General features: G+C 40.8%; 2 protein-coding genes across 5 annotated transcripts; one reads left to right on the forward strand and one right to left on the reverse strand.

Moving 5' to 3' along the window:
• Positions 1–12,065: 12,065 nt before the first annotated feature.
• Npy5r (neuropeptide Y receptor Y5) lies at positions 12,066–18,376 on the reverse strand. Of its 4 annotated transcripts, none has more exons than XM_028789083.1 (2): positions 18,253–18,376; positions 12,066–14,260 (listed from the first exon to the last, which is right to left on the reverse strand). In XM_028789083.1, exon 2 carries the CDS (start codon positions 14,249–14,251, stop codon positions 12,851–12,853), a length of 1,401 nt encoding a protein of 466 aa, XP_028644916.1. In that variant the 5' UTR covers positions 14,252–14,260; positions 18,253–18,376; the 3' UTR covers positions 12,066–12,850. The 4 variants fall into 4 exon arrangements, with proteins under 4 accessions (XP_028644916.1, XP_028644915.1, XP_028644914.1 ...); XM_028789082.1 differs by having other exon boundaries at positions 12,066–14,263; XM_028789081.1 differs by having other exon boundaries at positions 18,169–18,376.
• An 8,075-nt stretch (positions 18,377–26,451) lies between these two features.
• Positions 26,452–35,588, forward strand: Npy1r (neuropeptide Y receptor Y1). The gene is made up of 3 exons (XM_028789069.1): positions 26,452–26,476; positions 32,869–33,714; positions 33,826–35,588. Exons 2-3 carry the CDS (start codon positions 33,019–33,021, stop codon positions 34,276–34,278), a joined length of 1,149 nt encoding a protein of 382 aa, XP_028644902.1. The 5' UTR covers positions 26,452–26,476; positions 32,869–33,018; the 3' UTR covers positions 34,279–35,588.
• The last annotated feature ends 36,501 nt before the right edge of the window (positions 35,589–72,089 follow it).

Here is a 72,089-nt window from a genome sequence, read left to right on the forward strand (position 1 = left end):
CACTCTCTGTCTCTGATTCTCTCTGTCTCTTTCTATTTTTTCTCCCTCTCTTTCTGTGTGTCTCTTGCTCTCTGTTTCTCTCCATGCCTCTCTTCTCTGTGTGTTTCTGTCTCTCTTTCTCGTGTGTGCAGTGTATGAATACTTTTATGTACATATTTATATGAAGTCCAGATATCATTCATCTTTATTCCTCATTTTATTTTGTGTTTAGTTCTTTATATACGTATCAATTTGTATAGACTACATTCTGGTTACTCAGTCTCCCTTTATATCCCTCTTGCCTTCTCTTATTTTACTTCAATTCTTTTTATATAATTTCTAATATCTCTCTTCCCACACCCAACACAAAGTCTCTTCTTTTTTATATTACTAAGTAACCATTTTTAATTTTTAATATTTCAAAATATTTACATGAGGGCTAGAGATATATATATAGTCCAGCACTTGAGAGCACTGACTGCTCTTCCAAAGGTCCTGAGTTCAATTTCCAAGCAACTACATGGTGGCTCCAACCATCTGTAATGGGATCTGATGTTCTTTTCTAATGTGTCTGAAGAGGGCAACAGTGTACTCACATACATAAAATTAATAAATACATCTCTTTTTAAAAAAAAGAAAGGGAAGGAAATATTTACAAGAAATATATATGAGCATATAAATGCATACTTGTACATATGCATATTCAGAAACATGTACGCGTGTAAGTGTGTGCGTGTGTGTGTGCATGCGTGCGCGTGCGTGTGCGTGCGTGTGTGTGTGTGTGTGCGTGCGTGTGCGTGCGTGTGCGTGTGTGTGTGTGTGTGTATACTGTAGCCAAAGTTTCTTTTACATTCATGACTTAATTTTGTTGTGATTGGAACTAGACATTGGAGCCTAGTGGTGTTACGAGTAGGTACACAACTGCAGGCAACAATTCCCTGTCTTCTTGACTCTCTGAGTTTAGCATTGAAGGGGAGGGGTCCCCTGAGCCCTTCCTCCATTCATGCCTGGTTGTTAATGGGCCCATTCGCATGCAGAATTTATGATTTTATGAGTTTCTGTGAGTTTATGATTTCAAGGGATGGGACTTGGCTGTCTTCCTATATCCTTGCTCTTGTGTTCTTTTTGTCCCTTCTTCCGCAATAATGACAGAGTCTTAGAGAGGAGTGATGCAAAGGCCTTGTTTGGGGCCGATCACTCAGTCAGCACTCATTCTCAGTACCTTATGTGGATAGGATATGCCCACCTTACATTTTTAGACAGGGTCTCTTCCTGAACCTGGAGTTCACCAATTCAGCATAGCTAGCTGACCAGCAAGCTCCAGACATCCACCAGTCTCTGCCTCCCGGTACTAGGATTACACAGATGTGCCACCATGCTTTTTATGTGAATGCTTGGGATCCAGACTCAGATCTTCACTCTGGGGTCGAAAAACATCTTTTTTTCCTACTGAATCATCTCTCCAAACACCATGAATATAAGGAATCCTTGTACCCCAATGTTAGGAGGAAGTAAAGCACAGCTAAAAACCTGGCAGACAAATTGAATAGCGGTGAAGATGGTACGCTGGCATTCAATGATCATGTGCAAAATGCGCAACACCATCGCCAATCAGCGCGTGCAAATCCACACTGAACAGGAAACCACATCATTAGGCTAGCAGCCTACCATGCATCACCAGGTGATGAGAGAAGCAGTGGAATACTAACTGAAAATAAAACTGACAATGAGAAAACAGAGTCGATGTTGCCACACTGATGAGCCTTGAACATGCTACACCATCCAACAAAGCCAATTACAAAAGACTCCATTTATATGAAAGAAGAAAGGAAGACCATGAATGAATTCTGTGTTGGTGAAATATTCTAACATGGAAGAGATGTTAGTTGCACAATTTGGCAATGACACTAAAACCCTCCAAATTATATATACTCAAAAGGATGAACTTAGTGATACATCACTTATGCCTTCAAAGAGCTATTATCAAAATGACTCTGAACCAGGCTTGTAGAGTGAGGGTGAGGGGAGTTCGCTGAAAATGATAGAAGCCTTCTTCTGAGGCACCCCAGAGCTGTCTGCAGCAACCCAAAAACTATAAAGTGAAAAATGTCAGCTTCTTACGCTGGCCTCCCCAAATTCTTCATTCCGTGAGTTGGGGGAAAGATGTCTTTCTGTTACCCACAGTCTGGTGCGGCCAATAAACATACCTGCATAATTAATAACCTATGTGGATATATCGAAAACAGAATACTGACTTCTCTACCTGAAAGAAGCATCTTAAGGTCACCTAGCCACATCTTGTGTGTTTCTCTCTCTCTCTCTCTCTCTCTCTCCCTCCTTCCCTCTCCCTCTCTCTCTCTCTCTCTCTCTGGCACTCCACACTTTCTTTCAATTAAGTAATAAATTGCTACAGCTTTTAAAATATTTGGAAATATAATTGAAAATTGACTACATATTAGTATCTGAAATGATCCTTACTGAATACAAAAAGCAAAAAAGTTTGTGCATGGCGGGGGGTGGGGTGAGTGTGGGTGTGTGGTGACCATGTAATAAAGACAGAGAAAGGATACAATATGGAACTTGAGAATTAAAACAAGAGTCTGAATTCAGAATTTTCCTACTTCTACCCTAACAGAACAATGCCATAATCTGAACAAGTCAGTTCTTCTACCAGAGACTAGGTTCAAATGAGAACTATCTTTCCATTATGGTGTCCTAGAAAGAAAAAAAAATCAAATCTCTTTTTATCAGAATCCCATTCTTCTAAAAAAATAATATCAAAATGAAAGAAGGAGTCATCTGTCCCAGTTTTATTCTGGATGTAAAATAAAATAAAAATGTAGTAAAAGTGATATATGAAAAAATGCAGTATAAGAAACCGGACAAAGGCTAATTGGGAAAGAGGACTCCAAACGGTGAGTATCAGTGTGGAAAGCAGAAGCCAGCAGTGCTGAGAACAAGTGGGCGGCGAAGCCTTTTTGCCGGCTTTGCTTCCATCCATAAATTGCCACATAAAATCTTAATTGAGAGCTACGTAAGTATGCATAATAAAGGTGTCTGTTGAGACTATTCAAAGTTAGGTTTAATATGCTAATTTATGAATTTTTATTTGAAATGACTGTGAACAACATTCTCTACAACTCTGGAGGAACATTGCCGTGATTTGAATGAGAATTGCCCCCATAGATCCATGGTTTTGAACACTTAACACAAGGTGCTTCTCACCAAGCCCGGTGATCCCCAGCTGATGACACTGGTTGGGGCGGGGCTATAAGAATGTGCAGTGCTGCTGGAGAAAAGTTGTTAGTGGACCGTGGCTTTAAGAAAAGGTAGACGCTGACGTGGATGCCAGGAAGTGCAGGCTGATAGGAGCCTGATATAGCTGTCTCCTTAGAGGTCTGCCAGAGTCTAACAGATTCAGAGGCAGATGCTCACAGCTAACCATTGAACTGATCAAGGGGTTCCAAATGAAGGAGTTAGAGAGAAAACTGAAGGAGCTGAATGTGTTTGCAGCCCATGGGGAGAGCAACAATACCAACCAACCAGAGCTCCCAGGGTCTAAACCACCAGCCTGGGAGCACATAGGGAGGGACCCATGGCTCCAGCTGTACATGTAGGGGAGGAGAGGAAGTCCTTGGTCCTGTGAAGGCTGGATGCTGCAGTGTGGGGGAATTCGAGGGTGGGGAGGTGGGAGTGGCCGGGTGGGTGGGGACACATCCTCATAGAAGCAGGAGGAGGGGGGATGGGATAGGGGTTTCCTGGGGGGGGATGGGGAAAGGGGATCACATCTGAAATGTAAATAAAATATCCAATTTAAAAAAAAAGGATCTATAGCCCCTCTTCAATCTCCATCTCTCTGCATCACAACTACAACTGTAGATGTGATCTCTCAGCTTCCTGCTGTAGCCACCTGCTGCCACCCCCTGACCTCCATTATGGACTCATCTTTTAGAATCATAAACCTACATAACCTCTCCTTATAAGTCTCTTTGGTCATGTGTTTCGCCACAACAACAGAAAGGTAATGCTGTTATATTAAAGTGACTTGTAATAACACTCACTGACAATTTGAATGGATGTTTATGGTTTTTACATTTATACATATTGAATTTTCTTCATATAAATTTGAATAATATCACATGTTTATACATGAAAATATCTTTTGATGGTAGGTGTGTTTTAATCTAGAGATTTAGAGTCTAGCAAATATTTATGAAGTCAAATATTTCTACAAGCCTGCCCCCACAAGCTAATTCTTAAGATATTATAGTTTTTTACTTCATAAATTTAAATCTTAAAAAAAAATTCTTGCATTTTAATTCTAACAGCTAAATACATTGGAAGTTTAGGGTTTTTTTTTAAAAAAAAAAATAGAACATTAATATGAAAGTTGTGTTGTGAACTTAAACAGGCAATTACCAAACAGCAAAATGGTCCAGTTATTTACTCAGTTTAACAAGATTTTATTAGGAACTGGCAGGATGGTTCATCAGGTAAAGACGCTTGCTGCTACGCCTGGTGATCTGTACTCAATCCCAGGGACCCACATGGTGGAAGGAGAGAACTGACTTCCATAAACTGTTCTCTGACCTCCACATGTGTGCTTTTGTACATTAGTGCACACACACTTATAAATACCTAAATGTGCAAACAAACTTAAAAACAGTATTCTTATTAGATAGATTTCTTAGCATGATATATATAAAATGTTAATTAAATAATTCATTAAATTAATGTTGAATAGGACAGCTTTGTATTTAACATCTATCATATGTATTCTCTTCATCGATTTGTGATTTAGCCAATGTTCTTTTACTTTTATTATTTTTTAGTGACATGTATGTGTGTGTGTGTGTGTGTGTGTGTGTGAATATGTGTTTGTGTGCCTTCAGAGTCTACAGGAGAGTAAGGTATTGCCTGGGGCTGGAGTTACAGGTACCTGATGTGGGTGCTAGAGATGAAACTTGGGTCTTCTGGAAGAGCAACATGATTCCTTGACTTAATGAGCCATCTCTGAAGTCTTAGAACATAAAGTGACCCACATTACTGTACAATTATAGTGGTCAGAAGTATCACTGTGGGTTCCGGTGTTCCTCTAATGGTTCTACTAATGGCATTGTTTATTTGCTAACACATTCTTTGAACTGTATTAACTATATGACCTTTGCCAAAATGTGCCTGTATGAACTCACAAAACTGTTCTATTGAAAGAAGAGAGGAAAAAAAGAACAAATAGCATTTAATAAACACATAAACAGAGCCTATTTTTCTTTTTAAAAACTATTTTAATGGCCCTAAAACATTCCATAACTACCTAAAAAGAAAAAAAAAACCCACTGGCTGTGGTGGTTTGAATATGATTGGCCCATAGGGAGTGGTACTGTTAGGGGGTGTGGCCTTGTTGGATGAAGTCTGTCGCTTTGTGGGTGGGCCTGGAGACCTTCTGCCTAGCTTCCAGAAAGTTAGTCTTTTCCTGTCTGCCTTTGGATGAAGATGTAGAACACTCAGCTCCTCCCACTCTACATCTGCCTTGACACTGTCATGTTCCCACCATGATAATGGACCAAACCTCTGATCCTGAAAGCCAGCCCCAGTTAAATGTTGTTATTTATAAGAGTTGCCTGGTGTCTGTTCACACCAGAAAAACCCTAAATAAGACACTACCCCCAAACTAATATGCAATTTCATAGCAATCAGCACTGTTCTTAAATACATGTATAGAAATAAGACAATTTTCTTCTCAAATACATTCAGTGAGTAAGCTAAATGATGGACTAAGCAAATTATATTTATATATTTAGAAATGTATGTGTGTGTGTGTGTGTGTGTGCATGTGTGTGTAAGTATGTGCAAGTGTGCACGTGTGTGTATGTACACTGGGTAAAATAGTTAAAAAGAAGCCATGAATTTGAGAAAGAGCAAGAGAGAAATACATGGACAGCTGGAGAGAGGAAAGGGAAGGGAAGATAATGCAATTATAAAATGTTATTTAAAAATTTTTAGCAGAATGACTTAGTATATTTTTCTTAATGCACACAGCCTCAAGGTTTAGGAATGTAATCTGTATACCTGTTACTTACTTGGCCTGGCCAATCATACGTAAGTGTATAGTTTTTTTGTGACTGAAAACGTTTGACTTGAGCCTCTGTGATGACTCAGCAGGTGCCTGCCTGCCTTCAAGCCTGTCAATCTGACTTCAAAATATAATTAAAAAGAAATAGAATCCATGGTCAGTAGTGACAACCAAGATGGGGATAAAAGCCCTTTGGATTTTGTTGTATGAGTCACTAGCTCAATGCTTTCTCTATGAGGTTTTACTTCTGGGGCTTTTTGATAAAGGAAACTAGAGGTTGTGTCTGTCACAGTCTCACTGAAGAGAATGGCCTGAGATCTGTTTGCATGTGCTCCTCTGTTTGCACTTCTGCCTCTGTGTGGGTGAGGGTGATGACCCTTCATAGAGGCAGCACCCCCTTCAGAGACTACAGAAGCGTTTACAACCCTTTCCACATGATGTCCAGCTACCTAAGCCCCATCGAAGTTCTGATGCCTAAGACAAAATACTATTGGTAATCTGTCTAAGGGTCTTCTCTCAGGGATTGGGGGTTTGAGTGTAAGAAGTGTACCTAGATTAGCATCTAATAAGAAGCACGAGGAAACTAGGAGATTTGAAGTTGCGTGACAGATCTCATGCGATTCGTTTTGAATACAGATGTGCATGCATACAGACATAAGGGTCAGAGAGAACATGTGGGTTAGGGCTGCTCCATATGTCACAGAACATGCATAGAGGTCCTCGGACAACTTGCAAGAGTCGGCCCTCTCCTTCTACCATGGGTTCCAAGGACTAAACTCAAGACTGCCAAGCTTAGAGGCAGGCAACTGCTGAGTCATCTAACAGCCTCAGGCCAAACATTTTCAGTACACAAAGAAACTACACACTAAAGTGTGATTGGTAAAGATAAGTAAGTAGTAGGTATACAGATATTCATAAGCCTTGGAGCTATGTCTATTAAGAAAAGTATACTAACTTTTTCTGTTAAAAAAGTTGTATGGATACATTTTATTACTATAGTGTTGTCTAAAATTGTATTCTATAACAAAATTATTATTTCTGCAGGAAAATGTATAAAATACCTGTTAAGTTAGATACGACCTTAAGTTAGATCAGGCCAGTAATGACAGATAAGACTGAGGCTTGTATTTACGGTGGAATACTAGAAACAACAAGAATTTTCATGTATAAAACACAAGGGCACTTGGAATATCTTGACAACCTTTTCTTACTGCTCTCAGAAACACTTCTGCTGTGGATCTGAGAGTGTCAGAGTATGGTCACTCTGGTTTCTGAAAAATTTTATTTCCTAAAACACTCCTTTCAGGAGCTAAAGAGCACTGGCTTTTCAGCTCTCTTGAGAAAACGTCTAGTTTGCACCGGACCCTGCCATAGCCTTAGCCTGACTTATGCACCAAGAGCCTGGAGAACAAGAGCAGCAAAGTGTTCCAGATGACCTGGTCTGCCTCACCCTTGACAACAGAACTAAGGCTCCTGAGAGGGGATCTTTCTCATTCCTTGAAATTCCTTCTATCAGTTTGGATTCACTGCACATAAAGGAACCCTGAAATCTGCTACTGTTGTGAATAATATTGTCCTCTGGCCATAGTTTACAAATAGGAGAGGAGAAAAAAAAAGCAACCAAAAACTACCAAAACAAAGGAGCTGAGGACAACAACAGGAAGGGGGCTCTTGCAGGAAATGTTTGAGCTCCTTCAATAAAGGCAAGTAAGGTAGCATCCAGAGTCACCCTGTCTTTAGATCCAGGAGTTGATCACTGCCTGACAAGCAACAAAGTGATGCTATCATCCTTTTGCCTGTCTTTCCTTAAAGAATTGTGGCATTGGGCAACCACATAATAGATTAAAGTAAAGTAACTTTTATCTATGTACCTGACCTAATTAATGTATGAGAAGTAGTGGAACTGGCATATCAGGTGTTTAGAATGCTCAGACTATTCTCACGTTAGAGTGATTCATTTAGTGCAGATTGGATGTAAGTCCTATCTCGGGTCATAACCGTGATTGCTGGGTACACATCTCTATTTGTGGTTTTAAGTACCTGAAAGATTGTCACTGAATGAGCTCCTTACCTCATTTTCTTTTGCAATGATCTCTTCCTGGTTTGGTTTGGTTCAGTTCCGTTCAGTTTGGTTCTGTTTGGTTTGCAGAATTTCTACTTCTCATTTCCCTGCTAGAGCCCTCTCACCTTTCTCCCGTTTTTGTTTGTTTGTTTGTTTTGTTTTTGTTTTTGTCTTTTCTGCATTTCCCAGGAGTGTTACTGCTGCTGCTGCTGATGATGATGACGATGATGATGATGTTGATTCTGTTGTTGTCTCCTTGTTTGTTTTATCGTGAGCACTCTGGAACCATCATCCCACATGAATTTTCATCTACGTCTCCTCAACCTTTCAGCACAGGTTTTCCTGTTCAGATCGTAGGGTATGGCTCTACGGCTCACATCATTACTAACAATGACTAAAAATACTGTTGAGGGTTGCATTGTGTCTCAGAATATAACCTTATTTGGAAATGTAGGCATTTTACACAAAAATAGCTAATAGACTTAGCTAGTTAAGATTCTACTGGCGTGGCAACCCCATAGGGATACTGTCCTTAGAAGGATGACATTTGAATCCGTGTGATAAAAAGAACAGAGACTGGAGCTATTTGGATGTGAGTGGCACCAGAGATGGCCAGCTCTCCACAGTAGCTAGGAAGGACACTAAGCTGCAAGTACAACCCTATAAGCACACTGGGTTATACTTCTAATTTGTTGACCTGTGAGTCAATACATGTCTGTTCTTTTATGTCACCTCACCTGTGGTATTTAGTCATAGCAGTCTTGTAAAATGATGCATTTTTCTATGTACTATATTATTCCTATGTGATTTTGTTTTGCATATTATTCCTTATGACTTTTACACTCCCCATCAGTGGCTTTCTCCTTCTCAGAAGGAAAATACCAAATGAGCACGAGTTCTCTGGGTCTCTGCCTATTCTTCTTAGGTAGAAGTCATTAAGATCAGTATTCATGATTTTAGAAAACTATTATGAATAATAAGTCTTCCGTGGAGCCCTGCTTTGTGGCTTAGTTCTTGTTTAGTCATATCTCCATTGTTCATGGGCTGATTACATAATGCCTATTTGATTATGCAGTTATATCCCAAGCACTCAGGAGAGGCCTGGCAACACTCTACATTTTAGTCTGGGTTCTGTTGCTATCACAGATAATTCCAAACTGGGATATAATTATAAAGAAATGTACTGCTTACAGTTGTAAGCACAAAACCAAAGTGCTGGAATTTGGTGAAGGCCTTCATGCTCTACGTGGTGGAAGGTGTCATGTGGCAAACGATCACATGAAACTAAGAGAGGTGACTGAAGGCAGCCAAACTCCCTTGTGTCACAACTCCCTTGGAGGAACAAAGTGGTGGTGATTTTGTCCACCATGTATTCTAGTGCTGATTTCTGTATCCCAGAGATCTGGTTGCAGTACAGATTTTGGAATTGTCATTATTATGAAGCATTTCCTGATCCGATATTTTGTAAAACTTTGTTATCCATTATCTTCTGATTGGTCAGTAAAGAGCTGATCAGCCTACAGCTGGGCAGGAGAGGATAAGGTGGAGCTTCTGTGCCCCAAGAAAGGCAGAGGGTCTCAGATAAGAACTGGAAAGTCACCATGAAGACACAAAGGAAGGAGGCTAGAGCAAGACCAAGATGGCAGTTATTGAGACGTAGACCAGGCCAGTGTAGTTGAGTTAGAATAGCTGAGTATCTGCCCACATATAGTGTCTGAGCTTATTAATAAATAAAAAAGGTCTCTGTGTCATTTAATCAAAAGCAAGTTAGGACATATAAACACCCCATACTTTTACAACTAACCCAGAAATAAGGAACAGTCTCCAACATGTAACACTTCTTAATGTGCCTTCCCTTGATACAGTGGCCATTAAATTTCCTCATGAGTTGGAAAGAACGCGTTGAAACCACAGCAGCGGGTGTTTGCCAGGCATGTACTTACTAGAATAACTTGAACATGGAGTTCTTCATGACTTTGTCATTTTACTTGCTCTTTGCACTGTCCTCAGCTTTTATTTTCTTCCATGAAGCATGTTTATGGCCCACTGTACTGTGTAAGAGACAGCAGGGAAAATCTAAATAACCACAAAGATTCAACTGAACCCACTTCCTAGATTAGATATTTTAAAATAATTGTGTAAAATGTAATGAGGTTGACTGCTTATAATTTCATCTCCATCTATTTCCCCCAGCCTTGGTTTTCAGTGGATGCTGTTGAACAAGTAATGATGCCAGATCCCAGGAGAGAATCGAAACACAATAATGTAATCACCCATTGAGCAATGGAGAAACGACTGAAGGAAGACTGTTGAACTCACTAACAGGGCTTCATGGAAGAAATTATTATGATAACTTTCTAAAACCATGAGTCCCAGCTTCAGTGGCGTCTAGCCAACAACTCACTGGTACTTCTTAACTTCCAATTACTTTATGAACATTTTGTCCCAGTGATGAAGAAATAGTTTACTAGCCTCCTATTAGATTATTTACTTTAACCATATTCATCAATCAATAGCTATAAATTCTGAGGTGCTTAGCCATCACTGTGCAGTTTTTGCTATTGGATTATCGAAAGGAGTGGGTATGTGTCTGTGTATTTATTTTTGTCCTTTACTGGTGTTGCTTTCTATTTCATCTAACAGCAAACCTTGAACTTGGCTGCCCTGGAGAAATCGAGAATGCTTACTGCTTTAAATGAGCTCATTCTCTTGCCAAGACTCTTCTTTGTCCACAGTGAGACCTTAGTTTGATCCAAATACAGCAAGGTGGTTTTCCCAATGAAAGCCTGGCTTCCAAAAATAAAGCTGGTTGTCCTAATCAAAGCTGTACTGTAAGCTACACACAGGGCAGAGAAGTAGGAAGGTGCAGTGAGAGATATTTTACTAAGGAAAACAATTAAGCAGAAGCCCTTAGTATTAAAAATCAGGAGGGGAAGGAAAGCCAAACCAAAGCTAGATTTCTCCTTTTTTCAGTAGTGATATAAGCACATGGAGGGGGGGTGTTATTCGTGTAACCCCAGCTAGAGGGGCATTCATGTAAATCCAGATGAATTGCAGGGAAACTAAAAACACATGGGCATATGGCCATGATCATATTTGAAAGTGTACAAAAGGAGAAGAGAGAACGCTCATGTGCAGACACGAGTCAGATCCTGAAGAGTGGTGTAGCAGACATGCTGGTAGTATGTGCCCTTAAAGACCCACATGAAAATTTCATTAGTTCTCATGAATCTCAGGGGTGATTGTAAAGTACCCAACAGTTCCCAGACTTGACCAAAGGTGATGTCCCTGTCTCTTGGAACAATATGGTTAAGTGTGGATGAAACTTAATACTAAAGTTCTACTCTGGTTGTCTCTAAGGCTCTGACTTCACTAAGGGACTATACATTATATAGTAGAAAAGAGGCTGGTAAGACCTCGGCTAAAGCCCATCAGAGAACACCTTGGGATCAAGTACCATTTTCCATGCCAGAGGAAAGCACAGCAATTTCCTTTGTGTATCCACCTCTTCCAGGAATGAATAATTGTAGAAAGAAACCCCTTGTAAAGATTTGGGACTTTTAATTGAGTAAACAAGAATTGCCTGTTGCTTGCAAACCTAAAGAGTCTTTCAGGTAGGTGGGTCATTTGTTTTATTGTTTTTCCTTGTGGTTAGCAGGAATCAATTCAGGGGAATGCTTGAATCAGCTACAGTACTGAGGACTTCGATACTATTTTGTGCATCTGGCTTATATATGCTGATCATCAATTATTTTTATAGAACTTAGCTCTGGATAAGAGCTGGAGACAGGGATAGAGCATGAGCTAGTAGGCACAAGGCCTTCAGTTCCAGCTCCAGTTCTGCAAATAAAACCAAACAAACAAATGAAAAAAAATACTCAAATGTAGAAAACACTTTAGCGAGACAACACGATACCTAATATGCATACAACATAGATACAACATGAAGTAAGTTATCTACATTTATTTTGTATTAACAAATGACTGACTATTCATACCATCTATGGACTCTTAAAAATAGTTTTATAAGTTATTTAATAATTGGAAATACAGACATCATCTAGACTTCACATTTTAGAACATCAAAGATGCATATGAAAACAGCCTTTTTTGACAGTGTTTAATGTGATATAAATCTAAACAAAATCTAAAAGCTTTTTGTATTTGATAAGTTAAATATTAGTAGTAGGACAGCTGGATTAGTCTGACAATTTTACCAGTCTTCAATAATAGGAGTGAATCTTTCTCCTATAAATTTATAATCATGTTTTATGCATACATCTGTAATAGAGTTCTGACTTTTGAATATCTTTTACTTTTACAAAAAAAAATGTTAAGAAGCCTGTGAAATGGAAATGAAGATACCTAGACAATAGAAATTACTTAAATCTGTAGTTAAATATTCTTTGGGACAACTTTTTCTCTTCTTACATTTTTGTACAAAATAACAATTTGGATAGCTATAATTTTTACACTAAACCAAAGAGTATCACTCAACTTATTACCAATGACATGAAATGGAAGGTGATGTAACTACTTCAAAACATGAAATTTCATTAGATCGACATTGACTCTGTACAACTGACTGAATTAACCACATTACAACATTAAAATGATCTTACATAGATTATGAACTGGCATTCAGATCCAGAACACTTCTATGTAAGTTATGTGTCAATTAGCACAGATGTATTGTGGGCAGTCACATTTCTTCTTTCCTCGGTGCACAGAGAGAATCATGACATGTGTAAGCAGTGTATAAGGGCTCTCAAGTCTGCTTTGATACCATTATTAAGAAATCCGTATAGGATAGGGTTTAGACAACAGGACATCATGCCTAACAAGTGACAGATGCAATAAACCAGCTTGAAATGCCTATTAGAAATCAGGTTATCGTTGAAATCAGTCACCACGTGGAAGACGTGGAGTGGCATCCAGCTAACAGCAAACACTAGTATCAATACAGTCAGTCTATAGAAAACACTTCGAGATCTCTGTTTTATTCTTGTGATGGAACGCTTGACTCTCATCTCGTGAGTGTCTGAGCTTTCTTCAGGTTTCACCTCAAAGCAGATTGGGACCCCCGGAATGACCTTACTGGATGGCGACAGCTGACTACGGACTGAGCCTGGCTTTTCTGGAATGGTTAGGTGCTTCTCCTGGGAAGGTCCTGCTGGAGCAGGTAACACACATGCCGTCTTCTTGCTGTACCTTCTTCTGTGCTTTCTGATGAATGAGTAGCTCCACTTTTGAGTGTTGGGGGGTTTTGCCTGGTTCCTGCTCTTTTTGGATGGATGTAGAGTTAAGTTGATCATTTCGTTTTCTTCAAGTCTGTTTTCCTTGTGGGACAATCCACAACTTATACTCCTGCAGACACTAGTATGACTTACTGTTAAACACACTAAAGGCAGGATATACTGAACTAGCAATAAAGAGATTGTGAAAGCAATTCTGTATGAATCAGAGGGCCATGACTCAACACACAAATACTTGCTGCTCAGCAATGCTGAGCCAAAGGTTTCCTTAAGTTCCACAAGACTGTGAAACACTGGGAGCGGAGAACAGATGGCAAACCCCAGTGTCCAGACAGTAGCGATCAGGAAATAGCCATGGTTTGCTGTTAAATTGTTAGATATAGGGTGCTTTATCATATGATACCTGACAATGGCAATTGATATTAAAATCAGAGTTGAAACCAGAACTGACACACACTGAAGGAATGGCATGATATGGCACATAGCTTTACCAAACATCCACTGATCCAACAAGACAGAAGTCAGGGTGAAAGGTGAGCAAAACAGGACAACTAAGATATCAGAGAAGGCCAGATTGCCTATGAGAAAGTTCACTGTAGTCTTCTGATTCCGCTTTTTCATAACAGCCATTAAGATAAGTAGATTTCCCATAAAGCCAAGAAGACTTACAAATGTATAGAGCCCAATCAGAAAGTATTGTAAATCATCTACGCTGCCTCTGTAGTCCTCCCAGACAGGGAAGGCAGTGTTCCGAGCAGCAGAAGTATTGTTCTCTGTGCCTCTGTAGTCCTCCCAGGCAGGGAAGTCAGTGTTCCGACTGGCAGCAGTATTGTTCTCTGTGACAAATGTCTTGTTAAAATCCTCTTCAAGTTTAACCTCCATACTAGAGTTCTGCTTGAAAGGAGACGGTGTCCATTAGCAGCTTGAAGATCAATTGCATGCTACTATAACTTTAACATACTCAGAACAAAACTAAGGTCTAGAGGTTGCCCCCACAACCTCCCTTACAAACCTCTAAGATCATAAAGGGCCAGTTTGGGGTTCTAAGTTTGGTACAAATTCAGCAATAATAATTACGTAAATCTATCACCAGTTTCAGACACTGTTAGCTCGGCTCAAGTCGCAAACTCTGTTTTTCAATTTTATTTCAGAAATAACATAAGGAATGGAAAAGAAAAATGCACAGAAAAACTTCAGTTATATTATTATATAATTTGTAATAGCCTATTGCTATTATTCTCTAGTCAAAGTGTCTAAAGTATATTAGCCTATTATCTTGCTTTTCAAATTTTTTTATTTCTTATCAAGATCAAACCTAAAAGTCAGCGTCCTGCATCTTTGTTTTTTCCTACAAACTCCCAGCACTGACTTCACACTCCTGGGACAACTTTCTGAAGCTAACACACACCTCCAAAGATACATTAAATCAAAAACTCCAGACCTTGTTCATTTGTCCCTAGACCCTAACCCGTAATTTCCATTGGTTCTAACTCAAGGGAAAGAGAAAGAGGCTAGCTGGTATGAAAGTGACTCCCACGATCCCTGAATCATCCCAGTCACCATATGACAAGACAATACCGTTCAGCATCGGGGTAAGTCAGTGTGCTTCTAATGAAAGCAGTCTCCATTCGTGCCTCAGTCCATTTCCTGAGTTCTGATGAGTGCTGGGCTCTGTGTGCCTTATTTATGATTCTATTTATCCTTGGGGTGTGCACGGCCTGTTTGCAAGCATGCTCCTGCTTGGCTGCGCACTCACTTTTTTTGAATCAACCTTTTTCTCTTAAACTTGTGTGGTAGGTCAGTAGTCACTAACTGGATTTTTTCCCTGTGACCAAAGCAAGGATAAGCAACAAATTGAACAGAGACATCTACAATGGATTTGTGCTTTCTTGCTATATAACATTCAGAATAAAATTGCTGTCAATTTTTTTAGAGAATAAAGAAATGCAGTGAGGGGGTTTTCTGTGATAAAAAAGCATGGTTTTGAAGGGCTAAGGCTATAGTTCATTGGTAGAGTGCTTACTTCTCTAGCAAGTGAGAGGGATTAGGTTCAGGATCCAGCACACACACACACACACGACTATACATGTATATAGTGTAGGGTCAAAAGTCATATCATCCCTAAAAAAAGAAGTCTCATCTCTTGATTAGTTTAGATTAAATGATTAGATTAGAGATAGAGAAAGGTATTCATTATTATGATAGTGAGAAGCGTAATAAAGCATGTCAGACATATTAGACGCTACATACATATCTGCAACTAATCATTTCAGAATGGTAGATTAATGTTCCCAGAATTAAAATAACAGAAATGAATGGCTCTGGGGATTCTTAGGATACAGTATGACTACATGTGTGTATCTATGTACATATGTATATATACACGCACTGAATTTGGGGGTTTATATAGCCTGCAATGAGATCTCTATATAAACAATGATGATAGTTTAGCACTTCACCTACTTACATGCAGTATCTTCATTGATAAAGACTCATGACCAACAGGAAACTAAAGTTGCCAAAAACATTTTTAGTGAGGTGAAGATGTATACCCGACTGCATAGTTTTTACTAGACCATGTCTGTCTTACATGTGTGAGAACTAATGTTGAATTTATTAAAAACGGAAAGCTACTTGTTTCTTGGAAGTTCAAAGAAATAATGTCTGAAGGATTCATTGGGTAGTGACAAAAAATGGATGATAACCCTTCTTTTTTAAAGTACTTCTGTGTTTTAAGAAAGTAAAAGCCATAGGTAATTTAAAATGGAGGCCAGTTGAATGAATATCCGTGTAAGATAGTTATCCCTTGCCATTAAGCAAGCATTTGCTGAGTACCTAATACTCTCAGTATGCTGTTCTGAGTGTGAAGATGGCCACGCCATCTGCCCGTCACTCATGCACAGCCACACACATGACAGCTAAGGTACTCTGAACACGAGGTACCGTCTGCAGATCTTAGCTCCCTTGGAGACTTCTCACCACCAAATTATAGGTACTTCAACGTGTGTGGGAGGACACATTAATTGGTTTCTTTAAAACTGCCTCCTTACAGTTAGAGGACAGTTTAACCACTAAGCAGTTTTGTCCAATAAGATATATGTCACCTGTTTTCCAGTTGAAAATGTGAAGTAGAGGAGCTGCTTGGAATCAAAATAAACAGATAAATAACAAGTCAAAGGATCCCCTGCTTACACTTGCTCCTTTCATTTTCCTCTTTTTGAAACAAACAAATGAGTCACAGAAACCTCATGTATGCAATGATCCTCTGCTTTCCAACAGTGTAACAACCAACTCTTCACAGTGGCTTCACACAGCTTAAATCCTTTATAGACGATGAAAAGAGACTTTCAATTCACCCTAGATTACTTTAGAAGACGTGAAAGGCAGGGTGTTTTAACAATTACATAAAAATATTTACTATTGCAGAAGTAAGAATGTTGCAAGCCACGTGAGTTCTTCATTTCTAGTTCTATAACCTGTTCTCTTTTTTACGTGGCGACATTTCTCACTGTCACACATTCTACCTGGAATGCTTGAGTTCCGTTTCCCAAGAAACACAGTGTGTGTGTGTGTGTGTGTGTGTGTGTGTGTGTGTGTGTATGTGTGTGTGTGTCAGTGGTGGTAGAGTCATTAAACTGGCAACTTTATGAAAGTAATATCATTGTGAGGATTTATTGCAATTTTCTTATAAATTGGTCTGTATGAAACACCAAGACAAGTGACGTCTGAGGAAACTTTAAGGGTTTTGAGAACGAAGATGAGTAAGTTCTTTAAAGTACTAAGGGAGAAACGACAGTGAGTCAAAGGTTAGAGGGAGACTGATCTACGATGCACTTAAATAAGGTTTTACTCTCAGGATGATTCCCTGCTTAACCAAACTGTGTATCATTCTCGCAAAGGATGCCAATCACGCAGAAAAATCGAATATATGTAGTTCTCTAGAGATAAAACATCAACTGCCTGTTTGCTGTGGCTTTGCAGCAATGGCACGATTCCATGACTCCACGTATTGTGTGTTGTTCTGCAAGGCAAAATTCTGCAAAAGATAGCCCTGGACAAATAAACACATTCCTCTTCAGCTAACAAGCATGCAAGTACCCACTGCCTTTCTCTGTATTCTAGACTCTTAACAACACTGTCTCTCTCCTTGAGACATCTGACATTTGAAATGCATTCAGTCTTGGGCTGTTGTCATAGATTATGGCAAACCTTTTTCTTTTTCTTCTTCTTTTGGCTTCCATCTAACAACACCTTCTTTGAATAGCGAGAAACTATAGGTCTGTAAACTTACGGATAAGAATTCCCCCCCCCCTTTTTTTTTTCTCCTGGAACTCAGGTGTGTGGATGGCTATTTCCTGCTCTCAGTTGACTTACAAGCCACCTTGCAAACCCAAGTGCACAGCTGTCTCCCGGTGTGTGGCCAGCTGTGGGACAAGAAGGCAGATGAATCGCTGAATCCTGGGCATCGCCAGAGCTCAGCTAGGGCTGACAACCGGCATGGGCACCGGTTCTCCTACCTCAGACGCCTACCGAGCTGTACCCCGGGTTCCCCTAAGCCAAAGCCGGGACTTCGCTTGGTCCATCCCTCCTTCCCATTCTTGGAACCCTCCTGGGAGAATCCGATAGGGTCTGGCAAGAGCCTGCTCCACCGTGAGTTTGGCACTGGAGGGACCTGCCGGGCAAGGAAGGATTCAGCTGCAACCGTTCCCCCCCCACCTCCCTTCCCGCCGCCTGACAACTGCGGTTTCTCCACCTCCATCCCCTTTCCCAACCAGGCTGCCTCCCGGTCTGCAACCCACCCTTTTGGAAACCACAAGATGCTCCAGAACCCAAGATAGGGACGTGGGCTTCTTGTAGGGGCAGGCGAGGCCTGGAGTGGGTACCTCGGGATGCCCCGGCCGCTGCGGGTGCCTGGACTCCGGGGTACGCGGCTGAGCGCGGTCGCTTCTGCTCGAGATGGAAGCGGTGGCGGCAGGAGCAGGACCTGGAGGCGGCAGTGGGAAGGAGGGGCCCGGAGCCGCCAGGGTTTTAGAAGCGCCTCGGGAACACGTGACAGTCCCTGAGACCCTGGACACCAGGCTCAAGACCGCCCGTTCCGGGCCCCCATAGTCCAATTTAGGTACACCCCAGTGCCTGTGTGTCTGTTTGGAGGCCCCAGGTAGCAGCTCTTGAGCTTCAGGATGTATCCCCGCTACCCTGTGCTCTAGTTTCAGGAGTTAACTTCGGGGTCCCACGGATGTATGTCCGTCCTATTCTCAACCTCATAGTGACTTGTGTGCGAGTAGGCGTTTTTCTGATAGCTTTTGTGAGGAAAAACCTTCAAGGCCCATGTTTTCTTTATGAGAGGGAGAAAATAAAACAAACTCCCAAACAGAACATCTTCTTGCCTTTCTGACATAAAGAAGTCTAGGCAAGAAGTTGACTCAAAGCTGCAGGGAACACGCTGTGATGCAGAGTGCAAAATAGACAATAGAGTCAACTCCTACTCTAAGGGGTAGTAGTGTGGGTGTGAGCAAGGGACATAGAACTGAGGGAGCTGGGAAGTGAGGGTGGAATCAACCTGTCTCGGGAGATTTCGTAACAAAATGCGTGAGTGTGTGTGTGTGTGTGGGGGGTGTCATCTTTTAAAAATATAAAGACAACCTAAAGAAATGAACAAATAAAAACAAATAAAATCCTGTCTTATTGTACCAAAACACTTCATTTTCATTTTTAAGGTTGATAGATCTGTAGCCTTTTGTTCAAGATTGTCGTGGTATTTGGCCAATCCTCAGTTGGCCTGTCATAACAACAGTGTATTTCCTGCACCATGATTACAGCCCACAGCATTGCCTGCCAAAGGCAGGACCGTAAGACTGAAGGCACTGTGTCAACTGAAGATGACTTTTATCCCTTGGGAATAATGTGCCATGTTAATCTAACCCCCGGGGTAGCATTTGCTAGCTGAGTCTCAGAGGCAGAAGATATTTGCTCGTTTCTGCTAATTTAACAGTCAGTACAGGAAACTGTAGTGCTTGTCATCCTCTCAGCCCAAGCAATCCAAGAACTTCAAAAAGGCTTCAAGAAAATATCATCTGATTCTTCTGGGTTTCATTTCAGAAACACTGTATTTGTCCCAATAGCTGAACACAGCAGGTACCTGAGCAGGGCCCTGGAATCCTGCAGTGAGGGAAGAGAGGAGATTGACTTTTAGCAAACAAAGTCTTAGCAGACAAAGGCGTGGTCCTAGGCTTTCTTAAAGCTAGCTATTGTGCAGTTCACACACTACATGTTGCCAGGTGGAGATCTACTCTCCCATCCCTTGCAGTCTGACACACACACTCCAAATGTGCAACGATTTCTCAAATAGCTTCTTAGAGACACCTTTGATGGATGCCTTCTAAAAAAATAGGCTGCGCTACATGATCTTTCTTGTCTATCCCATGTCAAAAATATGACAATTTTTCCTTTCCCACACATTTGCTTTTAGCACATTGAAAAGAAAGGCTTGTGTGGCAATGAGAAGATTCTGAACTTGCCTGTTTTCATTTTCAAGATGTCCACACACCTGACACAAGCATGACAATCTGAGGTTGGGTCCCCAGCAGCCATGTTAAAGCTGAGCATGCCACATGCACCCATAACAACAAAGGATCCTGGGGACTCACTGTCCAGTAGGCAAAGCTGAAAACAGTGGACTCCATGCCCAATGAGCCATGCTGTCTCAAACACCAAGGTGGAGACTGGCAGAGGAAGATACCTGAAGTCAACCTCTGATGTCTACACATATATGTACAAGTAAGCATACATATGCATACACCTTACACAATACACACAGGAGCACACACAATGCACACACTCATAAAGAAAGCAAAAGTCAAGATTTTTTTCTAAAAAAACATCTATTATACAATTTTAAGGATATGTGGAAGAACCAAATTATTAAGGATTGTTTGGAAGAGTATGTAAGAGCTGAAAATGTCAGACATGTGCAGCATAAAAAGGCAAGCATAAATGTGAGCTTTTATCTCCAGGCCCCAAAGGAACTGGAGACTAATCATCATTACTTTTGTAATACATAATAGAGTAAATTTGTTTGTTTTATTGAGTACCTTTCAGGCAGAGGAAGTACAGCCTCTGGGGGGCAGAAACAGCAATGTCCACTTCTGCTGTAGGCATTTTTATAAAATGCGCACCTGGGAAATTAAGTTGGATTTTTATGCACGTTACAAAATGAGGCTGGCTAATTCTCAGTTTCCGAGAATCGTTATCAGCTAGGAAAGAAAGCTTATCTGAAGAGGAGAGAGTTACGCAGCACTTGGGACTAGTAAGGATTATTATCGCACAACCGTGCCAGGGTAACATTTTGCTGAGGAACACGTCTGTGACTTCTGTGAGGTTAGCACTCCAATTTAACAATAGTTTCCATTTGTGAAGGATGGTTACTGAAAGTCTTTGACATACTCTCTCCTGATGCATGGTTCTGATACATTAGGTTCAGTTGTGGGGCATGCAAGCTAGGAAAATATTATTTTATTAGGTGAGTGGTGCTCCCTCTAAAATTTTATCATATTAAGCATTTCTATGGTAAATTGTGGTGCATTTAAGTCTTAAATGCTTAAAAGATGTGGAAAGGGCAAATTCCTATATGTTGTGAAACTTTTTACAATGCTTTTGGCTGCAGTGACATCTGTGGAAGAGTAATCACTGTCCTATAACTTAACATTTAGAGTTTTAAAAGAGGTGCAGGCATACTATTGTGAACAATGAAGTTGTCTTTATGAGAGATGTTTTTTTAAAATATCAGCTGACAGTCATGTATGCAGTCACTTTTGTCAAACAACTTGATGAGGATCCTAACTACCTAAAGAGGCTTACCACAAACATTTTATTGACTCCCAATAAGTACTGTTCTTCTTAAGCAACAGTACTTTTAAAGTAATGGCATTAGATATGTCTGTGACTCATTTCCAGATAGGCTGTACAACTCATCTTTATAAGTTAATTTTCCAATTTAAAATTGCATGTGCATATATGTGATTCATATGTATATATATATATACACATATATATAATATAATCATATACTATATGTATTTATAAATAGACGCTTAGAATACTTCAATTGTAACCACATTTTCCTTAATTTATTTATTAATTCACTTTATACCCCCATCTCAGATCTCAGCCACCTCTCCCTTCTCTCCTTTCAGTCCCCCACCCATTCTCTCTTCCTTTCTCCTCTGAGAAGGGAAGACCCTCCCATAGGTACCAACCTACCCTGGCACATCAAGTCAAAGCAGGCCTAGGTGCATCCTGTTTCACTGAAGCCAAACATAGGCATCCTAGCTAGGGGAAAGGGATCCAAACATATGGTCTTTATTGGGGAACCTTCCAGATATGATTCTATGCTCTAAGCTTGAAGAGGTAGCAGGGAGAGGGAATCACTGTCTCAGAGACATCACAGTATACTTGTAGATCTGTGCAAACAGTTGCTAACCAACAATGTAAGCCTTCCATAAGAAGTAACCCTAGTGTGTGCTAAGAGTGTATTCTATTCTTTTTCCGAAGAAAGTATGGGTGTCTTACATGTCGACAGATCATCCCTTGTACTATATTATTTTAGAAAATTTGTGGCAAATTACCAAATTGATTTTAACATTGTCATGGTCAGGTCTCATTGTCAACTTGATTGGATCAAGAAACACCATTAATAAGACATGTCCTTGAGTGTACCTGCGTGTTTCCTGAGAGAATTCACTGAGTGGGGAAAACTCATCCTGAGAATGGGAGGCACCACTCCACTAGCCAGGACTCCAGACTGAAGAAGAAAGGAATAAGGATGCAGCCATCTGAGAGCTGCCTATCCCCTCTCTGCTCTCTGATGGTCACCGAAGACTGAGCTACTTCCACTGCCCTGTCTTCTCTGATCTGAAGGACTATAATGACCTGAACTGTGGGCACAAGATAAACTTTTCCTCCAGTAAGCTACTTTCATGAGAACATAACTGTGATGATTTGTATATGCTTTGCCCAGGCAGTGGCACTATTAGGAGGTGTGGCCTTGTTGGAGTAGGTGTGTCAATGTGGGTGTGGGCTTTGAGACCCTCATCCTAGCTTCCTGGAAGCCAGTATTCTGCTAGTAGCCTTCAGATGAAGATGTAGAACTCTTAGCTCCTCCTGCACCATGCCTGCTTGGATGTTGCCATGCTCCTGCCTTGATGCTAATGGACTGAACCTCTGAACCTGTAAGGTAGTTCCAATTAATGGTGTCCTTATAAGAGTTGCCTTGGTCATGGTGTCTGTTCACAGCAGTAAAACCCTAACTAAGACAGTAATGAATACAGACACTACCCTAGTTAGCTTGAATTGACACTGCCTAGAGTCACCTGAAAAGGGAGTTTCAGTAGAGAGAAAGATCCTATCAGACTGGCCTGTGGTCAAGTCTGTGAGCATTGTCTCATCAACTGATATAGGAGGGCCCAGCCTTGTGTGGACAACATCATTCCCTGGGCTGCTGGTCCTGGGCTGCTGGTCCTGGACTATATATAAAAGCTAGTCAGGGATAAAGCCTCTGAGAGATCTATAAATCAGCATCCCTCCATGGTTTCTGCTTCAAGTTCCAGCTTGAGTGTCTTTGCTTCCTTCCCTCAATGATATGCTGAAAAGTTTAACTTTTCTCCCATAAGTCACCTTTGGTCACAGTGTTTACCACAGCCACAGAGACGAAACTAGAATAGATACCATCTTCACAGAGGAGAGCTTTAGTTGCTTACCTTAGTACATGTGTATGTATTGTAAATAAATTGTTGCTTCTGCTAGTTACTATTCTCAAAAAGAGAAATAAAATGATATGGGCGATTTGACTGTAAGCGTTTAATCAAGTTGCCTATCTGTTGTATTTAATTACTACTATGTGGACTCAAAAAATTCCTAATACTTCTTTCCCCCCAAGACAAGGTTTCTCTGTGTAGTCTTGACTGTCCTGGAACTCACTCCCTAGACTAGGCTGGCCATGAACTCAGAGCTCTCTCTGCCTCTACCTCCCGAGTGCTGGGATTGAAGGTATGCACCACATTCCCATCTCAAGATTAATACTCTTAACTTCGTTTCATTTGCTGAAGGCTCTTCTCCCTGTGTTTTCCTAGACACAAGACTATTTAGTAATATGGCATGGCACCTTGCATTGTTTGGCATCACGCACAGACTTATGCACTCAGTGGGTACCAGAAGGGAAAACTTGACATACAATTGAGTCATACAATATGAACTGATTCAGTAGTGGATTTCATTGGAAGTTCAACCTCACAGACAGAATCTCCCATCAATATCCTTCATCTGCAATTTAGTTTCACATAGAGTATTAATGCCTTTCAAGATTCATCTGATTGGTCACTATGGAAAAGTAATATGTGTCAGGGCCTAGAAGCATTTCAGGAATATTTAGATGACAGTAATATTCCACTGCATCCCCAGCACTGTGTCATGGAATTTTTAAAGCTTGACTAGACCATTAAAATGTTGTTATTTTCTAAGTAATAAAATTAATATTTACTTAGATTTGATGAGCAAAGTTCACCTTTCTGTTTATGTGGCAGGAAGAAACTGTTGACCAAATACCAGTAGAATATGTCATTAGTGATCTTAATCAAAGGCATTACGTTAGTCTGTTACAAAATTTCAGAAGGAAATAAACAGTTATCTCTTCCAGGAAAAGCTGGGATTTTTATCTATCAAATCCCGAATAATGAAGTTGGCAACTGACTATTCATTGGGGAATAGGAAAGGAAGACTGGAGCCGTAGCTCAGCTGTCAGTGCTTCCTTAATACACATGAAGCCTTGGGTTCATTTCCCAGCACCACACAAACCAAGTGTGATAGCCTAGGGCTGTAATAACACTGCTTGGGATGCAGAGGCAGGGGGATCAGAAATTTAATAATATCCTTTGTCATATATCAAGTGGAAGCCAGCCTGGGGTCCACAGACACTGTGTCAAAATAGAAAGGAAAAAGAAATCCTAAAATGTAGCACACATCTTTACAGGGATACAGACTTTGTTATTGTAAATCTCTCATAAGATGACATTAGAAGGGTTTGTAGTCTCTCTACCTTGCGTGATGAAGACGGCCTTCAATAAATGGTCTTTCTAACGTTATATAAGTATGCAGTTGATGAGCATTTCCAAACTTTATACCCTAAAGTTCGTCATAAAAATCTTTGCCGAGCAATAATCTTTGAAAGACTGATTTGTGAAGTTCACGTCTTAGAAGCCCAGCTTTATAAATTTGCCTTGAGGGAGCACTTTATAGAAACTAAGGTAATAAAACAAACTGCAATTGGTCATATTAATGCAGACTTTTTAGAAAAACTTCACTAGGATTCTTGGAGAACACATAAGTACCCAAGTCCAGATTATATTCTCAAATCCAAAATAGTTCCTGGCGTGAATGATAGCCCGTGAAGACATACTCTTGGTAACGAATTGAACCATTTCGCCCGTGGTTTTCATGACAGACTAAAGCTAGCAAGTGTGGTGAGCTAATGTAGGAAATACTCCTAAGAGCGGTGTGACTCAGGGGAGCTGAGCACACGGGGTGAGTAGGAGTGTCCCAAAGGAGGACAGGAGAGCACTGTAAAGAAACCGTAATCCCTAAATTTTCCATTCCTATTTCCGTTCTCGTGTGTGATCAGTTGTGTGACATTTTGCTTTAAACCATTAGAGGGGTTTAACGGACATGCATATTTATTGTCCTACAAACACTGTGCATTTTTAATCTGATCATAGTCCTCTTCCAATCATAGAACAGTGTGCCCACTTATAAATATTTTAACTTTCCCACAAAATAGTCCCAGAGATTATCTACATCTCTATGTGTGAATCTAACCAAATTTGTATTGATAAATAATTCCTATTCAAGCTAACCCTTAGAAAAGAAAATCTTTTTTTTCTTTCTTAATAGTGTAAGTTTCATGTGATTTCGTGTCATGGAACTTCATTGGCTTTCACTTTAAAGGCAGATAATCTTTGTTATTTTGTAATGAAATGTGTACATCCTAGGCAACCTCTGTAGATTCCCTACTTGATAATAGTTTGATTAAAACAAGTTGAGGTTCCAGGATAAGTAGATTGTGTGTGTATGCATGTGTGTTTGAGTGTGTGTGTGCATTACTCAGCATTGACTTTTCAAAGTGAAATAAAACCATGTGAATTATGAAATCAGTGTGTCAAATAATTAGCCTGAACCATCAAATACCAAGGACAAGGTTTGCAAGGACCATGTCTTTTGAACACACCCACAATGTTCCATACTGGGGATAAATCACCGGGGAAACTGCATCGACTCTTTCTGACCAACAGGAAAATGCTGGGTTCATCGTGCCCCGGGCCCGGTTTCCTGCTCCCCGATAAAGGAACTCGTCACTAAGAACAAATCTGACTCAAATGCACTTTCTTAGTGAAGAGGAAAAGGGCTCAAAGGCTCTCAACGGAGATTCGCTACTTTGGCTTTTTAAAGGACTTCTTTTTGTTCTCTTAGACTGGGCAAAATAACTTCTCGGTACTGGCGTGCGGAATATTTGAGCGTCACAAAAGCAGCGGCAAACCCATTAGCGGAGGCTTTGCGGTGAAGTGCATCCGTCCCCCTTCCCGTAAATAAGCTCTCCCATTCTTAACGCGGGCTTAAAGCTCGGACTCTCGGAGGAAAAGGACTTCGCCACAAGATGGCACTGACCTGCAGACAAAGGAAAGAGCGATGGCATTGACTTTTAAAACAGGCTTGGAAATGCGCCTTCCTTGAGTCAAGGACTAGCGCGGTGAGAGATCTGTGCGTACGGGTCTGACAGCGTGGCTTACATTTAACCGCTTTTCTTTCCAGAATTCCTAGGCAACGCACCTCTGAGGTGTGCATCCGAGGTGTTGGGAGGAGGCTGTGGGGGAAACCTTGGGTGATCCTCGTGGGGTGCCGTCACATGATCCTGGATGAGGTGGAGTTCGGCTTTAAGGGGGCGTCTCTTCCTATCTTCCTCAATCTTTAGGGTTTGAGCAGGAGAAATACCAACAGATCTTTCCTCCCTCCGGTGACACCCATCCCGCTTCAACATAGGCGAACAGAAGGATTCTTCAAAAGGTAAGTTGCAAGTTAGTGTTTTTAAGGGACTTTTGAGAAATCTCTTATTGATGGGATGAGGTATGAGAGGAAAGATGCGGGTGTCTGATCCGGTCATGGGAACGGAGCGAGTGTAGAATCAGCTTTTCGCTTTGACTCCCAGTTGGAGCAGGTGGTAGGATATTCTAGATTGTGGGACAGGTCTGGGACACTATGGATGTGAGATCTCAAAGGGAGAGCGTACCTCTCCCAGAGTTCATGCATCCCGGTGTCCTGCGCTTGGGGGATTACAGAAGGAAATAAGTTTTCCTCTCCTCCTTCTCGCTTAGAAGGCTGGGGAGATGCCCCTGTTGGTCTTTCCTGCACCAAGGTAGTCTTCCTAGTTTTTCTGGAGTAGGCTGGAGCCTCTGCCCAGGTGGAGGTCCAGGAGTTTTTCTGGGTAACCTGATGAGATGCACTGGGCAGGGGTGGGGGCTCCCGCTTTCTCCTAGATCCCGATGCATTTGTCCTGCTTCCCGTCACTTGAGAAAATGTGGGGTTCCCCGGGAAACGGAGCCCAGAATGGGAGAGCCCCTGCCCCACTCCCTGTGCCTGCCCCTTTCCGGCTGTATAGTACACCTTGCAAGACTTGAACCTTGACTTTTTGTTTCGTAGTTTTAACCACCCAACTCCTCAGCTCTTTTTTAAAAGGGCAATTGTGCTGGGTTAGCAGGTTAGGAATGAACTAGAAGCGGGGGAGGGGGGATGGGGCGGTTTTAGTGGTTAGTAGGATATTCTGCTGCTCCCCAGGTAGATTGCAGAGATGCTAATATTGGAAGGACCCTTATTGGGTTTATAAGAGAGATGGACTGATCTCCTATTCGCGCCTTGCTTGTTCATTTGGGCTCCATTTCTGCTCTGTTCGCTTATTCTGGTAGAGGCTCCCTGACAGATTAATAAGTCTTCCCCCTTCCCTCTTCCTTCCTTTCTCCGTGTGTGTGTGTGTGTGTGTGTGTGTGTGTGTGTGTGTGTGTAGCGTGGGGATTAGGAATGGGGGTAATCAAGGAGATTCACATAGTTATACAAGACAAGGGTGGTGAAACAGGAGTTTTGATTGAATCTATCCAATTTCCCTCTGGTAACTCCTAGACTCTAGGACCTAAACATGAAAACTCAGGAGACAGAAGTGGGAGAGGAGGGGAGGGGAGGGAAGGGAAGGGGAGGAGAGGGGAGGAGAGGGGAGGAGAGGGGAGGTAGAGAGGAAGTGGAGATGAGGCGTGTCTCCTATTTCCACTGTTCTTTTAATTGGAGTGCCCTGTGATTTGCACACAAGAGAGGACTGCTTCTGTAGAAAGCCCAGTTCCTTATCCATCCTAGAGACAGGGGGTTCTTCCTCGATACCATTTCCTAGGGTTTCCTTATAACTGTCAATAGGCAGTTATCTGTTGAACAAGCCCTTCCCCCATTCCCCGGAAGGCACAGGGAATTATGTAACTCATTTAGATAAGCTAGCAGTAACTTCGGCTGTGTATATCACTGCTGATCTTTTATCCCCAAACAAATGAGGGAATTTGAAGAAAAACACACACGTGTGCACACACACACACACACACATACACACACACAGAGAGAGAGAGAGAGAGAGAGAGAGAGAGAGAGAGAGCAAATTATGCCCCCAAGTGCTGTATTTTATGATAGAAACAGCACTGTAAACATCGATCATGAAGGGCCAGCATTCCTACAAGAAGGAAGAACAGGAACTGTCCTGGGAGAGTGGGAGCGGGAAGTAATTTGTCAACTGTTAATGTATGTAATGTCTTTGAATGTCCATGGCAGCTGTACTGAAATTTGGTCTTTGATTCTGGCAATGCTTACAGTTGTAAGACATACATATGTAAGGCATACGGAAGAGCAAATGCCAGCTTGTTTTCTTTTACAGTGAGATGCAAACTCTTTCTGCAGGGAAATACTTCTACTTTCCTGACCTTTGCTATTTCTCGGAGTTATACTAAGGTAAACAAAACACCTTGTGTCTAGCACACCACGGTTTCCCCTAACTGGAATGAGTATTGCTCCCATACTTAACAAAATAAGAGAACTTGGCATTGTCTGTATAGATAAGTGATAAGTTATTTCTCCACTGGTAAAATGAGCCATTCAAGCCAGATTAGACAGGTTTAAAGGTTAAAGACTGGCTTATTGGGAAGCTGTTTCCAGTTCACTAGCCTCAGGGAAGACATCAGGAGAAGGGAGAGAGAGAAGAGAGCTAAGAGAAAGAAAAGAGTGAGCACAAAGAAAGAAAGAGAGTGGGGTGTGGAGGCTGGCAGAGACCAAACTGTCTGGATTATACAGGGAAGAGCCTCTGGGGAAAGGGCAGCCCAGCCCCTGGGCTGGAAAGTTCAGGTTTGGGAGCTGGGTATGCCAGGTAGGGACTAAAGGATGCTGGGAAAACCTGGAGCTCAGATCTGCTTTGGTAAGTAAAATATGCTCCTCAGCCCCTTGTCCTAGGGTCTGAAACTAAACAAGTAAACATCTACTTAGTGGGAAACATTTCTCATAGGACTTGTCTATCAAACGTGATTTGACAGATATCAGAATAGACTATGTTTACTTAAACTCATTTGTGAGAGATGAGTCTTTGTAAGCCATGAATTGAAATGACTTGGTTTTGTGAATTCCTATAGCTGTCAAAATAGGCCCTATATAAAATTTCTTTTTTCTTCCTCTCCACAGCAAACACGTTGCCCTGCGTATCATGCCCCTCTCCCTGAACTATTGCAAAGCTTCCTAATGAGTCTCCTTATGTCTCCATCTCTTTTTTAAATTCGGTGCAAGCAGCAGGTAGACTAACAGAATCTTTTACTTATTTATTTAGTGGTAGAGGATGGGTCTGCATGCTATGACATAACATGCCTGTCCTCAGAGGGCCAATTGCAGGAGGCAGTTCCTTCTTTCCACCATGTGAGTGATGGCGAGCAAACTCAAGTCATTAGGCTTGGCAGTAAATGCCTTTACAAACTTTAAGATAAAAACATATGACTTTATGTGTTTTTACCAAAGGCTCCTAGTGTTCAAGGGTAAAAGGTGAAGACTGTCCTATTAGAACCCTGCACTGTCAGCTTCTTGTCCGGCCTTCCCAGTGAGCTCCTTCTAGTCCACCTCCATTTTTCCTCCCTTGCCTTCTTGTTACAGCAGCCTTAGAAATGTTCTATTTGCTTTCTGTTTTCCACCAGGGATGCCAGCCCTGGGAACCTACCTAGCTTCCTAACTCTGCACTCTTGGATGTTGCTGTCATTTAGGATGGTCAGCTTTGCTGAGGCAGGATTACCACCCAGGATTCAATTGCAATTCCCAATAACCCCAGTCCCCTTCCTTGGCTATCAAACGGGGCCTTTTACTGATTTATTTTTTCTTTTCTTTCTCTGCCCATAAGACTAGAAACTCAGAGAAAAGGTCATTGTTCTTTCCACCGAAACCACACCTGACAAGAAACAAGTGTCAAATAAATACGTGTTCCTTCAGAAAACAGTTCACTTTTAATAGGCAAAATGCAGTGTTTTCTCCTAGGTGACCGACATAATGGAATAACTATTCTAATTGGCATTTGTTTTGCATTTAATCATAGGTTGTGCCATTAATGTTACCACAGACTTATACCAAACATGATTCTTATTATGTACCTATTAGAGTGGTCAAGATATTTTCATTCTCAATCTAATATTTTCAAGGTATCATGAAGTTTTCACAGTGCCTAACTTAAGTCATTGTATTGAAATCAATATAGGCTGATAAGGTTGGGGATTAAAAGTGATTTGGATGAAGGGAAAGATTTGAATTGCTGTTGGGATATAACACCCCAAAACTGGGATGATGGGTGAGGATTTGGAAGTATTACAGGCTAAGATAGATAATTTTTTGTTTGTTTAGAACAGAACAATTATATTGGGGCTGTTAAAGAATTGACTTTATGTAGCCTGTAACATCTTTAAGTTCCAGGATGAAGCATGGTAACTGAACATACTTCCTGTGTCTCACAAGAATCCACACATGCTCACACTCAGTGGGGCTCAGTGATAGGGCACCAAGAGAAGCCACAGGAAATAAGAATACACGTTGCTATTCTTCTAGTGTTACACTGAGTAATGAAAAGCTTTGTAACTATTAGCCTGAAGAGGAAGTGTGACACTAAGTTTGCCTGGCTTACCAAAGAAAGTCACAGCTTTCTCAAACTATAAAGCTGCTACCTACCTACTCCTTCTAGGTTTGCTTTCCCATGCTACACTCGCTCTGGATTTGGGATTCTTGAGGGTAAAACAATGTGTAATTATCCCAGAAGTCATTTCAGGTGAGAGGATGGAAGGAAGACTTAAATTCTACTAACATCCACACTTGAAGTCTGTTCTAGTTAGGGTTTCGATTGCTGTCATGAGACACTATGATCAAAGCATGTTGGTGAAGAAAGGGTTTATTTGGCTTTCAAGTCCACACTACTGTTCATCATCAGAGGAAGTCAGGGCAGAAACTCAAACAGGCAGGAGCAGATGCAGAGGCTATAAATGGTGCTGCTTACTAGCTTGCTCCCCATGGCTTTCTCAGCTGTTTTCTAATAGAACCCAGAACCGCCACCCTAGGAGTAGCCCCACCCACAATGGGCTGGGCCCTCCCCAGTAATCACTAATTAAGAAAATGCCTTCCAGGCTTCCTCACAGCCCAATCTTATGGAGACATTTTCTCTATTGGAGTTCCCTCCATTCAGATGACTCTACATCAGACTGACGTACAACTAGCCAGCACAAAATCATTTCACCACTATGCTTTAATGCTATATAGTCTGATTATATGATGGCAACTCTTAGTTTTATCAGGCCAAATTGTGATTTCACAACAGAAAAGACCTCATATTCTAGAAAGCCAAAGCACCAAATAAAAGGTCTATTAGAGGTGTCACATGAACAGCAAGTGCATTTCTGCGCATTAAGTTTCTCCTTTTCCTTTCAACAGAAGTAAATCCACATAATTTTCTTCATTGTTCTAAGAAAGACAGACAGAGAATGCAGCCTATTAACATGGGCGCAATAGCTAGTTAATTAGCATGAGAGATCCTGTCCTGTGGACTTCTTTAACAAGGGAGAAATAGAGATCAGAGGTTTCTCGCTTCTTTCTCTAAAGGAGCTTCTGATCTTATGTCTGTAACTTATATTGTCAGTACGAGAAGTATGTTTACACTACACAATGGGGTGAAAATTTAAGGCTACAACTGAACTCGCACCCTTGCATTGGACACTCACATAGCTGAGTGAGGAAAGACGATATTTCCTTGGATGAAACATTAGAAATTCTTTGAAGTCTTCTAATCTGATAGTCAAAATCATAGTGTGTTAAAGTTAGACTCTCCCACACAATGCAAACCTTGATGTGGCCCTCAGGCACTGGCCAGCACATCTGTGTATGGAGCACTTGGTTCTTTGACAAGTAGTTTGTTCCATTTGACTCAGATTTTGTTCCTCATGGTGACATTATTTTTTAAAAATAATGTACAGCCTTTGGTCCCATTTCTAATTTCATCGGCTGTGCCACTAAACTTGTCCATATACCCTATAGGCCACCTATTAAAACACAAGAAGTCAGCTCTGCATTCTGAAGCATGGTCTGCATTAAACATCACATAGTTTTTCAGCAGCCGTATCTCAAAAGGGCAAGTTTCTTGATGCTCCATTGTATAGGTCACCTCCTTGTGAAGATTTTTGTCAAATGGCATCTGTCTTTCAAAGCAGCCCCGTGTATGGTTAGCTGTTACCACAGCATGCTGTCTGCACTAACACTTCCCTGACACATTCTTCTATGTTGTTTTGCTTTGTTACATGTTTCCGTCTGTACAGTGTGCTGTTCTCTGTACATGTGCATTCTTGCTATGTCTGAGAGTCTGCTGTTGGCACCATTTGTCTAGCACTTGGGAGGCATGAGATTTACAAACACTTTACTGAGGTGTAAACCACTGAAAGTCAACATGTGAGCAAGTCCAGTTAAAGACATTCCTGGCGAGCTGGGAGATGTAGCCTAGTCGGTAGCCTAGCATGCTATGCTTGAATACCTGGATTCAGTCCTCAGCACTGTCATAAAATCAGATGTGCCTGTAATCCCATCACTCATGAGGCAGAGACAGAAAGATCAAATGTCTAAGATCATCTTCAGCTAAAAAGTGAGTTCAAGGCCAGCTACATGAGAGAGAGACCATGTCTCCAAAACATTCTAGCTGGACTTTAAATGTCTGAAATGGTTTGTACTGATTGTGGAATTTTTTTTTAAGGTTATAATTTTATAAAAGATTCAAATCTGTTTCCTTCTGTGCCTTAATTTTATAATTGTGTAAGACAGAATTTCTTTTGATGGCCTTCAATAAACTTAGTTATGCAACTGGCCTCTTTTGTTGACAGAGTATTCAGTTCAAGGGAATGAAGAACTGAGAATATATGGAGTATGAGTCAGCTGAAGATTTGATCCGTTTTGAAGAACCATAACAGTCCATTTGTCTAAGCGGTAACAAAAAACCAAAAAACAAAACAACAACAAAAAGTTTTAAAAAAATGAATTCAACTCTGTTCTCCCGGGTTGAAAATCACTCATTTCACTATAATGCCTCAGAGAATTCTCCACTTCTGGCTTTTGAAAGTAACGACTGCCACCTGCCCTTGGCTGTGATATTCACCTTGGCCCTTGCTTATGGGGCTGTGATTATTCTTGGGGTCTCTGGAAACCTGGCATTGATCATAATCATCCTGAAACAGAAAGAGATGAGAAATGTCACCAACATTCTGATCGTGAACCTCTCCTTCTCAGACTTGCTAGTTGCGGTCATGTGTCTGCCGTTCACTTTTGTATACACACTGATGGACCACTGGGTCTTTGGGGAGACCATGTGCAAACTGAATCCCTTTGTACAATGTGTCTCCATCACGGTATCCATTTTCTCGCTGGTTCTCATCGCTGTGGAACGGCATCAGCTAATCATCAACCCGAGAGGGTGGAGACCAAACAACAGACACGCTTACATAGGCATTACTGTCATTTGGGTCCTTGCAGTGGCTTCTTCTCTGCCCTTCGTGATCTATCAAATTCTGACCGACGAGCCCTTCCAAAATGTATCACTCCCGGCGTTCAAGGACAAGTATGTGTGTTTTGACAAATTCCCGTCAGACTCTCACAGGCTGTCTTACACGACGCTCCTTCTGGTGCTGCAGTATTTTGGCCCACTCTGCTTCATATTTATATGCTACTTCAAGGTAAGAAAACCATTGGCCCCTCCCCCAACCATTTCCTTTCTTACCTCCTTTGCATAGACTTCCCCAGGAGGTGCATGTTGTACTTGAACTCACCCTTTCCTTCCTTCATAGATATACATTCGCTTGAAAAGGAGAAACAACATGATGGACAAGATCAGGGACAGTAAGTACAGGTCCAGTGAGACCAAACGAATCAACATCATGCTGCTCTCTATCGTGGTCGCCTTCGCGGTCTGCTGGCTGCCCCTTACCATCTTCAACACTGTGTTCGACTGGAACCACCAGATCATTGCCACCTGCAACCACAATCTGCTGTTCCTGCTCTGCCACCTCACGGCCATGATCTCCACCTGCGTCAACCCCATCTTTTATGGATTCCTGAACAAAAATTTCCAGAGAGACTTGCAGTTCTTCTTCAACTTTTGTGACTTCCGGTCTCGAGACGATGACTATGAGACCATAGCCATGTCTACCATGCATACGGACGTGTCCAAGACTTCCCTGAAGCAGGCAAGCCCAGTCGCGTTTAAAAAAATCAGTATGAACGACAATGAAAAAATCTGAAGCTGCTCAGAACATATGGTCCCAGGCTACATCTGTGGAAAAACAAGCACAGCCTTCCGCATGCTTTCTTTACCTGTGCTCCCAGGGAACGGAGTGAAGCAGGTTTGGAAAGTCCAGGACATCTTGTGTTGGGTTTTACTGCTTTTGTGATGGTTGCCATGATAACTTGACAATCTAATTACTTTGTAATCTATCTTCTGGCAACAGTTTTGACTAGATGTGTGTGTGTGTGTGTGTGTGTGTGTGTGTGTGTGTGTCTCATCCGTCTCTATCTTTGTGTATGTGTGTGAAATTATGTGTATGACAAGGATTTTTATATTGTATTTATTGGAGTGAACTTCTCTGAAGTAGTGTCATGAGCTCACTGCAAAAGCAGTACCTACCTGGTATTCTCAAGGTACTGGATTTTCAAGATCAGATGAGATTTCCAAGACCCTGGACTACCTTCATTCCATGCTAAGCATCATCTTCGTCTGTTACAAGGGTGACAGTATACAAAAGTCACCTTTTAGAATGTGCTGGAGCCAAAAGAGAGTCTGAAGTCATTTGGCAGCATCTTTTTTTTTTTTTCTCTTTTTTTGAGAGGACTGGATTTGTAACTCCTAATTGAGTCTTGCTTAAGATAAAGGTACGTGAAGAACACGTTTTCAGCTGTGAATATCATTGGGAGTTAGGACATCCACGAGAATGAAGTGCCAAAGCAGCTCCCTGATTTCAAGATTCCTCTGATGGCCAAAGCATTTCGGGGCAATTAGTTTAATACGTAAACTAGACTTGCTGCAAACAGGTAATGGCATCCACAGGACTTGATCTTCGAGATGTTTTGCATCGTTCAGAAGAGCACTGAGCACCATCAAGCTTCCTGGCACAAGCATGAGACTCTGAGAGCATTTCTAACTCATACTGCATAGAAACATAAGATGCATTTTCCATACGGCAGTGCCTGCATAGTAACTAGTGTTTAACTCTCACCATGTATTTTTCACAGCAGAAGACACACAGACAATGTTAATGTATGTACCCCTCAGCTAACAGGTAATCGTACCTAAAATGTTCATGCACCCTGCCTATCCTAACTGCATAAACTATATAAAGTGTGGAGTTTTATAATCATATACTATTATATCATAGAGTACTAAGTAGTCCTGTCATAGTAATATATTTCCTTTCATGTATCTTGTAATCATGATTTAGATTCAGAAAAGATACTTTGAAGAACAAGACAGTTCAATGTATTATACAAAATGTTGCCTGTGTGTGATTTTAGAAGGGCAAACACTTTCTGTATTAAAACTCTTTGGGCTTTTTCAGAGGAGTTTGTACTGTGTTTCTCTTGAGCTTCATTTCTTCCTGTCTCAAGACTTGCCTTCCATGAAATGCTGTCTCCACTCTACCCATTATCAACTTGCTGGAGAGATGCTGTCTATTCAGCCCTACTGGGGGCTGGTTCATTTTACTTTTCTAGATTTGAGAGCTTCTTAAGGCAGAGACTGTATAATAATGGTGGGCCCACAGTGAATTTCTCACAGTGACAAGTAATTAAAAAGTTGTTTTAAATGTATTTCAGGGCTGAGGAGATGGGCCAGAAGGTAAAGAACTTGTTGTACAAACATTTTGCCTGGGGTTGAATCCCTAGTTTCATATATATAAATGTTGGGTGGGTGTAATCTTGGTGCCCTTGGGAGGAAGAGACCAAACATTCTTGAGGCAAGTTGCTTAGCTAGATCAAATAATCCAGCCAGATCTGGGCTCAGTGAAGTGAAACTGGGAAAGACTCAACATCAGCCTTTGGTTGATACAGACACAACACATGCATATGCCTTCTCCCAGTACAAAACCAGATAGATCTACATACTCATGAACACATACATAACACATGTATATGAACACCTATATCCATATAGATATGGACATATAATTTCCAAAACAAGCGAGTGAATGAAGGTAAAATTTCTCCTTTCCATTGTGTCACGTGGAATTCACATCATGGTGTTTTCTTGGATTCTCTTCCCTCTGTCCTTCTTTAGCAAGGGAGCATTTTCTCCTCTACTGCGTTATTTCCACCCCTAAATGAAACAGTAATGACTGTTAGATTTTTTTAGGATCTTGCACCATTAGCTTTGTAAGAAATACCAACCTTCTTATGGTGGATGTTAGCATGAAACCACATGACAGCTAAAGTTGTCCTTTAGTTCACCAGACAGTGAGAGAGAGGCAATTCTAGAGCCAAGTTTTAAGATTCATTGAAAAAGATAACCTTTTAAAGACCTCAAACCTGAGATTCTTACTACTTGGCATTTTCTTGCTCCCCAGAACTAATGGGAAACTCCCTTTCTCTACATAGGTGCCTTAGAAATCAACTGTTCTTGGGAAGCACTCTTAACACACAGCTATTTCTCCATCAGAGCATTTGCTGAGGCCATCTCTAGGAACCGTAGACAACTGAGCATCAAAATCTTCTACTTCACCCAAAGAAGGAGACGAACTAACAGTTCAGTCCAAGGCCAGCGCCAAGGTGCTGGAGTTCAGGTAGGAACAAATGATCACATTAAAGACAATGAAAACACTGGATTTTTAAATTTCACAAGAAACTATTAGAGTTACAGCACAAGTAACAGAGCATGTATGAGCTGTGAGGCGTTGATAATCAGTAGAATTTTTAGACCTAATATCGCAAGCACTGTGTCAAAAGTGGACGTCCTGATTAACACTGTTCCTACCCCATATAAGAGGAAGCCAAAGCTCAACCAGAAGTACAAGTGACACAGAAATCTAATCCAAGCATGTCTCACACTACTAAACTAATTACAAGCCTCTAATTGTAGTTCCATAAAATAGTTTTGAAGGATTGTAGCATAGCTATGCTGATAAAGTGGTTGCCTGGTGTTGGATTCAATCTCCAACACCTCATAAACTGGATATGGTGACACAGGCCAGTGATCACGACAGTGGAGGTAAGGAGTGGGGTATCAGAGGTTCAAGGTTATCTTCAGCTTCATAGTGAGTGCTAATAACATTGATGATGCCCAAATTTTCAGAAAATAATAAAATGAAAGAGAAGAGTGGAGAGATGGCCTTGGTGGCTTTATGTGTCTATTATCCCCTATGGAATTAGAGAAGTCTATGTTTGAGTATCATTAGATTATATAGTTTTATTTTCTTTCTTTTCTATTGACTGGATATTCTCATCTCCTATTTAATCTCACATATTCCTAGTGAAATATGGCTACATAGTATACTTTAGTTCCAACAAAACATATTACAATGAAAATAGTGTTATTTCTAATTCAGTTGTTGGCTAGAGGTGTCCCATGGGAATCCCCAACAATCCAAGTTATTGCCAAGACAAATAGGCTGCTCTTCATAAACTGACATTAAAGCCCCATGGCTGAAGACAACACTTGTACAACTCATTGAACATGAAGAAGTTGAGCTGGCACCTACACAGAGCCTTCATCCTTATGTTCTACTGTCTTTGATAAAGGAAAGGACTAAAAGAGAAACATAAACACCACCCCAGCCACAAACCCTCTGGTCCACAATGGTGTCCTGCCTGCAAGATATCTTAGGACAATGGTGGCACAATGCTTGTAGAGGTATACAACCCATATCTGATTTGACTTAAGGCCCAGTCCACGTGATGGAACCCATGGCTGACACTTCTTCAGTCAGAACCAGAGACTAGATAACCCAGGGACCTATGGGTAAAGTTAAAACCAAATACTACTTGTTGGAAAAAAACAAAAACAAACAACCCTAACCAAACAAACAACAAAACAAAAACAAAGAAATGAGCAAAAAACATAGTGACAAAATGACTCCTCATGACAATGACATTTGCTATACCCATAGATCCATGCCTAGCTCAGCCAACATCAGAGAAGAAGGTTCTGCAACAGAACAACTACAGAGACACACAGTCAGACATTATGCAGAGGGTGAGAGACCTTGAATCAGTCAGCCCTAAAAGGGATGTCTTGTAGGAATTTTCAATAAAGAAAAAATAAGCAAAAATAAAAATTATAATTCCTCACATGGCAAATGTGGTCGACAGGCAGCTAGGCTAAGGTTTTGAGAACATATCCTCTTGTCCTATTGCTACAACTCAATGTGGTCCTGGGTACCCTGAATGCTTTCTTCAGTGCCAGGGTAGTTACTGTTCAGAAATCAAGGATTTGATACAAATGTAGCTTAAGTTCTTCTAAATTTCTATAGTTTTTTTAAAACTAGGTTCTTATAATTCACCAATCAACATGTAGTACTTAATTAGTAAACATGTTTACAAAAGCTACCATACAAAGCACCGAATAAAGTATTTTTTTCCTCATTTCACAGAAAAGGAAACCAGAGCATGAGAAGTTAAATAATGTGGCCACCTCGATTCAAAGTCAAGCAGGTTGGTTAGCCTCTGAGTCCCACAAAGTCTGCCCCTCTACGGTGCTTTGAATATGCTTGTCCCAAGGAGTGGCACTATCAGGAGGTGTGGCCTTGTTGGAGTAGGTGTGTCACTGTAGGCGTGGGGTTTAAGACCCTCCTCCTAGCTTCCTGAAAGTCAATCTTTCTGTTTGCCTTCGGAACAAGAGATAGAACTCTGAGTTCCTTCTCCAGCACCATACCTGACTGGACAATTCCATTCTTCCTGCCTTGATGATAGTGGACTGAAACTCTGAACCTGTAAGCCAGACCCAATTAAATGTTTTCCTTTATAAGAGTTGCCTTGGTCATGGTGTCTGCTCAAAGCAACAAAACCCTAACAAAGACACCTGCCATCCCAGTTTTGAATCCACGTAGACCCCTATCTACAAGTGATGTCTTCCTCACCACTATTATTCTCTTGTAATTCTCTTCTTATCTTCTTTCTCTTTCTCCTCTTTTTCTTCCTCCTTTTTATTTTTGTGGTAATGGTGATTGAACCTAGAACCTCATTTATGCTATGCAAATACTTTTTCCTCTAAGCTATATCCCTAGCCCTTTGTGAACAAAATTCAAAGACAAGAATCTCATTGAGTTACTTAGGCTGGATTTCAACTTATGCACCAGTGTAGGCTGGCCTTGAACTTGTAATATTCCTGCCCCAACCTTGGAAATAGGATTACAGGTCTGTGTCATGAGGCTAAGCTCTTTAACAACCTTGAGTGATCTCAGAAACATTTTCAAAAGTATCTTTCACAGCTTACCTTTGGTACCTGAGACAAACTCTTAGCCATGGCCATTTTAGGAGCAGCTACAGAACTGAGACATGAATCTGGTCCACACAAGGATGTTATTATAAATGCTTGTCTATTTCTGTTGTTCTCTCATTTTTTTATCTCTAGCTTTTGAGTTTCCTAGGCAGAGTAACCTTCTGAGAACATTTTCCCAGTGTGCCTCTGGATCTTTGAAATGTAATTAGTATTTAATCTTCTTTGTGTATGTCTTGGGTGGGGATGGGAGAAAATATTATCCTACAAAGTCCCATATTCTAGCCTAAAGGCTTGGGACTTGACATCTTTGAGTTTAGGCCTGTAATTGATGTCCATCCAACAGACTCTAGAATCTTCAGTCCTACCTAGGAGGGAAAGGAAAAGGTATCAGTCAAAACAAGTAACTAAGGATGAACTAAGAATGAACAGTATTTAACTCAAAGCAAAACAAAACAAAACAAAACAAAAAACCCCAAGAACAACAACTATAGAACCCTGAAGCAATGCATCTGATAAAATCGTACACGTGGCTTGTTACCCAGCAGCCTTACAATATTGTCCACATTTCATTTATTAAAATTTAAAAAAGGATTTTATGTGTATGACTGTTTTATCTACATACATCTGCACACCACACATGTGCAGTACATGAAGAGGGCAAAAGGGGGTGACAGATTCCTCAGACCTATTGTTACAGAAAATTGTGAACTATCATGTGGATGCTGGGAATCAAATTCAAGTGCCCTAGAAGAGCAGCCAGTAAATGATGATTCTAGCTTCATTGTCCATGTTTTCCAATGTAAAAACAAACAGACAAATAATTATGCGTTATTACAAGTTTGTGTTGTTAATATAATTTTGTAGAAGTTGAGGCCTGGTTAGTCCTCCCAGCCCATGCTCTCAGAAGTAAGACTCAGACTCAAAATATATTTACAAATATCTTGGCCATATAACTATGACTAGATCATGACTAAAATAACCCAATTATTTTAACCTACGTTCTGCCATGTGGTTGGTTACCTGTGCTCAGGTACCATGTGTGCTCAGGTACCATGTGTCTATCTCTTCACACCTCCCTGGGTAGATCCTCCCACCTGAATCTTCACACTCTCAACTCTCCCAGAATTCTTTCTGCCTCCTGGATGTTCCACCTCTTATTTCCTGCCTAAGCAACAGGCCATAGGCTTTTTAATTGACAGGTGTGCATATCCATACAATACACAAGATACTCTCTCTATATAATAGCCTCAAGTCCCATTTGCTTTGTAATTAGTTATGAAAATTAGGAAGAATTTAGATTTCTGGATATTTTCATTATTTTATTATTGGAAATAATTAATATACTATGATATTTTCTCTTTTCCCCCTTGAAATCATATAAATCAGTGGTGTTTAGTTTGTTTTAGATTGCCCTACAGTCGTCTCTGTTTAGTTTCCAGCACATTTTCATCATCCTAAAAAGAAACCTGGAACTACCCAGCATGATTGCGAAGATGTCAGTTTCTCCCAACAAGGAAAGAAACTGGACAAATTGAGAAATTAACAACTCTTCTTAATTTCAAAGAACTGGACACATACTTTCTGTTGGTGAGATAATCAACTCAGAGACTACATAGGTCAAGGGAAGGTAGACAGAAAGGATGGGAAAGCCAGAGAATAGCAGTGCTGTGGTCTGCATCAACCTTGCTAGGCACAGTGTAAGACCCCAACTATTATGACTTTTACTTGCAGAAGCTGGACCACATTCTCATAGTGACTGACAGGAAAAAAAAATCCCTTTGTAGCAGGAACCAGGAAAAAGAGGCAGCTGTAAACAGAATGTTAGGCCAACCTGTTCATTATAAGGTCTGATTTCAAAAGAAATGATTAATGTATAAAGTCATGTTGATCAATGTTCAAGAATTAAAGACTAATGAACACTCAGTTGTAAATGAAACATACCCACCACCATTTCAAGGCATGGGGATATCACAGAAGAGAGGACAGGAAGAGTTTAAGAGCTAAGAGACAAGAGTGTCTGGGAACTCAGATGACATTGCCAGTATAACCACGAACACAGCAGTTGCTTCTGTGCCCTCTTCCCATCCTGTTCCTTCTTGTCCCCTTTGTCTTCCCTCTTCTTTGTTATCTTTTCCCATTTTGTAGTTCTGGAGACGGCCCTAGAGCTCCATATATGCTAAGCACAATACACAAGATTGGGTCTTCCAACTTTCCACCATGAGCATAGATGCTGATGAGACCCCATTCTTCCTGGGGAGCTAGTGATTGTTAATGAAGGAGGCTAGGTTCTTTTCTCTAAAGGTTTAGTTATCAGAAGATTCAGAGAGAACGGAAGAGGGATAGCAGAGAGTAACGGGGGGAAGGGGGAGTGTGTGTGTGTGTGTGTGTGAATAGAATCACAATGCATGTAACTGTCAAAAGAAAACTGTTTACCCGAATGTAAATCGTGAGACAAGGAGTGTTGCCTGGGGCCAGCCTCCTCTCAGCATCCGGTTTCACCAAGAAGAGGACAGCCAGAGAAGCACTTGAGAAGTTCACTGTCCATTCAATTCGAGGACTAAATAAAGTATGTCTCGACACACCTCACTTGTCACCACAGCACCATCCAAGATTCGTTGATAGCCTGTTTCTTTACGAAGTGCCTCACATGCACCTATCAAAGGCGTATGACAAGTCATTCCAAGTGAACACTGAGTTTGCAGGGGCAGCAGATGTCAGGAGGAACCTCAGATAGGGTAAAGATGCTGGAATTATCATACCAGAGTGTGAAGCAGCCCAAGAGCTGCGGGGCGCCGCCTCGCCGAAAAGGAGAACACCACGCTTCAGGATTCTTCTGGCAGCATTTTTATTACAGCTCTTTTAGTGTTACAGCTCTCTTAGATGGTAGTGAGGCGAGGGACTCCAAGCCCCAAAAGCTAGTGGCTTATATAGCGCTTTAGGAGATGTGCCGCACACTCATTGGCTCTTATGATGTCGCCAAATTAGCATACTGATTTTCGCGCCTTGCGCAGGCACACATTCAAGCAAGGCTCGCAAGGAGAACCAGGAAGCAGGAAACCGGCGCCATCTTCCGATGGCGGACGCGGCTCCTAACAAAGAGCTCTACCTGATGGAGTAAGCTGTATGCTGTACTGGTTGAGGGTGCAAACAGAAAAGTATGTAGAGGGAAAAGTTATGGATACTGGGTATATAGAATCCTTTTTAGATATAAAATATTCTTTAGGCTTTCTTTAGGAATGTGGAAAGACCAGTCACCACTACTGGAACTGGCCGACCCGCAAAGAGAAAGGAAAGAATGCAATTTAGTCAGGTGGAACCAAGCTGAGAACCATAGTGACAGGGCAAGGCGGAAGTGACAGGGCAGGACTACATTCTTGAGAAAGATAAGTGTACAGAGAGTTTTCATCTGATCCTGACTCATGTAGGTTGGGTTCCTTTGGAATGTTCCACTATTTTTATGTTATACCACCCTAGCAACCCCCTCACCCCCTCCTCATTTCCTTGGTTTGTGGTTTTTCCCTTTAAAAACACCCCTCAAACTGGCAGCCGGGGTCAATTCAGCTCCTGCGTGGGCATGCGAATTGACCGGCAGCTAGTTGTCATGCCCTAATAAATAACCTCGCAATTGCTCCGGTATATGGTGTCTCGAGTAGATTACTGGGTGGTCGCGACTTTCTGAGACTTGAGAGAGGGTCTCCCCTCTGCGAAGGTCTTCAAGTACAGCAACAAAAGCTCTAGAGAGTAAAGTCACTGTCAAATCAACAGACAGCTACTTCCCTGGAATGTCCACTAGGACAGATGTGAACAGGTGATGATCTGTCAATGGCATCACTACAACAGAGAAGTAGAGTGAAAAAAAAAAGAACATGATATCTAAGAAATGTGAGACAATTGGAAAAGATATTGTGAAGGTAAGATAAGAAATCCAAGAGAGAAGATAGGAACACTGCTGTCCAGAATGGTAATCTCCTAAATGCCATATACCTATTGAAAACAACATTGCAATGTATAGATTCACTGTTCCCACTTTCCGAGGAGCTCCTTAGATTATCCATGTATGTTTTCATATGAATGTACACGCTCCAATCTCTTGTGTATATATCTCAGAGTGGAACTGCCTGGTCATCGGTTAACTCCATGTTTAACTTTATAAGAACCTGCCCAGTGGCTTCCCAAGGCCCCTTTAGTTCACATTCCTACTAGCAGAAAATGGGCATTCCAGCTTCATAGTTGTTTGTCCCTTAGATGGTACTCACTCTAGCAGATGTGATGGGAACCTCACTGTAACTTTGATGGACCTTTTTTTGGTGACTATGTCATCGTATAGTTTTATAGGCTTCTTGGGGACCTTTATATCCTTTAGAAGATATGTCTGACCAAATCCTTTGCCCATCTTTAAACCAGGCAATTTCTCTTTAATTTTTAGATGAAGAAATTCATCAGATAGTCTGGATAGTAGTTTCCTATTGGATATATCCTTTGCAAATTTTTATCTCATTCTGAGGGTGGTCTTTTGTAATTTATTTTTAAAATGTGCTTCTAGGAAAAAAAGGACACGAGAAAGAGGCATTTGAATTATGCAAATTTAATTTGATTTTTATAGTGATTCCTACAGAGGAGATAAAGGTAAGTAGCAAAAGAAATACTTGAGCAATTTCAATGTTCCTCAAGCTTTATATATATTTACTTTCCCTGGTCCTCAAATCTTTCTGCAAAGTTCCTTTTTTTTTATTTTTATTTCAGACGTGTAAGTGGAGGCTTCACCAACTGTAAATTCATTGAGTTCTTAAATTACAAACTAAGGATTGGGTTGACTATATCTGGCTATGAGGCTTGCCAGTTCTAATCTACCAAATTTCCTCCCTCATTTTCTAAACATTTCTAAGCTTGGTCAGGATAAAATTATTCCGATGAGTACTAGTTGCCTTTAATGGGCGAATTCTGTGCTATGCTTCATTTTCCCAGCAGAGCCCTTGTGCCATGATTCCTATGCATCCGTCGGCTTGGCATTCAGCATCCCCTATAGATAATGTAACACAGCCACACACTTGTGTTCCTAGTAGACTTTGCATTTGCATTTTACAGTCCTATGAGATGCAAAAGAGAAGTATTTGTTGATGAAAATTGTCTCTTGGGAACATTGCGATAAATATGTATCTGGATCAAGGATTTTTGGGATGAAACACTTGTACTGCTGTACCATCTTATGATATTCAAAGAGGAGATAAAATGCAAATTTAGGTCTGTGCAACTATACAAGTCCAAAATTTTTCTACTATGCCTGAATTCGAGAGCGAAATTGAGTAATATTCTATAGCTTAATAATTTTGTCTATTTTTCATGTAATCAAAACTACTAGTGGAAAATGAGTGAGGACAATTGTGTTAAATACTGCTTGATGTGGGAATTATGTATACCTCCAACTAGCCAATAGACTGGACTAATGGATGACAGAAGAATGCACAAACATGGCACAAACAAGAGGTCAAAGTCACTCCCCATTGAATTTGAACGCTATCAGCATCATTTATTGTAAAACATTTTACATGTACCTTTTGCATGTGTGTAGGTCAGAGTCCAAATTTTAGAAGTTAGCTTTTCTTTCTACCATGTGGGTTCTGGAGATCTAGCTCGGATCATACTGGCAGGCATGGTGCTGGAGAAGAAGCGAGAGTTCTACATTTTGATCCAAAGGCATCAAGGAGACTGTGAGATTGGCTGTAGCTTGAGTATATATAAGACCTCAATGCCTGCCCCCACACTTCATGGCAAGTACCCTGACCTACTGAGCCATTCTGCTAGCACCCAGGGTTGTTATCAACATAACATTCTGATATTTAACTCCTAAAATTACATAAATATATTTTACAGAATTTTTTTTCAGTACCTAAACATTTAGGTTGTGTAGATGCATGAAGAAGCTGTCTATAACAATGGAATCTTTGCTCTCAAGGAATAGCTGTGGCCAGAAAGAAAAGACAGGAGGTTCTGACTATGCACTAGTGTGTCTAGGCCTTAGCACCTTCATTTGATATGAAGAAATTATATGAAGTGATGTCTAAGATCAATATTAGCTTTCTGATGCCAGGAGTGAGCTAACAGAAGGGAGAGACCAGCCCAAGAACTGTTTGTAGGTGAATGTTCTACCTACAAGTCCTGGCAATGAGGAGTGATCCAGTAGAGGAAAGACAGACTCTTGTGCTGACTGCAAGGATGGGGACTGAAGAGAAAATATGACAGACAGAAGCAAACTTGGCTGGAGGAGCTGAGGCAGGTGAGGCAGGAAGGAGCTGCTGTGTGGAGCAACTCCTTTGGAAAACAAACTTAATTTTCAAAATGTACAATGAATTTCAAGTACATAAGACATTCTGCAATTTGAAAACAGAATGAGACATTCAGAAATGTATATAGACATGTTGAAGAGGAGAATGAAAATTGGCCAAAGCAAGACTTGATGTGCAAAGTAAAATTCACATTTAAGGAGGACCATAAAAATGGACTCACAGAGGCCAGGAGACTATGATGAAATTGAAAGAAACAAAACAATTTAAAAGGGGGGAAGTTAAGGGAAAAAAATGTAAAAGGGTTACAAAAGGAAAAGAAATAGTCTTAAAAGGGAAAATTTAACCTGTCTTTCCTTTAAAAGATTTAAAATTAAGAAATACTTAGATACTGTTAATGCAAATGACAACAAGCGAAATAACGACAGCGACAGCAGTGCTTTAGTGAGAGTTTTACTACTGTGGAGAGACACCATGACCAAGGCAAGTCTTACAAAACATTTAACTGGGGCTGGCTTACAGTTTCAGAGTTTAGTCCATTATCATCATGGTGGGAAGCATGGCAGCATGCAGGCAGACATGGTGCTAGAGGAGGAACTGAACGTTCTTCATCTTGATCAGCAGGCAGCAATGGGAGTCTGTAAGACTGGGCATAGCTTGAGCATCTATAAAACCTCAGAGCCTGCCTCCACAATAACACGCTTCCTCCAACAAGGCCATACCCACTCCAACAAGGCCACATATCCTAACTGTGCTTTTTCCTATGAACAAACATTCAAACAAACAAGTCTATGAGAACTGTCTCTATTCCAATCATTACAAGTGGTAAAACAACCTCATTCAGGTTAGAGGAAAGGCTACGAAGAAGGAAATCCTTAGTTTATCAAGCAAATAGCAATGAAGTTTCTCCATAGAAAGCATTGGTAGCCACCAGGAGGGCAATTAGCACAACACAAGACAGAAAGCACACAGTGTGGTTGTTACACAGTTAAGACACCACAGTTCAATGAAATTACATAACATCCCCAAAGTTGGGTTAGCAGTTTGTGAGGCGGTAGTGGGATTTCATCTCTGATTTGGTAACTCATGAGTGCATCTCCTTAATCCCTGAACTATTGCAACATCTAGAAGCACAAAACTAGCAGCAGTTTTAGAAAATGCACAAATGGTTGTAAGCTCAATCACATCTGAGCAATCATTTAATTAATGTATTGAAGACTGATCTAAAGTTATTGTTCTTAGCCTGTATGCTATGTTAGATGTAAACACAACATAATTTTATCAGTAAAAATCCGTGAGCCTTCTTCTAGGATATTGTCGTATCTTGTTGAGATGTTTCTACTTTTAGCGTCAATTCTTTAATTTAGTCTTTAAGAATTTCATATATCTCTACAATGTATCATGATCCTAATCACCCCCTATTTCTTCATAGAACAATATATATGAATATAATTAATGTATTGAAACTTGAAAGATCATTTCCTAAAAACAAACAAACAAACAAAAACATATTTACCTTCGATGGTAAATAACCACAACAACATTCTAAATATTTCAGCTTTCACTAGTCTTCAAATGTCAGTCCAGTGAATAACAACAATAACAACGGCAACAACAACAGCAACCACCACTACCACTAACCCAGGGTAATAATGAAATCTGAAAACACTACAAGGTAGCATACAACTCAGAGTCTTTACTGAAATATTTTCTCTGTTGAACAAATCATAGTCTTGGTACTTAAAAACAGATAAAACAAACTTCGATTGTTCCCTAGTTCCCGCTTTTTACCTTATAGCTTTGAAGAGATTCTAGTTCTTTCTCATGCTGTAGTTTGGACATAATGTTCCCTTTGCAGACAGCTTTGCTGGGCCCTCCAGCAGCTTAACAGCATTCTTGGCTGCAGCTTAGGTGGGGGAGAAATTGAGAACTCGTGTCCAATCTTTCTGAAGCAGAACATGCTCTTCCCACCATCAGTTTATCAGAACAGCTGAAGGCTGGGGTTCCACAAAATGCAGTGTGAGTTCATTGTCATCAACCTGGTATTCAATGGATGGAGAAGCTGCTGCAACAGCCTGTCAGAGGTGCAGGCTATTAGAGGCTGCTACTGCTACTTCAGAGGGAAGACATGCAGAAATGTATCACTTTGCAGGCAGGACAGGTACATGTATCCCTCAGCACGTGTCTATAGTGTACTGGGAGGCACTTAGGACCAATAGAATATTCTTGAAATGGTCATAAGAAGTCTGGATAAAGCCTGAAAAGTAAGTTAAAGTTCCTATGGAAGATTCTAGAGAATTCTAGTTAGGTATGTAACATGCTTCAAAACTCGGAGAGATTTTGTTATTCTTTTTCTTTGTCTATGCTATATATAATGAATGCACTCAAAATAAAAGTATTCATCCATTCATTCATTCATTATTCAGCTGTTGAAGCCCAGGGCTTTGTGCACGCTAGACAAGGATTTTATCACTGAGCTCAACTCTCAATCTCTAAAGTTATTTTTAAGCACTTAAGAAGAATGAGTAATAGTTTAACTGATAGAGGAGCTAACATTAATTAAATATAACTGTAAACTGACTGTTGGATGATGTTCATAGTTTCAAAAAATAATTAGTGTATCCAAATTCGGGCTTCTTTTCAACTATGTTGGTTTCAAGCCTAATCGTCTGTGGAATGGTTCTTCTTGAATGTGGCTGTTGGCTCCTGCACATTACTTTGGTCAGAGCTGGAGAGTCAAGCTTGTTAGCTACACTTAGATTGACTTGGTGACAGTGTCCATTATGGCCATCACCTATGTACATCAGGCACTTAAAAGTGACATTTATATATAATATCCAAATATGCTGCTTTCCGATGCAAATAATTGGCTCTGGGCTCAGATGCTGGTTTATTAGGAGAGGAGCCTCTCTTGGGACCTATTCGGAAGCTGCTAGTGGTATTTGTAGCCAGTCTGCACCCATCTCTGGTCATTGGTTTCTCTGTCTGTGCTGCTGTTTGTCAATCAGAGCAAAGTAAACTGGGAAACCAAGAAGAGCACAGAGTCTGTCAGTGCGTCCGACTCAGAGATCTATGGAGCACTAGATCCCAACACCAGAGAAATAGCCCCATCCTCCCACCATCCCCTGTCATTTCTATCATTTGGCCAATGGCCACAAAGAAAATAAGTTGTCTGATCAGAGTAAGGAAGGTCATTTCCAGTCTTCTTGCGCATGTGATTCAATGCCTCATGTTTTATGTCAATTAAGTTCATATACCCTAGTTCCCTAACTTATAACATGATCACAAATTTAAAACTCTGAGGCTGGAGATATCAGTTAGTGGTGTAGAACCTGTACTACTCTTCCAGAGGACCTGAGTTTGTTTTCCAGCACCTGTAACCACATCTCAAGAGAGGTCCAATGTCTTTTGCCTCCTGGGGAACCTGTATTCACATGATCTCTCTCTCTCTCTCTCTCTCTCTCTCTCTCTCTCTCTCTCTCTCTCTCTCTCTCTCTCTTTCTCTCTCTCTCTCTCTCTCTCTCTCTCACACACACACACACACACACACATTAAAAATAATAAAACATAATTAAAATAAATCATATTTAAAATTTTACTTTAAAGTGTCTTGTATTTAAATAATGTTTTCTATTTTATAAACATTTCTTTATTACTTGCTATATTTTGATACTTTCAATATATCTCCCCCCTAGAAAGTTATTAGCCTCCAATTTATAAGTAGTAAACCAAGATTATAGAGGAGAAATGAAATGAGATTTATTATTTAATGAGTCTTTAAAACCCATTAAAGCATATGTTATCCATTCTATTTTGTAATTGAGAACATTGAAAATTTAAGAAGTATATGCAAAATTATCAGTAACTTGATGCTGGATCTGGAAATTAAAATTAACTTCTTGGCTCTGGGTCATGCATAAATTATGACTGGAACTACATATAAATATGCATGTCTGGCCCATATTTTAAACAAATTTGGGACTAAACAACTTTATGTGAATACTGAAAGATTTCAAAATATATTTGCTTAAGGACCACTGTTGCACTGTTTCCCTACTGATTCTTTAGGGGAAGGGGCAGGGTTTCTAGGTCAGGTGTGGTGTTTTGAATAAAAGTACCTCTCCACCCCCACCCACCACAATAGCCTCACATATTTGAATTCTTACTCATCAGGGAACGGCATTATTTGAGAAGAATTAAAACTTGTGGCCTTCTTAAAAGTAGGCTTGATGCCCCAGAGTAGGGGAATGCTAGGGGCAGTGAGACAGGAGTGGGTGGGTGAGGGAGCACCCTCATAGAAGCAGAGGGTGGGGGGAGGGGGGGGGTATGGGGAGGGGAAGCCAGGAGAAGGGATAACATTTGAAATGTAAATAAATAAAATAGTCAATTAAAAAAAAGAATAAGTGTGGGCTTTATTTGGAAAAAATGTTTTACTGAGGGAGGGCTTTGAGGTTTCAACAGCCCAAGCCAGACCTAGTATCTCTCTCCGTCTCTCTCTCTCTCTCTCTCTCTCTCTCTCTCTCTCTCTCTCTCTCCTCTAGATTCAAATGTAGAACTCTCAGCTCCTTCAGCATCATGTCGCTTGTGTGCCACCATGCTTCCCATCATGATGATAATGGACTAAACCTCTGGGACTGAAAGCAAGCCATGACAAAATACTTGCTTTTATAAGAGTTACCTGGGTTATGGTGTCTCTTCCTAGCAATAGCATATTGATACCAGGCTAAGAATGATCTTGAACTTCAGATTGTTCCTTCCCAATACTAGAATTATAGGCATGTTCAACCACATTCTTTTTATGCAGTTCTGGGGATGAAATCCAGGCTTCATGCATGCTGGGTGTTGTGGCTTCAATTTGTGAAACAATCCCCCATAAATATAGGCATTTGAGCAGTTCCCAACTTCTTCTTGTCAGTTCCCAACTTCTTCTTGTCAGGTGTTTGGTTACAATAATGAGAATGTAACTGATTTACTGGGCAAGCAGTTTACTACCTGACCTGTATTGCCACACCTCACCTTACGATGCTTTATTATAAATTATCTTCTCAAACTATTGAATTATCAAGACATGTTTATCACATTTTAACAGAACACCATGGCTTATTTATATTTAAAATTCTATGCATAATCTGATTATTAACTTGATCACTAATAATTATGAACCTGAGGAAAACAGAGCTAGATTTTGCTATCTTGCAATACTTTCAACATGCTTTATCTCATACTCGCTTAAAACAACGTACTCAGTTTAAACCATGGAGACCTAAGATAATATTGGTGCAGAAACAGAAAACCCAAACACCTGAGACCAATACAGAGGGAGAGTCCAAAAGCAGATACATATTTCCAGTGAGTATATCTGAACCTACAAAAGATTTAAAATATCGCCGGGCAGTGGTGGTGCACTCCTTTAATCCCAGCACTTGGGAGGCAGAGGCAGGCGGACTTCTGAGTTCGAGGCCAGCCTGGTCTACAGAGTGAGTTCCTGGACAGCCAAGGCTACATGGAGAAACCCTGTCTCAAAAAACCAAAAAAAAAAAAAAAAAAAAAAAAAGATTTAAAATATCACATTTCTGCCATTATTATTATTGACATATAATGGAAAATGAGTAAGAGGCAATCTTTAAATGCAAGTGCCTATGAGAAAACCTGGAGACAGAAAGGAAAATAAAAAGAAATAAACTATCTCCTTAGATTATAAAGGTTTCAGGTAGGCTAGAAATTTAAACATAAAAGGCAAAATAGCAAAAACTTTTGTAGATACTGTTGGGAATTATAGTCAGGAACTTGGGGTTACGAAGAGACTTCTTTATTATATGTTAAATAATGTTTCATGGTTTTAAAAGTGCTTCTAGTTTGGCGATGGTGGTGCATGCCTTTAATCCCAGCACTTGAGAGGCAAAGGGAAACAGATCTCTGTGAATTCAAAGCCAGCCTCATCTACAGAGTGAGTTGCAGAACAGCCAGGGCTAAACAGAGAAACCTACTCTCAAAAACCAAAAATAAAAACAAATAAACAAAAAAAGTGCTTCCACTTTATGATAGTCACTATGGAGATAAATCTCTGGGCACGTCTGCGAGAGAGTTTCTAGATTAGATCAGCTAAGTGGAGAGACACTCCCTGCAGGCAGATCAAACCATCCTATGGGCTGGAGTTTGGGACAGAGTGAAAAGGAGCAATGAGGCTGAGTGTCCACATTCTGACCCCAGGGTCTCTCCTTCTGGACAGAAGACTGCGTTGACTAACTGCTTCAAGGTCCTGCAGCCATGACTTCCCTCCCTCTAACCATGACCCAAAGTAAGCCCTTCCTTTCTTGTCTGGTCCTTTGTCATAGTAACAGGACAAGTATCTAATGTGCACATTTAAGACACAAAATGGTAAATATGAACACATTGAAATAACTGCAATAAGGACTCATTTATCCAAAGTCATCAAGTTACAGTAAACATGCAAGTTACAGACCTGGGGGAAAAGTTTTGAAATTACATGCCAGTGCAGTAGGACATAGTTTATCCAAAAACCAGCACACGAAAGGAAGGGACTCTAGTGGCAAAGTGTATGAAGTATTTGAACTGGAACTTTGTAAAAATGAAAAGGAACTCAAAAACTCAAACTGTTTCTATATATGTGAGACAAACCACGAGCATAATAAAAACCATTACAGATCTGTAAAGGTCTGGGCAAATTGAGAATAGTGTGCGTTGAACTCACAGCTAGGAGTGTAAATTGTCTGAGCCATTTGGGAAAGCAGTTTGGCATCAGCTGGTGAAGCTGAAGACATGCACATCTTGTCATCCCACAATTTAAACCCCAGAATAGAACTCATTGAGTTTGTGCATGTGGACCAGAATGTATTATGCAGAAGAGAATGTCTGTAGCCTTGTTACTCCTAATTATCCCAAACTAGAGATGATGCAGATATCCAGGGAGAGTAAAAAGGATACATAATTTATGACATTTCATACACTGAAACACTTAATAGCCATAAAACAAAATAAACCCTGGCTCTACTCCAAAATCTTCCACAGATGCCATTAAGTAAAATATGTCAGGACATAAATAGAGATTCTGTGGGATTTCACATATATTTCACACACAGAGAGAGAAAGAGAGAGAAAGAGAGAGAGAGAGAGAGAGAGAGAGAGAGAGAGAGAGAGAGAGAATAAGACAATTAACTAGGGATTTGAAGAGATGTGGGAAGCTATGTAGAAAATTGTTATTGTGCAGTCAAGTCCTTTCCTGAAGCGAGAAGTGAAGGGATATTTGGAGTGAAGGGCGGTGGCAGAGAATCTGCCCATGGTGTGGCACAGTTATTAGGTGTTCTTTCACAAGCGTTTACTACAATTTTCATTGACTGTTTCACATTTTTCTGTTTACATCTTTTTAGCTCATGGTATTGAAAAGCTTACTTAAGCAGAAAATCTCCCCTGAAATTTGTGTTACTACTAAATTAAAGCATAATAGGAATCTGAGGTTATTAATTAAAGACAATGGCATGTAAGTTTGGTTTCCTGATGCTTGTTTGTGTACTTGGGGGGGTATGCATATGTGCATGTATGTGTACATGAGTGTGTATGTGTATGTGCAGATATATGTGTGCATGTGTGTGTGCAAAGGCGTGTACCTGTATAGATGTATATAAGTGTGCACATGCATATGTGTGTTTAGGACCCACGTTTTGTAAGTTGTTATAAGGTAAAGAGTAGTTTGCAAAATGAACCACTTCATACAACAACATCTAGAAATGGGAGGATAGAAGAACAGCTGTTGGAATAACAATGGAGACCGTGCAGACAAGGCGTGGCAATCAGGATTTTAATTAGCCAGCATGTTTATTTTAGTATGAATTACTTCCAACCACTTCCTGTGTTGGGAGCCTATTATTATTTCTGTGGACAGTCTTCCTTTCCAGGACCTTGCTCCTTTCTTTGCTGCCTCTCTTATTCAGGGAAGCGCTGTTACTTAGCTCTGGCTGGTTCTCATGAGTCTTTTCACAAGAAGAAGCTGATTCAAGGATAAACCAATAGACTCATTTTAAAATTTAAAAAAGAAATTAAATTACGAGCAGCATGGCAACAGGTTTGGTCATAAAGCCTGGAACACATTATGTCAGAACTAAAAGCATATTTACACATCAAATGAGAGCATTATGACTGAGCACACAGAAAACAAATCTATCCTAACAATGGAAGTAGAAACCAGCCTCTCATTTCATCTGACACAAGATGACTCACCTTTCACATCCAGGAAAGAGAAAACAACTAAATAACAAACAGGCCTTCTTCCCAACACTTCCGCTTGTCTTTTTCTACCAGAAGATGTAAGTGTGCTATTCTGGGCTCATGGGTCACCAAACAGAACAGAAAGCTAACTTTGCAGGAAGTAGAGAGGCCTAGGATCTCCTCAGATGTCTGCAACAGCACATCTTCTTTTATCCACTGACAGCTGTCAGATCTCTCACATGTACCCTCTCCTTTACTCTTCATGATTTTCTATAAAATGAACTGTATTTTCTTCCTTCCTTCCCATCTGGGAAGAAACTGATGTATTGAAAAGCCCGGTGCTTGAGCCTGGTGTAGTGATGCATGCCTTTAATCCCATCAGACTGGGAGGCAGAGGCAGTAGGCAGGTCTCTGTGAGTTCAAGGCCAGCCAGGTCTACAGAGTGAGAGCCAGAGCTACATAATGAGACCCTGACTCAAAAGAAAGAAAGGAAGGAGGAAAGAGAGACAGAGACAGAAAGGAAGAAAGGAAGGAAGGAAGGAACAAAGGAAGGAAGGAAGAAAGAAAAAAGGAAGAAAGAAAAGAAAGGAAGGAAGGAAGGAAGGAAGGAAAGAAGGAAGGAAGGAAAGACTGAGCAAGGAGAGGAAAGAAGAAAAGAGAGTGAAAGGGAAAGGAGGAAGAAAGACCCAGTATTTTGCACTTGGTATTCTCACGCCCGTGGAAGAATGAGAATTCAACTCCAAGAGCCAGAACCCACCAGGACACATCAAAACTGCTTGCACTTATAGGGAGATAGAATCTCCTAAGACTCCTTAAAATGTCCTGGCAGTTCTGGAAATGAGTTAAGTTCTCTGATTTGAAGATAAGAGCTAACATAATTCTTAGACAGCACCCTCGAAAGCCTGAAGAAAGCACAGAAGATTTTAGAAGCACATAATCTATTCTTAGATATCTTACTACAGGGAGTCTTATATAGGTTTTAAAAAGACCAGGAGATGTTTCTGCAATACTGTACTAGTGGAAAAAATTTTAGCTATTTAGCCACTTAAACCCTTAATACTATTTGTCTGTGCTGTCTGTCTCAGCTATCTGGGCTGTGTGACATTCTACTGTAATACTTTCACGTTATAGATATCCCTCCCCTACACACAGGTTTGCCAGCCACACTTTTCAGTTAAACTCTAACCCCAAACTATAAAGTAGTGGAATTGAATGTGCTAGAATAATTCATAAATGGCACTTGACACCAAACCCTGACACTAGTGCTGATGTCAAGAACTGATTGCTGACAGGAACCTGGTATAGCTGTCCTCTGAGAGACTCTGCCAACATCTGACTAATACAGATGCAGATACTCACAGCCAACCACTGGACTGAGCCCAGGGACTACAATGGAAATGTTAGGGGAAAGACTGAAGGAGCTAAAGAGGATTGCAACTCTATAGGGAGAACAACAATATCAACTATCCAGACCCCTCAGAGCTCCCAGGGACTAAACCACCAACCAAAGAGTACACATAAATGGGTCCTTGACTTCAGCTATATATGTAGCAGAGGATTGCCTTATCTGGCACCAATGGGAGGGGAGGCCCTTGGTCCTGTGGAAGTTTGTGGATGGTTTTTGTGGATGTTAGAGGGGTTAAATAGGAGTGGGAGGGTGGATTGGGGGGAGCACACTCTTAGAGACAAAGGGAAACGGGGATTGGATGGGGGGGTTGTGAAGGGAAAGGAGACCATTTGAAATGTAAATAAATAAAATAACCAATAAAAGTAAGTAAATAGCATGATTTACATTGTCCCACTGGGATGTGAAGCATCTATCTCTTGTGTTTACATTGCACATGCTACCTGCATGTTAGTATCTCTTGTGTTTACATTGCACATGCTACCTGCATGTTAGTCATTTAATACCCATCTACTTAGGCTACAAGATCACCTATCACTGGCTCACAGAGCTTCCTACAAATTTTATCAAGTATTATTTGATAATGGCTCCAGAGTTCAAGAGCAATAAGGCAGAGACTCATAATGTAGCAAGTGACATCATCAAGTGCTTTTTATAAGTAGGAAGGTAAAAGCTGTCCACTCACAGGCGAGGTCACTAGAAAAAGTGTTTCCATCCAGGAAACTATAGAAGAAAAAGAAATCCATGCTATTTGGCTGCCATATACCTCAGAGCATATAACTATGTACAATGGATGTTAAAATGGAAGAAGTGTGAATTTTCTACAAGCACGAATAAAGTATACATTGTGCCAGACATAGTGGTGTACTCCTTTGACCCTAGCACTCTAGCCAGAACAAGAGGGTCTTTAAGTTGGAATCCAGGCTAGTGTACATAGCAAGATCAAGATAGGCAGAACTATGTAGAGAGACCCTGTTTCAAGCAACAAAACAACAAACAAACAATACATATTATAGAAATATGGCTCAGTGGTATTTTTAGATGTGAGGTTTTTAGCATCTACTGGGGCATTTGCGACCTCTCCTAGTGAGACATGAGGAAGGGAGTGTCCCTGAGGATAGAAGAGACATCTTCATTTTAGTGTGTAAAACATAGGAGTTAGCTCTAGGATCTTGTGTCACAAACTTGAATTAAATTCATGAGAGACAACTTTTTAAAAAGAATTGGATTACTATAGAAAGAAAGAAAAGACATAGTAAAAGATCTAGTGAAGAAATCAGAATCCCAGGAAGTAAGCAAAGCTCCAAAGGAGCTTCAAGGGAGGGAAAAATAAAACCCACTGAGGTTTAGGGTCTAGTGTTAGCATTCCTTCTAGGCTCTCCCCAATAGTTACCTGGCAACAGCCAGAGGCCTGGCTTACTATAAAAGGGGCTGCGTGGTCCTTCCTCACTCTCTCTGTCCCTTCTCTCTATCTTCTCTATCTTTCCCCTTCCCCTTCTCTGTCCATGTGTTCCTGGCTACCAGCCCCCCTCCCTTCTCAACTCCCTTTCCCATGCCCTAAATAAACCCTATTCTATACTATACCCATCATATGGCTGGTACCTCAGGGGGAAGGGATGTTTCAGCATGGGCTTGCAGAGGGACTCCTCTCACCTCACCATACTGTGCTCCACAAAACATATCCTGGCTCCCTTTTTATAAAACTCAACATCTAGAGTCTTTTGTTATAGACTTTACGGGAGGAATCATATAAGTACTGAGCTAATTTCTATGTAATTGGTTGATTCTTTAAATGTGTCAGTGGTTCAGCCAATTGGGAAGACCCACACAATGAATATTCCTCATACCTAACTAGGGAGATGATCATACACTATCCACACACTCTCTATCCAGTTAGGGTAGTTGATAGCTCCTTTTGCCCATCTCTGAATTACACTTTGCTAGCTGTTGACTCTGTGTGCTAGCTATTTGCTCACAGCCTTGCAGGTATCTTGCTGGGTGTTGATTGAACTATGCCCTCTTTGCTGTCACATGTATATATCTAGCTTGTAGCTTTACCATAGCAGGGAGCTAACTCTATCATATCTCCCAAGATACAGATGGAGTCTTTCTTGCTTACCTCATATCTAGCTCCTAGTGAACCGATCTAGGGTAGTCTCCCTTATGTAATATGTGGAAGCTTCTAGAAGCTTCCAGAAGCTGTACATCTGCTACATCCTTTCCACAACTGAGTGTGCTGCCATTTAGCTGCAATAGAAATAAGAACATATGGAAGAGCAACCATGTTTTGCATATGTTCCTCAAGGAGAACAGTCTCTCAGGGGAACCAGGTAGCCTACCACCAATCATCACAGCCCTCACCTTTCTTTTGACTAGGTCTCCTTGAATAGGTCGTCTCCAACTGTTCCCTAGAACTCTAGATCTTGGTGTTCTCAACCCAGTCCTCTTCATAACTGTAATGTCTGTTCTCTCCACCTCCTGGAGAGACAGGAACGAAGTTTACTCATCCCCAAATAAGCCCCCAATGGCAGACCTAGGAAATAATTCTGAACAACCCAAATCTAATTTGGTGGATTGTCTTAGTTAGGGTTTCTACTGCTGTGAAGAGACACCATGTCCATGGCAACTCTTATGAAGAACAACATTTAATTGGGGCTGGCTTACACGTTCTGAGGTTTAGCCCATTATTGTCATGGCAGGAAGCATGAGAGCATGCAGGCAGACAGTGCTTTGAGCACTCTATTAGTAGGCAACAGGAAGAGAGAAAGGTGAGGGAAGAGGGGTGTGGAAGGGGCGGAGACGGGAGAGGCGGGGGCTGGATCTGGCTTGAGCATCTGAAACTTCCAAGCCCTCCTGCAGTGACACACTTCCTCTCACAAGAACGCATTCCAACAAGGCCACACTTGCTAATATTGCTGAAGAGACCTGGCCAGAACGTGGAGAGCAAGGCTCTGCCAACCTTGCCCTTATCCCCACTCCCTCTGCCTTACTGTAGAGTGAAAAATTATAGATGCTGGGTATATAGAACCCTTTTTAGACATATAAAATATTCTTTAGGCTTTCTTTATAAGGACATGGAAAATTTTCTGAGAAACTGAGCCATGAAGCAAGTTAAGAATGTGAAAAGACCAGTCACCATTACTGGAACTGGCCTATCGCAAAGAGAAAAGAAAGAATGCAAGTGAACTAGGTGGAACCAAGCTGGGAACCAAGCTGGGAACCACAGTGACAGGACAGGACCACATTCCTGAGAAAGATTAGCATACAGAGAGTTTTCACATGACCCTGACTCACGTAGGTTGGGTTCCTTTGGAATGTTCCTCTATTTTTATGTTATGCCACCTTAACAACCCCTCATCCCCCTCCCCATTCCTTGGTTTGTGGTTTTTCCCCTTAAAAACCCCTCTCAAATTGGCTGTCGGGGTCAATTCAGCTCCTGCGTGGGCATACGAATTGACCGGCAGCTAGCTGTCACACACCCTAATAAACCTCGATTTTGCTCTGGTACACAGTGTCTCGAGCGGATTACTGGGTGATCACGACTTTCTGAGACTTGGGTGAGGGTCTCCCCTCTGTGGAGGTCTTCATTACTAAAAAACAAAGCAAAATAAAAGTTAGATTACATTTCTAAGGCTAGCCACCAAAATCTAGTCTCTTATTTGGCTACTTCCTCCTTGAGGCTGACTGCCAAAGTCCAGCTATCAAAGTACTGAAGTCCAGCAATCAAAAGCCCCCTTTGCCTCACCTAATCAAAATAAAGCCAAATGATACCCCATTCTCACACAGACCATCTCCTTTTTCTTTTCTTAAAAATTACACCTGCAAGGACACTTGCTGCTGCTTGTCTGCCTGGATCAGAAAGCAACCATTCACCTTTCTTGGCTTAATAAAGGATATCTTGGTGAAAACAGGTGTTTGAACTCCAGTTTGCGCCTAATCCAGGTTTGAAAGGGAACCCCTGCTGTGCAGGTGTCTCCTAACAAGTGCCACCTCCTGTGAGCCTATGGGGACCATTTTCATTCAAACCACCAGGTAAATCAATGAGTTTCTTAGGGTCAGTTACTGAAATATGGGTGAAAGGTTGCCTAAAGGAAACATGGGTAACTCAAAGGCAGGTGCCTCACAAGTCTACCCCAGCATGGGTGACATCCCATGATCCCATTCAACTACATCCCTCAATGGCTTGAGGGGCATTGTGAGTCCCCTAAATTTAGGAGATTCCTGAAACTTATAAATTTTGCTTACTTTCTAAGCCTTGTAAGTTTCATTTACTTACTGAATCTTTGGGGGGTGGGCAATTCATTAATCAATTTATTTCATTTTACATCCAGATCGAAACCACTCTCCTCTCTTCCGGCCCCATTCCTCCTCCCAGGGATCTCCTCTCCCAAGCCCCTCCCCTTCTGAGAAGGGGAAGTTCCCCACTGTGTATCACCCTACCCTGGTGTTTGGTTTCAGACCCTGTACAAGGTACTGAGGTGCATATTTTACGTAAGAAAACAGATCTGGCTTCCAGGTTCTCCAAGCATCTCTCAGTCCCTACCTGGCATACCCTGCCCCTAACCCTGAACTTTCTAGCCCAGGGGCTGGGCTTCCCTCTCTTCCCACTTCCTAGAGACTCTTTCCTATATATTCCTGTCTTTTTGATCCCTCTCTTCTCTTCTCTCCCTGCCTACTCACTCTTTTCTCTCCTCTCTCCTTCCCCAATGCTCCTATCCCCAGGTTTTTCCATGGCAACTTCCTTGGCCAGTGATCTCACCCAAGTACAGCTTCCCAATAAACCTGCCTTTAATATAATCTAATCTGGTTTAAATTGGCTGAATTCACCAGCAGCGATCGAGAAAGAACCTATCACCTCGTACATCAAGTCACTGCAATAGTAGGTGCATCCTCTCCCACTGAAACCAGACAAAGCTGCCCAGTTAAGGGAACAGGATTGATTCATAGGCAGGCCAGAGTCAGGAATAACCTCCACTCCAGTTGTTGAGGGACCTGCTTGAAGGCCAAGCTGCACATCTGCTACATATGGGTGGGAGCCTTAGATCCAGTTAGTCTTGTTCTTCCGTAGGTAATTCAGACCCTGCGAGTCCCCAAGAGTCCCGGTTAGTTGATTCTGGTCTTCTTTTGGTGTTCCTATTCCCGTCAGGTCCTTTAATCCTTCTCCGACTCTTCTACAAGACTCCCTGAGCTCCATCTAATGTTTGACTGTGGGTCTCTGCATCTGTTTCCTTCAGCTGCCTTTTAAGTTAAGCATGAGCCCTGATCAGGGTCACAGAAAGCCTCCAGAATACGGGCTTTGAAGACAGAAACTGCATCCAAAGCCTAGTCCTGCCTCAACTTACTTTGTTTGTTTTTACATTTTTATTTGTTTTTTTTTTCATGTGTGTCACAGTGCAAGTGTGGAAGACACTTACTGAATCTTAAACGGTCTTCCTTCAAGGAAGGAATATTTCAACTTAGAGTCCATAGATACACAACAAGGCCATCTGGAAAGGTTACCTTCAGATAAAGGGGTATTTCTATTAAAACGGCCATTTGTCTATTCACTCTAATCAGAAAGTCAGTAGGGGAATCCAGCCTCTCGTATCTCTAGAATGAGTCTAGGAATGTGGTAAGCATAGTAAATTGTTCTAGAATGTAGGATTAAATGTTAGTGTAAGAGGACTTAACCCTTTTGTATCTGCTATGTGTTAGATGCTACAAGGCATGTTTTTATGAAATTGTCTCATGTGTTCCCCTCAAGATATAGTAAAACTAAAAACACATCTGCCTGAGCTTCAAGATGGTCATCATAAACTTATATTCAAGTGCAAATAGCTTGCTAATGGTTACATAGGTAGAAACCATGAGGTCAGGTCACACGTGAGGTTTACTGGCTTCAGAGTCTACCTTCTGTAGTGCCTGGGTTTGTTCCTTAAAATTAATAGCATTTACTAGACTAAGATGCTTATATTGATGGAACTTTCAAGCTGTCCTTTCAAAGGATTTTATGATAACCACTACAGCATAGGCAAGTATGCATTCATATTCCTTGAAATATTTTTAATTTCCTAGATAGGTGGATTTTTTTTCATAATTAGACCCATCAACCTCATTATAACCACTTTCTAAACCACATATGTAGACTTATCCAAATTGATAGTTTTTATTCTTTCTGGAATATAAAGATGAAGTGAGTAAACAGTACAACCAAGTCCCTGCAGCTGTACAACAAATATTAAAATATAAGAACAGTAGTGTGAATCAGACAATAGACATCACTTTTCTGAAATAGAGTCAGTAAATTTTTTAACTAGCCCTGACCATCCTCATCTATATATATGCTCTGTTTATTTGAGAAAATAGAAAACAATGCAAAATAATTGTCCACTTTGGGAATATACAGATTTCTATTAACTGCATTAGAAGGCCTAGAAATATTATCTAGAAGCTGTACAACTAGTTCTATCAAAGATCAGCTATTTTTACTAAAGCTAGCTTTTCCCATGCAGCAGATTTCTATATTTTTTTTTGTTCTAATAAAAACTTTAAGAAGTATTACCAAGACCATAGGAACAATTTCACACTTTAAGCAAGAGCTTGGGAAAAACATCAAACAATATATTGAAATTTGTTTTTCAAAGATAGCATTGATTTCTACTTGGGAAAGAATTTTGTTTTCCCAAACCTTTGTTACAATAGTGTAAAAGTTTGAGAACTATGAGATAGTTTCCTCTACAGTAATAAAAGTCAAAATAAGACCAAAGGGAAATGCTTGCTATACATGATCACCAAGAACTACTTAAGAAAAGCAATTCATAGTTTCTGGAGCTAAATTATTCTGGGAAGAAAAGCACACACCCAATTAGCCTGTGAGGATGTTCAGCCATTAAGACACTGTTTAGCAGGAGCTGCTCTTGATTTTCTATCTTTCTTTTCTTTTTCTCCTCAAACAGAGCTATTAAAAAAAAAAAGAATAGTTCACAGACAACAATACAATTAGGAAAGGAGAAAATTAAATATTTGTACTGTGTATTAGTTATGCTGTTGCTGCCCAAATACTCGGCAAAAGCAAGGGAGGGAGAAAGGGTTTATTTTGGCTCAATCTTAAGGCATAGGCATCACAAAAGGCTAGGATGGTGGCGAGAGAGATAGAGTATGGAACGGACTATGGAACATCTGCGGTCAGGCTGGAAGGGTGGATGCTGAATTTCAGGTTCTCTTCTCATGCAATCCAGAGATGCCAGCTCATGGAAGTGTGCCGCCCATATTCAGGGTAGGTTTTCCACCTCAGTTAACCTAGCCTAGAAAATCCCTTTAAAGGAACACCTAGGGGCTTGGCTTTAAGGAGCTTGTAGATCCTGTCAAGTTGGCCACCCATCTTAACCACCACCCCATACTGAGGGACGTTAAAGTACCCATCACAAATTGTATTGACATAAAGAATAGACAACTACTGGTCAGCATGTCACAGCCTATTAAAGACTAGGTCACCATCTATTTCAGAATAGGCGACCGCCTATTTCAGCATCTGAAGATCTGTGATTCTGATGTTCGTTTTCGTTCACTGCTTTTCTCAACCTACTCTGAGGTCACCAGCCCTCTCCTAACTTCTCTTTCTTACCGGTAGGATTTACTGCCTGGTCTCCCACACCCACCTGGCTGGAAATGGCACCTTTGGGGATAGCAGCATGTTTCTTCCTTCACAAGGAATTTTAAAATGGAGACAAGAGAAAAAGCCTTTTGTGCTTCTTCTTAGACTCTTCTTCCAGTCCTCCACCGCACCTCACCCCATCTAGCCTCTTGAGGTTCTGATCTACAAAAACAAGCTAGTAAAAGGTGCTCTGCTTCCAAAGTGCATATTCTTCCTGAAGCACACACCTTCTACTAGTCTAGGCTTTTGGCAAACGTGGAATTGCGGTTAGTCGATACTCGTACCCGGCATACATCGGGCCATAGCAAAGTCTGCCCAGACTAGGGAGAACATAGTTGAGAGGTACAGTCAGGCCAGACTACTAACAGATGAAAAGATTGTCTTGTCAGTCAGACTAGTGACAATGCCTCCATACGTCAGTCACATTTTCTCAAGGAAATGAGACTGTGTTGTTATTGATAACAATCTACCCTAAAGAGGGCTGGCTTTGACACGGAGTTTGCATGCCTGACTGTATTGGAGAATCAGAGACATACTCAGTTACAAGAACAAATTTTCGAAGTCCTCGAATTTATAACTCACCTTTGTGGGGCTTGAAAACAGACTGAGCAAAGTAAAGATGAGAGTGTGTAAGGCCCCCAGAGTGGGAAGATCCCCCACTCAAGCCACAGGAGATTATATCTACCCAGAATCACCCAAGAGACCGAATTTGCTGCAAACCGCAAAAGGCTTTATTTCCGGATTTCGGGATATCAGTCGGGTGAGGCCGAGGCTCACATGAGGAGCATTGACCCCGAGACTCGGGAGCAAGGGGTATTTAAAGGAGAAAACCACAAACTAGGGGGGTGAAGGGGGAAACCAAGAGGGGACAGTGGAGAAATCCCAACCCACATCATAAAAATAGTAGAGAATTCTTAACTCATTATTTAGCTGGTCATAAACTAGGGTAGGCAGTGGGAAACATCCTGTACACATTCTATTCAGGAATGTGACCTTATCCTGACCGTTATACTGGAGTAACTCAGCCAACCTGTATCTTTAGTTCTGCTATCCTTTGTGGTTGAGCCAGTTCCTGGACAGACCTAGCTGACTGCCTTCTGGCTAGTTTCTTCTTTTTGTGGCCAGCTAGTTCCTGAAACCTGTGAGTTTGTGAACTTGCTAACCTTAATTCAGATGGGGGGTCCCAAACTTAGGGAGCCTTGGATCAGCGCCAGGAACTTGAGCTTGGCAGCGATCTCAAGCCTGGCCTTTTCCATTAGGTTCAAGACCAACGACAATAAGAAAGTAAGCTCAATTGACTTGTGTCATCAGAGTGTGCAGAGAGTGTGCTCAAAGAAATGAGATCAAAGAACAGCTGAAAGGATTAAAAAAAAAAACCACGTAGATTTAGACGGAAGAAACTCAGAACACCTGTTCCAAGTGTGCACGTTTTCTAAGTACTAATTTTAAAGGGTTTTTTTTGTTTGTTTTTTTATGTTTTAATGGCTTTCTGAAGTATTCTTTATTTCACAGCAACTTTACCTATAAAAAGAGTATAAGTTTCTGGCTTTTGGACAAATGAGGGCAAAACTCAGCTAATGCTGAAAATATCTTAAGCAAAGCTAAATATGGCAACAGGCGCATGAAGTAAGCCCATTATTTCAGAACATCTTCATCTTGTTAAAATTTCAATCCAAAGAGAAAAGTTCTGTCAAAAGCACAGGTGGAAAGAGGGTTTAATTATGAAAAATTGGCAGCGTGTTTTCTATGGCTTAAGGCAAGAGCTATAAACACACACTGTCAAATACCCAGCGTTAATCAAACAGACATAGAGATGAAGGAGAAGTCGTTGGTGACTTCATGCATTTTAAAAATTATTTTCTAATTAGCTTACAAAGTAAAAGATTTCCACATGGGATTTTCTTTCAGAATTGATCAACATTTTGTTTTTATGATCATCATTGTCGAAGATGCCACTTCGCATAAATACGTAATACAAAGTGAAAAGAACAGAAACCATTTCAGAAATTACTGGAAATTCTGCTTTTCAAAATTCATTTAACAATTTTTAATAAAACGGAGTCAGCAACTAGCAATTTTGTGTGTGTGTGTGTTTGTGATACAAATGATATATATTCATTTCTGTTTGTTTTTTGTTTGTTGGCTTGTTTTATTAGCTTTAAATCCCAATCACAGGCCCCCACTACCCATTCCCCTTATCAGGGTAGCCCCTTTGGGTGCAACCCGACCATAGGCCATCTAGTCCCAGCAGGTCTAGGCACATCCTCTCCCACTGAGGCCCAACCAGGCAGTCCAAGTAGGGAAAGGGATCTGATGGCAGGCAACAGAGACCAAGACAGTCCCCTGCTCCATTTGTTAGGGGACCCACATGAAAACCAAACTGTACATTACATTTGCTCCATTCCCTTTCTAGAGTCTTTTTTATCTAATCCCATGAAGCCCTTCCTAGTTTCCTGGACTTTATCTGTGTTTACTATTCCTAGATACAAATGTCAAACAGTTAAACAGTTAGCCCAGCCCACAGTGGGTGACTCCACCCCTGAGCAAGTGGGTCTGGGCTAAATAAGAAAGCTAGAACAAGCCAGGTGAAGCAAGTCTATGATTAGCAGTATTCTTCCAGGGCCTCTGCTTCAGTTCCCACCTCTACATTCCTTACATTCCTGCCTCTAGCCCCTTGGCTCTCTATAACCTGTAAGTCAAATAGACACGCTGTTCTCCAAATTGCTTTGTGTCAGTTTTGTTTTATTTTTTTTTTTTAAATAACACAAACAAATAAGCAAAGTAGGCCAGGTTGGATCCACACATAAGAAAGAATATATGGTATTTGTCTGTCCGAACCCGGGTTATCTCACTCGAAGCCATGTGTTCTGGTTCCATCCATTTTCAGTTATTTCAAAGTTGAAAGTTCATTGTTGTGCCTGGCACTGAGCTACTTCTCCAACATAAAGATGTTAACTATGTGCTCAGGATTTCTGACTCAGGACATTGAAAGAGGACCTCAAATTTAAGACCTGATTAGGCTACATAGTGAGTTCAAGGCTAGCCTGAGCAACTCAGTGAGCCCATCGAGGGCTTGGATTGTACTTCAGTGGTAAAGCATTGGCCTAGCATCATGGTCATTAACCTCCAATCAGACGTTACTGTTAGCATGTGGTTAGTCTTTTGCTTATTTTACGTATTTCTTTATCCTATGCTTAGAGTATCAGAAAGCCTAAACAGAGTATTTCCAATATCTGGATTTATCAAATGCTAGAGATATTGCTATATTGACTTAAACCAACATTTATTCCAATTAGATACTTAAAACATTCTTCTCGATGTAGGGAGGCAGAAAGAGTTTGGAGGAGGTAAGAGATGAAAAGAATATAATCAAATTCCAAAGAACAAATAAACCATTTAAAAACCCTTTACACCGAGTTTTACATTATCTAATAACTTTAATATTGTTCATTTTGTTTAAAAAATACACAAGTGTCCAGCTACAAAACTTAAAACGTTTTGAATTGACACAATATTTTTCAATGGTATATATCATAGCTAAAATTCTGCTCTTCAATGAGAAAGCAACATGCCAGCTTGAGAAAAATTTAATTTTATTACATCTGTCAAACATGAGTCATGACATTCATGGCAAACATAGACAAAAGGACACATGGTTCCTGAAAGAGACTACAAACCAAATTTCTCTTCCACCTTCAACTCTGTCAGAATTTGTTTTGCTTCCCCTGTGGTGGATCTATGAAACTCACCTTTCTGAGTATTAATGTATCAAGAAGTTTCACATTTCCAAAGAATGCAGTATGTGTTACTTCTTGGAGGCAGTGGTTACACCCACTGATGATCAGAAGAATACGAGTTAGATGTGAGTAGTCACCTAACCTAAGTTCAAACACTGACTGCCTTGACTGCTTTAGAAAACGTGTTCTTTTCTAATTTTGCTTAAAGTTATATTAATGCATTCTACAGTAGTGTTGCTTTAAATATGCAAATTGGTTATTCTATAGAAAATAAAGTATTTAATAAAAAATAATGCTTGTGTATTTGAGGATGTTAGCTTCTCATGGAAGGTTAGAAGTAGAATAAACCATAAGATTTTGCATTCTGCACACTGTGCTTCCAGGATGACCCATCTCAGGCCCAGGGAGCCAGAGACTTGCTTCCTAAGCCCAGGTACCAGAGAGCAGCCTGAGCTCTGTAAGTGCTATGCTGCTCAGTTGTTTTGTTTGGCCTGAGTTTAAACATCCATCTCACTACGTAGTAACCATTGGCAGCTTCTTTGCTCTCTGTACCTTGTATTTTGTATCTGCAATCTGGTGGTACTAGTAGGGTCCTTGGTGAGGTCTGGCTGACACTCTTAGTGATATCTTCTGAAACTCCTCATTCTAGCTATTCTGGGTTTTGGCTAAGTGACTCTGTGCTTCCCATCCTAGATAATCTTGATTTTGCTAGTCTTTTCTGTTACATCTTAGCAATTATTATCATATTGGTGTTATTAACCCAGAATGCAATCAGTATGTTTCAAGACTGACTGCAAAAGCAGACTCTACTTTCTGTAAATTAAACCACCATACTTCCCTCCAGGCTCTTAGATTGGGAGGGCTCTGAGCACCACACTGATTCTCCCTTCAGGCGTGGAGCAGGCCTTCAAAGCCTCCATGTAATCAATTTTCCTCTTGCTCTGGGGACTGACAAGGTGGTTGGTTAGAGGCTCTATCGCCTCTTCTTGATCCCCTCCAAATGCTTCCAGTCTTAAGTTTCTTATCAACCCAGAAGGGAAAAGAACACAGGCTGCTCTTACCCTCGGGATCCCAGCAGGGCCAGGCCTGGTTGACATGCTCCACTCCTGTCAAGACCTGGCCATGCTCCTTTTTGGCTGTGAATTAGCATCGGAGGACAACTCTTGGGAGTTGGTTCTCTTCTGCCAACTTGTGAAACCTGGGGACGAGTTCGATCTTGAGGCTTGCACGTAGCACATCTACCCACTGAGACACCTAGCTGCTGTATAGTCATTTTCATAAGGATATTTCATAGAAGCACATGATTTACTGAAAAATGTTTCTCTCCTTTCACCCCTCAGTAACCTCCTCTGTTCTTCAAGGTGGTTTTATATCAAGCTTTATGTCACATATACATAGATAGCTTTTTTATATATGCCTATGTAAAACCTAGGATCCACAAATGAAACAAAAACACAGTTGTATTTCTAAGTTTAGTTGGCTTGATATGATTATCTCCAGTTATATCCATTCTGCAGAAAATTACTCAGTTTTCCTTTATGACCAATAAATACCCCATGGTTTATGTAAACCACACTTTCTTTATCTGTTCTTATGCTGACAGACGCTGGATCAATTCCCTAGCTCAGCTTTTCTGAATAGTGCTGCAGTAAACATTGATGTGCAGTTAGCCTTGTTATGTGTTGGTTTAAACTCTTCCAGGTAAATACTCAGGAGTGATACAGCTGGGTCATCAGGTAGATCTCTTTCCACAGCGGCTGGACTGCTTTACCTTCCCACAGACATGTTAGAAGGCTCTCTTTTCTCTGTATCCTCATTAGCACTTGTTCTTTTGTTTTATTTTTTTGTTTCTGTTTGTTTTTAATGATTACAGGTCTGGGCTGAGAAGGACTCTCAAGGTAGTATTAACTCACCTGACTCTGATTAATTTTGAATGCCACTAAGAATGAGCATTTGTTTGTTGCCGTTTGTACGTTATCCTTTGAGAACTCTGTCTCAGTAGTTTATTTATTGATGGGGCTGTTTGCTTTCTTGTTTTCAGTTTTTCCATTTCTCTGTGTAGTGTAGATATTAATCCTGTGTGGTCGACGTCATGACCAAAGGCTTTCTCTCATTCGGTTTCCTTGTAATGTGATTGTTACTTCAGCACTGACAAGCTTTTTAACTTCATGAAATTGAATTCATCAATTCGTTGTATTATTTTTGTGTGTTGTTGGAGTTCTTTTCAGAAAAGTCCTTGTCTGTGCTGAGGCTTGAAGTGTTTCCTGGTGTTCCCTCTAACAGTTTCATAGTTTCGGGTTTTACTGTAAGGTCTTTCATCCATTTGGAGCTGAGTATTATACACAAGGAGATAGCACCCAGCTTTATTCTTCTGCCTGGAAACCCAGTTTTCCCATTATTTGTTGAAGTTATCTTTTCTCATATGTGTCCTTTTGATGTCTTTATAGGACCAGATGTGTCCACTGCTGTGTGGGTTTGCACATGTGTTCTTTATTCCTTTCCATTGACCATGTACTTGTTTTAGGATCAGGTCTATGCTGGAGTTTTTTGCTGTTACTCTGTAGTATGGCTTGAAATCAGGTATGGTACTTAGATCCAACTTTGCTCTCCTTGTTCAGGGTTGTTTTGGCCTCCATGTGAATTGTAAAATTGCATTTTTCTATTTCTGATACACATTTTAAAGAAAATGGTTCATATCTTTTATCAGATATCTCAAAATAATTTCTAATTCCAAAACTATAAGGATACTTCATGCTGGCTTTCTTTTAGAGGGAATGTCTAGAGATCTGTAACCATTATCTGAGTCTTTCTTTGTTTTTTTTCACAGTTTTGTCTGTGCATGTGTGTGTGTTTGTGAATCTAAGTTTGCACATGTGTGGACATACACTTACTTCCAATGTTGACATCGAGTTCAGTTTTTTATATGCTTTCTGCCATATCCATTGAACAGGGTTTCTCACTTGAACTGATTCAGTCATTCTAGCTAGTCAGCTTCCTCAAGGGATCCTTTGTCTCAGTATCCTCAGTGCTGGGATTGTAGGAAGGCCACGATGTCTACCCAGTATTTATATAAGTACTGGGAACCTGGACCACAGTCTTCACACTTTCATGAGCAATGCTTTATCCAATGAGCCTATCCCTTCAGCCTTCAGTCTGTCTTCTTGCTCTGTTGAACCATTTGGAAGATATTCCATCCAAATTAGTTTATATACCACGACATCAGACATCAGGTGAACACCGTCCTAATCTACTCCACGGATGTTTATAATTTTCCATTCAGAGGCTATGAAAAACAGTCTCATTGTTTTTAGATGATGAACCAAAGCGAAGCACGTGTAGTTGATGTGTTGCATATGCCCTGTGACCCTTTTAAACTAACAACCATTTAATCTTATTATAATTTTTTGTTCCAGATATCTAACACAAATGACCTCTTATTGGCTATTAAATCCACATTATTTTCCTAGTACTTAAATCAATGAGTCAAAAGATAGATTGTAAGCAAGAGCTTCAGTTGTGTTTACAGAGGCCCGTTAGGCTGGGCGTGTAGCTCCAGGGTAGAGTGCTTGCCTTGATTTCCACTCTCAGAATGAATCAAAACAACAACAAAACAAACAGATTATTTACTTTATGCCATGTGTCAAGAATTGTTTATTTCCCAGCAAAGAAGATTTGGAATCAGTAAGGGTATTGCCATGGTTTTCCTAAAGAACAGGAAACGTGTTTTCTCAGTAACTGAAGACATTTTAGAGATGTAGCTATTGGCTTGCTTCCACAGTGCCTGATGTGGCACACCACTCAGACAATATCTCCTGCAGGGCTGAGGCACTCATTACTTTTGGCTGCTGGTCTCTGACTGCTCCTAATCTTGCCCTGACAGATAAGAAACTAACCATACGATATTCACAGTGTGATGAATCTAGAGTCCAAATGGCCATGCTCACAGAGTCATGTCTGTCCTTTGACACCTCTGTCTGAAAAATGAGGACTGGAAAATCCGCCCCAAACAGATTCAATCTTGTTTGCTCGGGAGAAAGTCATATAATTATTAAAATTATTGTACAAAATCTGTACATTTGACAGAAGGGGCGTAAGATGTCACCAGGATTAAAAATACGCTGTGACTCAGAGCCCATAAAATGAAGTAATCATTATTTTAGAGAAACTCACTTATTGTACTGAGACCAGCTAAACTTTTCATTTGTGTTTAGAGGCACGATATGCTCTTATGTATGGGACAAACTGTGACCATTAGACATGTGTATGTAATGTGTGAGGATCAAGCCCATGTGGCAGTGATTTCGGTCTCCCCAACAACAGTCATTTCTGTGTTGGAAGATTTTGTACACTGAGTTGTTTTGAAATATGTCATCAACTGTTCATTGTTAGCTATCCTACTACACTATGGGGACCAAGAAAACGCCTCCTCTCCAGCTGTGCTTGGGTCCTCTCATCTAACGCTTCTCTCCATACCTTCTCCCCAACACAGTCTTTCCAAAATCTGGAGACCATTATCCTTCTCTGTTCTATGCAGTCCACAAATGAGTGAGAGGACTGGCCTCAGAGTAGTTTATCAGGGAAATTTTCTTTTCGTTATTGCAGCACAGGGAAGAGAACTGTGTACGTAGTGGGGCAAGTGCCCTACACTGAGCTAATCGCCAGTTCTATCAATAAGCCTTATAGGGTTGTCCTTTAACATGCATTTTATAGCATTGACATGATGAAAAATAACCATAAACAAGGGTAGGATTGCAAACGCTTTTGTGCTATGATCCAAGCATATATCATTTTGCTGGGCTGGTTTGCAAAGATAAAATCCCTAGAGTACTAAATAAATTATGAATTTTTTTAAAACCATTCAACAAATACTATCATTAGCATGATATTCTAAGAATTTTCTGTTTTTTTTTTTTTTTTAATTTATTTATTTATTTTATTATGAGTTCACTGTAGCTGTCTTCGGACACACCAGAAGAGGGCATCCAATCTCCTTATGGATGGTTGTGAGCTACCATGTGGTTGCTGGGATTTGAACTCAGGACCTCTGGAAGAGCAGTCCGTGCTCTTAACCACTGAGCCATCTCTCCAGCCCTGAATTTTCTGTTTTTAATATCCTTAAATGTAAGCCAAAAGTAACATGTAAGAACAGTGATATTGGGCAGGCAGTGGTGATACATGCCTCGAATTCCAGCACTGGGGAGGCAGAGGAAGGGAGATCTCTGAGTTTCAGGTCAGTCTGGTCTACAGAGTGAGTTCTAGGACAGCCAGGGATACAGAGAGAAACCCTGTCTTGGTGGGGGAAGAGCAGAACGGGGAAGGAACATTGATATGAAAAGCAGGGGTTAATAA

Source organism: Grammomys surdaster, unplaced genomic scaffold (assembly GCF_004785775.1).
Source record: "Grammomys surdaster isolate TR1022 unplaced genomic scaffold, NIH_TR_1.0 125780, whole genome shotgun sequence".
Lineage (NCBI taxonomy): Eukaryota > Metazoa > Chordata > Mammalia > Rodentia > Muridae > Grammomys > Grammomys surdaster.

Excerpts from the sequence above, each read along its gene's own strand:
- Npy5r (XM_028789083.1), bottom strand. The coding sequence starts at position 14,251 with ATGGAGGTTAAACTTGAAGAGGATTTTAACAAGACATTTGTCACAGAG.
- Npy1r (XM_028789069.1), top strand. The coding sequence starts at position 33,019 with ATGAATTCAACTCTGTTCTCCCGGGTTGAAAATCACTCATTTCACTAT. Across the intron at positions 33,715-33,825 it reads TATTTATATGCTACTTCAAG|ATATACATTCGCTTGAAAAG; the intron begins GTAAGAAAACCA and ends CTTCCTTCATAG.